Raw genomic sequence first — 72,089 nt, forward strand, 5'->3', positions numbered from 1 at the left:
AATGTTCATCATCTTTGCCTTGGTCTTAAACCTCTGACAAAAATGGTGCACAATTTTCTAGGTCATCCTAAGGTCACTGAATTAAATCATAAGTATTTGAATTTGGACATTTAATTTCTATAAAATATTTTAAATGTCCAAATATTCCTAAACTGAAATGTTCCATGTTGGATATATTCTATACAGTGGGCATGTGAAGTTTAGTGATTTTTGAAAGGGTCTAGGTATTTTTAGAAAAGCCCTAAAGTTACAAAAAAATAGAAAACAGGTAATAAAGGAGAGAGAGAGGAACTTACCTGGCAGCCCAGCCGGCCCAGCTCCCGTTCCGGCCCAGCCCACCAGCGCCCCTTGTCATCTTCCTCCTCTGCCAGGAGGACAAACAGGTGCGTGGCGAGCGCCGACGCTGCCCTGGCCACCTCCTGCTTCCCCGGCCACCTCCTGCTTCCCCGACCCCTCCTAGACGACGCCACGGAGCGCCACGCAGCCCCTGGCTCTCTCTCACTCTCTCCCGGCCCTTTCCCCCTTCTCTGCTCTTTCTCCCTCTCGCGCCCGAACGCCTCCGTCGCCGCCGCACACTGCCACCGCGCTCACCGGTCGTCCCTCGAGCAACCGTCGTGCTCATCGGCTCCGCCTCGTCGTCCGCATCATCCCAGACGAGCCACGCATCCTCAGGCGTCCTGCAACATCGCCGCCATCGTCATCTTCTACCTTCGGCCGCCCAGATCTCCGGCGACCCTGCGCTGCCTCCGATGCTCCCCCGGCCTCGTCTCCGCCTCGAATGGATCCGCTGTGAGCCCCTGCTGCTTCTCCTGTGCTCACCCCCTCCGTTCTCGCCCCCTAGCCCCATCTCCCACCGCGGCCAAGAGCTTCTCGCCGCCGGCCATGGCGTAGCCGTGGCCACAGCCGCGCAAGCTCGCTTCCGAGCACACCACCGTGCTCCACACCTCACCAGGAGCACGTAGCACACACCAACGCCTCCCCTAGTGCCCTGCATCGCCTAACCCGCCGTTGGCCGAACTCCGACCGCCGTTGCGAGCTTGTTTCCGGCGAGCTCGGTCCACCCCGGCTGCTGCCACTAGTCGTGTTGGATGCGCGCGAGTCCCAGCACCACGTAGAGCCCCTCCGCCGCTCTTTTGGCCGCCGGAGGAGGAAACCCGCACCTCTCCGCCGTCTCTGGCCCTGCTGGCGACGAGCCCCGGGTCAACTCCGGCGAGTTTGACCCGGGTTTGACCGTTTGACCGGTGAGGTTTGACCCCTCTCTTTCACTGACATGCGGGCCCCGGTCCCTGTTATTTAGCTAAGTGTTAAAATTAACTTAAGTTAATCCCATAGTCACTGACGTGTGGGTCCAGGGACTAATTAGCCTAGATTAACTTTTAGTTAGTACTAATTAACCCTGTTAGCTGACTGAGACACTGACGTATGGGTCCCACAGGTCAGGTTTGACCTGGCCGACCCAGTTGACCGCTGACGTCACTCTGACGCAGTGCTGACGCATTAATTCAATTACTGGAATTATTCTTATATAGGAAATTCCAGAAAATACCACAAACTTCTAAAATTCATAGTAAATCAACCGTAACTCCAAATGAAACAAATTATATATGAAAAATGATCAAAAAAATCCAATCTATCCATCTGTACCATTTTCATGCATGTTAGAACAACTTATAGTTGCTGTTTAGTACAAATCATATAAATGGCCTTTAAACCTTCACATATGGAGTTTGGATTTGAATTTTGGATTCAAACCAACTTCATTTAACTTGTTGCTCGTTGCATTAGCTCAAACCACAGCATATTGCCATGTTATGATCATGCATCATATTGTGCATTGCATTGATTGTGTTCTTCCTTGTTTGCCGGTATTTGTCCCCTCTCGGTAGACGATGTTCCAACGTTGTGATCGTTGACACTGATGAAGACTCAATGCTATCTTCAGAAGTGCCAGGCAAGCAAAACCCCCTTGTTCATTCCTATAAAATCCCACTCTCTCGCTCCTGCTCTCTTTTACCGCATTAGGACAACCACGATTCATTTGTTACTTGATGCGGTAGCTGAACCCCTTTATCCTCTGCATGACCTGTCATTGCCACAGTAAATAGATGAAACCCACTAGCATGAGTAGGAGTTGTTTGAGCCCTGATGTGCCTACTCATTCATGCTTGTTTGTCATGCCTGCTACTGCTTAGAGTTGAGTCAGGTCTGATTCATCGGGGATGAATCGGAGGTGTGTAAACATGTCCTACTGTGTGTGAGCTAAGTGTGTGAACACAATTTGGTAAAGGTAGCGGTGAGAGGCCATGTAGGAGTACATGGTGGGTTGTCTCATTGCAGCCGTCCTCAGGAACTGAGTTCTGTGTTTATGATCCATGACCAGCTACTACCACGCATTGGAATGCTTAAGTGCCCCTCTCGACTTATTAATCAACTTGATCTCTGTCCAGGAGTTGCAACTAGTTTCTGGTGTTTGTAGGTAGTGTTAGTAGTCTACCAAGTGGCACCCGGTACAGGTGGGCTTGGGACAGACTAGGCACAGTGGCCTGGTGTACCAAGTGGCACCCGGATGGTGGGCTTGGGAACCCTGCACACATCATTTGGGGCCGTGAGTGACACCCCGGCCGGATCTCCTTGCGGATGGAACCCGAATAGGCGATAAACCTGGACGAGAGACTTGTGTGGTTAGTCAGGTCGTGGCCGACACCCTCGCTGGGCTTCCGCTTGAAGGTTGCCGAGTACATGTCGTGTAAACAACGGTAAGTGGTGAGAGCGTGTGTGAAGAAGTACACCCCTGTAGGGTTAATATGATCTATTCGAATAGCCATGTCCGCGGTAAAGGACTTCTGGGTTGCCTATACAGTTCATAGACAAGTGAAAGTGGATACTCTAAAATGCGCAAGATAAGCGTGAGTGCTATGGATGGCATTCTCGTAGGGAGACGGGAGCGGATCCATAGTGGTGTATTGATATGGTGAATATGTGGACTCGTGTGCGCCACCTCAAAAGAGTTACTTGCAGTCGTAGTTTAGGATAGCCACCGAGTCAAAGCTGGCTTGCTGCAGTCAAACACCACCATCCCCTTTGTTGATAATGATGCATATGTAGTTAGTTCTGATGTAAGTCTTGCTGGGTACATTTGTACTCACGTTGCTTAATTTATGTTTTTGCAGAGAGACTTCAGTCTCGCTAGTAGTACCGCGTGGACTTCGACGTTTAGCTTGTTACCTCAGCTACGATCTTGTGCCCTCGGCAGGATCTGATAGACAGTCAGGCTTCTCAGCCTTTTTCATTTGTAGATGTCTGTACTCAGGCATGTTAAGCTTCCGCTTGTGCTTTGACTTGTATGCTCTGAGCGTTGGGTCCTGAGACCCATGTTTGTAATATCTCGCTCCTCGGAGCCTATTGAGTAAATACTTGAGTTGTAGAGTCATGTTGTGATGCCATGTTGTGTTTGCACATATCGAGCATATTGTGTTTATGCTATTGAAATGCTTGGTATGTGTGGGATCTGACTATCTAGTTGTTTATCCTTAGTAGCCTCTCTTACCGGGAAATGTCTCCTTGTGTTTCCACTGAGCCATGGTAGCTTGCTACTGCTCCGAAACACTTAGGCTGGCCGGCATGTGTCCTTCTTCGTTCCTGTGTCTGTCCCCTCAGGGAAATGTCACGCGATGAATTCCGGAGTCCTGTTAGCCCGCTACAGCCCGGTTCACCAGAATCCTGCTAGCCCAGTGCTACAGCCTGGATTCACTCGCTGATGACCGACACGTTCGTTGTTGGGTCATGTATGTCTGTCCCTATAAGTTAGTGCCACTTTGGGTTCACGACTAGCCATGTCAGACCGGGTTCTTTGTCATATGGATGCTAGCGGCACTATCATATACGTGAGCCAAAAGGCGCAAACGGTCCCGGCCAGGTAAGGTGGCACCCGTGGGAATACCGTGCGTGAGGCCGCAAAGTGATATGATGTGTTACATGCTAGATCGGTGTGACTTAGGATCGGGGTCCTGACAGCAAGCTTAGCATCGTGGGATGGCATGATCAGTAGGCTAGGTGTGCGTGGGTGTGATCTCCTTTGTATTCAGCAACTCGTTTGAGCTCTGCATAAATAACAAAAAGACCTGAAAAGCTGCGGTCAGTTAAGAAGCGCAAAAGACTCTATCAGACTCGTTAGTTCTTCTCCTCTTGATCCCATCTTGCTCCCTCCCTCTTTCTCGCTCGGTTGGCCAGATTCTGCAACAACAAGTGGCATCAGAGCCTCGGTGGTGTTCGATCCATCCTGGGCGCCGACGGTGTTTGATCCATCGGAGAGATGGCCGGCAACGACGACGAGAAGGCAAAGAAGAAGCAAGAGGAGGAACAGGCCGCGGCGGAGGCCTCGGCGCTTGGGAAGTCCTGGCCCGTCTCTCCACCGAGGAGGGGTCAGGGGTGCGCGTCGTGGAGCGCATCGTGCACGGCGGCGGCGCGCGCCCCGATGATGCTCACGCGCACCAACTACTCTGATTGGGCCATGACCACTAAGCTTCAGTTGCAGGCCGACGAGCTGTGGCACGTGGTGGAAACAGGCCAAGGGACGGACCGCAATGACCGGCGCACCATGATCGCCCTTCTCAAGGGGGTGCCGCCGGAGCTCATGCGGATCTTGGGCGCCAAGGCCACTGCCAAGGAGGCGTGGGACACCTTGAAGACCATGCGGGCCGGCGTCGAGCGTGTGCGCGAGGCCAAGGCGCAAACTCGCCGCTCGGAGTACGAGGCGCTCCGGTACAAGGATGGCGAGGGGATCGAGTCGTACGTGATGCGGCTCAGGACGATCATCGACGAGCTGTAGGCGCTCAACGATCCCGTGGATGAGCACAAGGCCGTCCTCAAGGTGCTCCGTTCCGTGCCACGCCCATACCGCGAGATGGCCGTGGCGATCGAGTCGCTCATCGACACTAAGCAGCTCTCCCTCGAGGAACTCTACGTCCGGCTCCTTGTCGTCGAGGAGCGAGAGCACGAGGAAACCTCGACACCCGATGCGCAGCTGCTGTACACCATCGACCAGTGGCGGGTGCATGAGAAGCTGCTGGACCAGGGCAGCACGTCCTTAGGCTCTGGTGTGGGGCGCGGGCGCGAAAACGGCAAGCCGAAGAACCTTCAAGGCGGCGGCAGTCGTGGCTAGAGCGCTGGCCGCGGCAGTGGCGGACCGGTGATGCCCAAACGCAAGGGAAATTGTCGCTATTGCAGCATCCCAGGGCACTGGGCGAAGGAGTGTCGCGAGAAGGAGCGCGATCAGCGCGAACAACCCGAGCAGCAGGCGAACGTCGCTCAGGTCGACGTCGAGCAGCCTGGCCTGCTCCTCGCCACCTGCACGACAGGGAGCAGGGCGAGTGTGGCCATCAGCTCAGGTGAACCAGGCACCGCGATCTTCCTCAATGAGGTGCAGGTCGTACCGGTGGCGACGGACGACTACCGCTGGTACCTGGACACCGGCGCCAGCAACCATTTGACTGGGCGCCACGGCATGCTCTCGGAGCTCGACTAGACGGTGCGAGGTACTGTTTGTTTGGGTGATGGTTCGGTCGTGTAGATATGTGGGCACGGCGCTATGCTATTCACCTGCCGCAACGTTGAGCATCATGCACTCGCGGACGTGTACTTCATCCCGCAGCTGCGCATGAGCATCATCAGCCTCGGACAGCTCGACGAGAACGGTTGCAGGACCGTGATCGATGACGGCGAGCTCTGTCTTTATGACAGGAAGAAGCTGTTGCTGGCATGGGTGCGGCGGACGAGCAACCGGCTTTACGCCGTGGCTCTGAACTTGGCCGCTCCCGTGTTCCTCCTCGCCGGAGTCCAGGACGATGCTTGGAGGTGGCACGCCAGATTCGGCCACCTGCACTTCCGCGCGCTGCACGAGCTCGGTGCAAAGAGCATGGTGCGCGGCATGCCAGCGATCGCAAATCTCGACCAGTTCTGCGAGGGCTGCACCATTGGAAAGATGCACCGCACGCCCTTCCCGCGTGCGTCGTCGTACCGCGCGGAGAGCGCGCTCGAGCTCGTGCAAGACGACTTGTGCAGTCCAATTACTCTGACGACGGCCAGCGGTAACAAGTATTTTCTGTTGATAGTTGACGATTTCAGCAGATACATGTGGCTTGAGGTACTGAAGAGCAAGGATGAGGCGTTTCGGTACTTCAAGAAGATCAAGGCACACGCGGAGATGCAAGGCAACGCCAAGCTCCGGGCGTTCCGCACAGACAGAGGTGGCGAGTTCACCTCGAACGAATTCGCCGCCTACTGTGAAGAACTGGGGATCCAGAGGAACACGACCACGTCATACTCTCCTTAGCAAAACGGAGTGGTCGAACCGAGGAACCAGACCGTCGTGGAGATGGCGCGCAACCTCATGAAGGCCATGGGCGTGCGTGCATGTTCTGGGGCGAGGCCGTGCGCATCACCGTCGACATCCTCAATCGGTCGCCGACCAGAAGCCTGCAGGGCATCACGCCATATGAGGCGTGGCGTAAGAAGTAGTCAGCCGTGGACTACTTCCGCACCTTCGACTGCATCACGCATGTCAAGCTCATCGGACCAGGGGTGACCAAGCTGGCGGACAGATCGCGCCCTGGCATCTTCCTGGGGTACAAGCCAGGGACGAAGGGCTATTGAGTGTACGACCCGATCGGCAAGCGTCTGTACATCACATGCGCCGGCGCTGGGACTAGAGCAAAGACGGCAATGACTCGGTGCACGCCTGCGAGTTCACTGTCGTGTACTCTGACACGGGTGCGCCCATAACCACGACCTACACCGTGTCGCCCGAGGTGGTGGGATCACCGCGAGCACCTGCAACGCCAACTGCACCGAGCTCACCGGTCCCACCGCAATCCCTCGGACTCCCGTGTCCGGCGGGTCAGGCGTGGACGCGTCGAGTGCGTCGAGCACACCAGCATCAGCAAGTGCCAGTCCGTCTACGCCAACACCGAAGTTCTACGACCCTGCCGATGGGTGGGTGACTCCGCCCACCGGCGAGTCGTTCAATGCCAAGGGGGTGCCCGTCCACTTCAAGTCGATGGAGTATGTGATCGACCATGCATCGGAGTGCACACTGGAGTATAGTGGGCTCTGTCTCTCTGCTGCAGAGGAGCCTGCGTCCGTCGACGACGCTCTGGAGGAGCCAACGTGGCGAAATGCGATGGAAGCAGAGATGGAGTCTATCCGCGCAAACAACACTTGGGAGCTTGCCACGCTCCCGGCGGGCCACCGTGCGATCGGGCTGAAATGGGTATACAAAGTGAAGCGAGACCCGGCCGGCAACATCCTCAAGCACAAAGCGTGGCTGGTGGCGAAGGGCTATGCACAGAAGCAAGGGGTTGACTTTGATGAGGTCTTCGCGCCTGTTGCCCGGCTGGAGACAGTGTGCGTCCTGCTTGCCATGGCTGTGCATCGGAGCTGGAGCGTGCACCACATGGATGTGCGCTCGGCCTTCCTCAACGGTGAGCTGGAGGAGGAAGTGTATGTGCACCAGTCAGCAGGGTTCATCGACACGACGATGCTCACAAGGTACTCAAGCTAGGGAAAGCGTTGTATGGGCTCCGGCAGGCTCCACGGGCATGGGACGCCAAGTTGGACCTCACGCTGCAGTCACTTGGGTTCGCGAGGTGGCAGCTGGATCATGCTCTGTACAGGCGCGGGACGACTCAGATTTCCTACTAGTGGGGGTGTACGTTGACGACCTAATCATAACAGGCACCACTGCTGACGCTATTGAGAAGTTCAAGACCCAGATGCAAGAACTTTTCCAGATGACAGATCTTGGGTTGCTCAGTTACTATCTTGGCATCAAAGTGAAGCAAGAGCGTGGCATGATCACTGTTTGTCAGTCCGGCTATGCAGCCAAGATCTTGGAAGATGCTGGGATGAGTGACAGCAACCCGAGCTTGACACCCATGGGACATCGCCTGAAGGTTGTCAAGAACACTGTAGAAGTGGTCGATGCAACTAGGTATTGTAGCATCATTGGGAGTCTGAGGTATTTGGTGAATACGCGCCCGGATATTGCATATGCTATAGGTGTGGCCAGCAGGTTCATGGAAGCACCTGGGAAGCAGCACTGGGCGATCATCAGATAGATCTTGAGGTACGTTCGAGGCACACTGAACTATGGGTGCACTTACAAGGCAGGAGAGGGAACTGTTCTGACAGGGTTCAGTGACAGCGACCATGCCGGCGATCTGACAGACAGAAAGAGCACGTCAGGTCTGGTATTATTCATGGGGCCTAGTGTTATCACTTGGTGCTCTCAGAAACAAAAGATCGTGGCTTTGTCCTCCTGTGAAGCTGAGTATATAGCAGCAGCTACGGCAGCAACACAGGCTGTTCGGCTCAGAGGACTGGTTTCAGAAATGCTTGGAACAGAGAAGCAGAAAGTGCAGGTCAAGATTGACAACAAGTCAGCAATCGAACTAAGCAAAAATCCAGTGCACCATGAGAGGAGTAAACACATTGATTTGAGGTATCACTACATCAGAGAGTGTGTTGAAGAAATAAAAGTGGAGGTTGAGCATGTCCGAACTGAAGATCAGTTGGCTGATATACTAACAAAGTCACTCGGGCATGCAAAGTTCACAGAACTCCGGTGCATACATGGGATCATTCAGGTCAAGGGAGAGCAACAGGATTAGGGGGTGATTTAAAGTATAATCCTAGTTGCTAGTTTCAGTTTACTCTAAGTTATCTTAGCAGAATAACTAGCCAGTAGTGTGTACATGTCCATGTCCGGTTCAGTCCTTTTTCTTCAGTTAGTTCAGTTTAGCAGATAGCTGTAGAAACGCCGGCAAGACCGCTTCCATGGGATGGCGTGGAACCTCAGCGGGTTTGACGGCAGCGTAGGGGCTCGCGCAAGCTTAGCATCGTGGGATGGCACGATCAGTAGGCTAGGTGTGCGTGGGTGTGATCTCCTTTGTATTTAGCAACTCGTTTGAGCTCTGCATAAATAACAGAAAGACCTGAAAAGCTGTGGTAAGTTAAGCAGCGCAAAGATTCTGTTAGACTCGTTAGTTCTTCTCCTCTCGATCCCATCTTGCTCCTTCCCTCTCTCTCGCTCGATTGGCTAGATTCTGCAACAACATCTTCATCTCGTCCATCACACAACTTAGTGGTCGACCAGACGAGGGTGCCAAGCATGGCGTCCAAGGGTCTCATTGTGGTTGCTGTCCTGCTTGCTGCGGCTTTCCTCGTGGCCACAGCTGAACAAACTCGTGTGCACTAGTTTTCAACTGATTCGATCACTATGTACTAGTACTACTCCCTCCATCTCAAAATAAATGTCATGAGCTTAGTTCAAATTTGTACCAGAACTAATACAAAGTTGAGACACTTATTTTCGAACGGAGGGAGTACGTGTATACACTAGGGATATTAGTAGTATCGATAATACTAGACCTACGAACGGTATTACGAAGCCTTACGTAACCTTCTAAGAAATAAATCTTCTCCCCCCTGACTTTCAGTTGGGTGGGGCCCTTCATCCCCCCCCCCCCACTTCCAATCCTAAACATCCAGATCAGCACCTACGAAAAAGGGCGATGATAGGCGCCGGTGCGCCGGCCCAAACATTCCGCCGGTCTACTGCTAGCCACCCGATTTAAAAAAGAGAACCGTCAGATCTCAATGTTGTCTTCCTCTCTTCCCCGTCTTCCTTCTCACTCCCGCACGCATAGGAAACAGAGAAAACAACAATGGGTTACGTAAGGAAGAAAGGTTTATCAAAATCTGTCGACCGATGATCTAATTTTGAAGATCTCGACGCGAGGAATCCAACGGTGAAAATGGTTTGAGGTTTATCAAAATCTGTCGACCGATGATCTAATTTTGAAGATCTCGACGCGAGGAATCCAACGGTGAAAATGGTTTGAGGTTTGAACGCACGGTTCAAGAGATAAAACGCTTTAAATAAACGGGTCTACAAAAAAAAGGAAAACATGACAAGTGGTTTAGGGCATGTATAATGGTTGATAAGATAGTCTTGTCTTAAGTCTTACATGTAATTTAGAGAAGACAAAAGAAAATGTCTACAATGGATTATCTCTTAGTATTATTTTCAATAACTAGCTATTTCTAAAAACATGGCGACACATATTGTGATAAGCGATCATTTCTTATCTTCTCTTAAAGAAGAGAAAACAAGCCTTTCTTATGAGTTTTCTCTCCTCCATATCATCATTTATCCAACGTGACATTCCTAAGATAGCTTTATTGTACATGCCCTTATATTAAACGTGTCACTTGTCACGACTTGAAAAGGTGGGAGTGGTCTTTGAAAGAAGTACTCCTCAATTCAGTGGCGGATCCAGGATTTGAAGTTACCCGGGGCGGATTTTTATAGAAAACAAAATTTTGAAGCCACGATGCAATGAAATAAGACAATCAACTAAATTTATCGGCAAAGTAGTATGGATTCAGGCAAGCCGATAATATTTTTTCAAAGTAGTTTCATTCTGAAGGAGAAAAATATATAAGTGGCTGAAAATTCATATAATGTCTGTTTCATCTTCTTAGGTTTGTATAATATCAAGTTTGATAATAGTACTAATTAACTTTCAGTATTAACTTCCAAGAATTAGGCTAACGTAACAAGAAATTAAAGAAATATAGAAGAAGGAGAGCAAAAGATTAGGGGAGCATAAACGAACTTGCTGTTTGTTGTCTCTGTTGGCTGATCGCTTGTAGTTTTAAGCGGACTGGTTGGCGGTGCCGATGTAGCCTCTTGTACGGACGGCAGCTGGATCAGGTGGATCCCTCTCTTTCACCATCGAGCACCATTGGTTGGGAAGGGCCGGGGCAGCACCGTGGCGAGGCAGCGGATCGGCAACGTAGGGCAACGTGTCATGGAGGCGAGGCAGAAATCAAGGGCAGCGTGATCGCCATATATGTGGCTGATTTGGTTCCAATCGACAGAAAATAGATTCAGGCTAAAAGAACTTCACAGAAAAGATTGGGCTCACGTACTCACACATTCAAGTGGGCCTTAGTCATTGGCCCACCACTAGTAGAAAAGAGGGCATTGGTCCAGGCCGGGTCAGCCCATTAGTCCCGGTTCAATCCAGAACCGGGACCAATGGGGGCATTGGACCCGGTTCGTGAGTCCCGGGGGCCGGCCGGGCCACATGGGCCATTGGTCCCGGTTCGTCTGGACCTTTTGGTCCCGGTTGGTGGGATGAACCGGGACCAATGTGCCTTGGTCCTGGCCCACCACCATTGGTCCCGGTTGATGGCCTGAACCGGGACCAAAGGCTTTCCTTTAGTCCCGGTTCAAGCCACGAACCGGGACCAATTAATTGCCTATATATACCCCTCGCCCGCGAGCAGAGCACTCTCACTGCTCTATTTTTCATGGCCGGCTAGGAGAGAGCTTTGTGGTGCTCTAGCTCACCTTCTATGCACACGAGGTGTTCGATGGAATGCCCGAGCCACACTGCTTAAGCTTTCTCCTCTCCAAGCTCGACCTCCAAGCTCCATTTTCCTCAATATTTGTCTAGGTTTAGTGGTCCGTCACGTCCCGTCCCCATCTTCACCGCCGTCGATCGCCCGCGCCGATCTCGTCGCCGGCACCACCGTGGTGAGCCTCTTGTTCTTATCTTCTTTCTGAAAGGAAAAAAAATTCTTACTTGTATGTTTATATAGATACTTGTATAATTTTCTTACTTTTATTATTGCATCTTATATAGTGCGATGGTTTTGGTATCCGTCCCCGTCGTTCCTCGTCCTGTCTATGATTCGGATGTGGTATATATTATCTTTTCATAACTATTGGTTCATCTATTGTTTATGACAATTATGTCGACCAACGTGACATAGATTTTATTTATCTAGGAGGTTGTTGAACCGGAAATTCCAACCGACCCTATTGTCGAGAGGTTAAATTTAGTTGAAGAAGAAAACAATTTCTTGAAGGAAAAAATTAGAAAAATTAAGGAGGAGAAGATGATATTGGAGTTGCATGTTGTGGATGATCACAAGATCAAGATGGATGCAATGCGCTTGAAGATTAGAAAGATTAGAAAATATGCCATTCATACCGAGGCTTGGTATCATTATGCCGTTGGATCAGTTGTTACATTGGTTGCGATTATGATCGCATTTGTTTTCGCATTGAAATGTTTTACATAGTTTCAATGTATGGTTTAATTAATTTAGATGCTCTGCAGAGCTTTATGTTGTTAGATGAGAACTATGTATGTACTTTGGTTTTAATGTGATGATGAACTTCTATTAATTTGGTCACTTAATTATCTATTCATGATGTTCTGTAATGATTTTTGACACACTTAATTATATATAATGCACGCAGATGAACCGGCAATGGATGTACGGTTCAAGACACACCTCCGAGTACATTAAGGGCGTGCATGAATTTCTCGAAGTGGCTGAGGCAAACAAGCAGAATGGTTTTATGTGTTGTCCATGCCCTATATGTGGGAATACGAAGTCTTACTCTGACCGGAAAATCCTTCACACCCACCTGCTTTACAAGGGTTTCATGCCACACTATAATGTTTGGACGAGGCACGGAGAAATAGGGGTTATGATGGAAGACGGCGAAGAAGAAAAGTACGATGACAACTATGTGCCCCCTGAATACGGTGATGCTACTGAAGATCAAGAGGAACCAGACGATGTGCACGATGATGCTGCAACAGGCAAAGCTGCCGAAGATCAAGAGGAACCAGACGATGTGCCCGATGATGATGATCGCCGTCGGGTCATTGTCGATGCAAGGACGCAATGCGAAAGTCAAAAGGAGAAGCTGAAGTTCGATCGCATGTTAGAGGACCACAAAAAAGGGTTGTACCCCAATTGCGAAGATGGCAACACAAAGCTCGGTACCATACTGGAATTGCTGCAGTGGAAGGCAGAGAATGCTGTGCCTGACAAAGGATTTGAGAAGCTACTGAAAATATTGAAGAAGAAGCTTCCAAAGGATAACGAATTGCCCGACAGTACATACGCAGCAAAGAAGGTCGTATGCCCTCTAGGATTGGAGGTGCAGAAGATACATGCATGCCCTAATGACTGCATCCTCTACCGCGGTGCGTACAAGGATCTGAACGCATGCCCGGTATGCGGTGCATTACGGTATAAGATCAGACGAGATGACCCTGGTGATGTTGACGGCGAGCCCCCCAGGAAGAGGGTTCCTGCGAAGGTGATGTGGTATGCTCCTATAATACCACGGTTGAAACGTCTGTTCAGAAACGGAGAGCATGCCAAGTTGATGCGATGGCACAGTGAGGACCGTAAGAAAGACGGGAAGTTGAGAGCACCCGCTGACGGGTCGCAGTGGAGAAAAATCGAGAGAAAGTACTGGGATGAGTTTGCAAGTGACCCAAGGAACGTATGGTTTGCTTTAAGTGCGGATGGCATTAATCCTTTCGGGGAGCAGAGCAGCAATCACAGCACCTGGCCCGTGACTCTATGTATGTATAACCTTCCTCCTTGGATGTGCATGAAGCGGAAGTTCATTATGATGCCAGTTCTCATCCAAGGCCCTAAGCAACCCGGCAACGACATTGATGTGTACCTAAGGCCATTAGTTGAAGAACTTTTACAGCTGTGGAATGGAAACGGTGTACGTACGTGGGATGAGCACAAACAGGAGGAATTTCACCTAAAGGCGTTGCTGTTCGTGACCATCAACGATTGGCCCGCTCTCAGTAACCTTTCAGGACAGACAAACAAGGGATACCACGCATGCACGCACTGTTTACTTGACACCGATAGTATATACCTGGGAAGCTGCAGGAAGAATGTGTACCTGGGCCATCGTCGATTTCTTCCGACCAACCATCAATGTCGAAAGAAAGGCAAGCATTTCAAAGGCGAGGCAGATCACCGGAGGAAGCCCGCCATGCGTACCGGTGATCACGTACTTGCTATGGTCAATGATTTACACGTAATCTTTGGAAAGGGTCCCGGCGGACTAGCTGTTCCGAGTGACGCTGGGGGACACGCACCCATGTGGAAGAAGAAATCTATATTTTGGGACCTACCCTACTGGAAAGACCTAGAGGTCCGCTCTTCGATCGACGTGATGCACGTGACGAAGAACCTTTGCGTGAACCTGCTAGGCTTCTTGGGCGTGTATGGGAAGACAAAAGATACAGCTGAGGCACGGGAGGACCTGCAACGTTTGCACGAAAAAGACGGCATGCCTCCAAAGCAGTATGAAGGTCCTGCCAGCTATGCTCTTACCAAAGAAGAGAAGGAAATCTTCTTTGAATGCCTGCTTAGTATGAAGGTCCCGACTGGCTTCTCGTCGAATATAAAAGGAATAATAAATATGTCAGAGAAAAAGTTTCAGAACCTAAAGTCTCATGACTGCCACGTGATTATGACGCAACTGCTTCCGGTTGCATTGAGGGGGCTTCTACCGGAAAACGTCCGATTAGCCATTGTGAAGCTATGTGCATTCCTCAATGCAATCTCTCAAAAGGTGATCGATCCAGAAATCATACCAAGGCTAAGGAGTGATGTGGTGCAATGTCTTGTCAGTTTCGAGCTGGTGTTCCCACCATCCTTCTTCAATATCATGACGCACGTCCTAGTTCATCTAGTTGACGAGATTGTCATTCTGGGCCCCGTATTTCTACACAATATGTACCCCTTTGAGAGGTTAATGGGAGTCCTAAAGAAATATGTCTGTAACCGCGCTAGGCCAGAAGGAAGCATCTCCATGGGCCATCAAACAGAGGATGTCATCGGGTTTTGTGTTGACTTCATTCCTGGCCTTAAGAAGATAGGTCTCCCTCAATCGCGGTATGAGGGGAGACTGACTGGAAAAGGCACGCTTGGAAGGGACTCAATAATATGCAGGGACGGATATTCTTGGTCTCAAGCACGCTACACAGTTCTACAGAACTCTACCTTGGTGACCCCGTATGTTGATGAACACAAGAACAGTCTGCGCTCCAAACACCCGGAGCAGTGCGACGACTGGATTACATGTGAACACATCAGGACTTTCAGCAGTTGGTTGGAAGCACGTCTCAGAGGTGACAACACTGTTTGTGATGAGTTGTACTTGTTGTCCAGGGGACCATCTTCGACTGTTACGATTTGGAAAGGATACGAGATAAATGGGAATACATTTTACACGATTGACCAAGATCAAAAGAGCACCAACCAAAACAGCGGTGTCCGCTTTGATGCAACAACCGAGAGGGGAAAGGACACATATTATGGTTACATAGTGGACATATGGGAACTTGACTACGGACATGATTTTAAGGTCCCTTTGTTTAAGTGCAAATGGGTCAATCTGTCAGGAGGCGGGGTACAGGTAGACCCACAGTACGGAATGACACAGTGGATCTGAAAAATCTTGGATACACTGACGAACCGTTCGTCCTAGCCAATGATGTGGCACAGGTTATCTATGTGAAGGACATGTCTACCAGACCGGGAAAAAGAAAGATAAGGAAGCGAATACATCATACGATGAGCCAAAGCGCCACATAGTTCTTTCAGGTAAAAGGGACATCGTGGGAGTGGAGGGCAAGAAAGACATGTCTGAAGATTATGAAAAGTTTCATGAAATTCCTCCATTCAAAGTCAAGGCTGACCCCAGCATCCTGATAAGCGATGAAGATTGTCCATGGTTACGGCGCAATAAGCAAATGACACAAGCGAAGAAAAAGTGAAGACTTTCTCCCGCAACTATTATGATGATACCATGCCAACTTTGTAACACACGAGTATGATACCATTGTCCGTTTTGTACATGCACATGCTATGTGGGTGAATTTATGATACCATGCCAACTTTCAACTTTTTCATAGTTCATTTTAAATGCTTTAATGTCTTATGGTTCGGCCCTCGTAATACTTAAAAATAGCAACAATAAGTATTCTATTGTAAGTAGAAACAAAATAAAATAAATAAAGCAAGAAAGAAAACAAAAAAACAAAAAAAGTGTTTTCAAATTTGAAAACTAACGGCACTAACAGAAAGTTTATAATTTTTTTAAAACTAAAAGCAAAAAGATTTAAAAAATAAAGCAAAAAACAAAAGAAAATAAATAATGTAGAAAACAAAACAAAAAAACAATTAAAAATATCAACAATAAGTATTTTGTTGTAAGTACAAACAAAATAAAATAAATAAAGCAAGAAAGAAAACAAAAAAAACAAAACAAGTGTTTTCAAATTTGAAAACTAATGGCACTAACAGAAAGTTTATATTTTTTCTAAAACTAAAAGCAAAAAGAATTAAAAAATAAAGCAAAAAACAAAAGAAAATAAATAATGCAGAAAACAAAACAAAAAAACTGAAAAATAATTCAAAATAGCAACAATAAGTATTTTGTTGTAGTAGAAACAAAATAAAATAAATAAAGCAAGAAAGAAAACAAAAAAATGCCTCCTACTGGGCCCCCACGGTCTGAATACGACTAGAAACCCTACCATGGGCCAGGATTCAGGCCCGCAGTAGGCCTAGAAGGCCCATCAGGCAAAGCAGTAGCAAATAGGCCCGCAAGCCTACGGTGGAGAGGAGCTCGAGAAGGGTGCGGCAGCGGGGCTTATAAACCACTGCGCGCCTCTCTCAACTAGCGAGGTGGGACTAAACTTTGGCCCCGACGCTGGCAGCACAGGGTCCTTTGGTACCGGTTCGTGGCACCAACTGGTACCAATGCCCACCCTTTAGTCCCGGTTGGTGCCACCAACCGGGACCAAAGGTCGCCGCTTCCCGCCCTTTGGGCTACTGAAAAGAGGCCTTTGGTCCCGGTTGGTGGTAGCAACCGGGACTAAAGGTGGCATTAGTCTCGGTTGGACTCACGAACCAGGACCAATGCTCTTCCTATATATACAACACTTAGGAAAATTTGACGAACACATCGCCAGTTGCCCCCTCCCCCCCGCCCGACGATGCCGAGCTCATCTACGCCGCCAGGCTGCCCAGATCGACGCCGTTCGCTGCCCCAACGCCGCCCGCCGCCCAGACGCCTTCCGCGTGCCCCCGTCGTCGCCCCTGCCCCGTCGCCGCCAGGCGCTGCCCCGACGCCGCCCGCCGGCCGCCCCCGCCGACGCCGTCGTCGTCGCCCGCGCCCGTCATCGCCGTCACCGTCGCCGTCATCGCCGGCCACGCCCCTGCCCCGGCCCGCCGTGGTCGTCGCCGACGCCCTCGCCGCCGCCGCCCTCGCCCTCGCCGGCTGCCCCTGTTGTGAGCCGCCGCCGTCGAGGCTCTGTGTTTAGTGCTTTTTTTTCATACATACATGTGTATTTTTTTGTTCATTGCATTTTTTTCATATATATAATTAACGTATATATGTATGTGATAGCTATATGATGAATGGATGTAGCTATGTATGTATCAATATAATGTTCATAGCATTTTTTTGTTTATATATGTTTTTTCATATATGTATTAATTTTTTATTTAGGTTGTTAGTAGATATCGATTTTAGGTTAGTGTAGAGGAAAAAGTAAAATAAGGAAAAGGAAGAAAATAGGAAGAAGGAAGAAGGAAGAAGAAGAAGAAAAAGAATGAGAGGAAAAAGGAAAATAAGAATAGGAAGAAAGGAGAAGAAGAGGAGAGGAAAAGAAGAGGAGAAATAATAAGAAGAAGAAAAAAGAAGAAAAAGAAGAGGAGAAGAAGCAAGGAATAGAGGAGAAGAAGAAAAAATAGAAAAAAAATTCTATTTTTTCTTCTTGTCCTCTATTCCTTTCTTCTTCTTCTTCCTTCTTCCTTTCTTCCTCTTTTCTTCCTTTTCCTTAATTATTTTCCTTTCTCGAGGGAGAAGAAGAAAAAGAAGTGGAGAAGAAGAAAGAAAGGTGTAGAGGATAAATAAATAAGAAGGTCAAAAAAGAAGAAAAGGAAGAGGAGAAGAAGAAAAAAAATAGAAAATTCTATTTTTTTTCTTCTTCTCCTCTATTCCTTTCTTCTTCTCCTCTTTTTTTTCTTATTTTTTTTTCTTCGATCTTCTCCTCTATTCCTTTCTTCTTCTCCTATTTTTATTTCTTCTTCGTTTTCTTATGTTTTATCGGGTCTGTCGCTGTCAGGCTGCTCGCCTTCGCCCTCGACCCTCTCGACATGAGGGACGGTCGATATATATACCCCCTCTCGACCGTGATAACCTATACAACGGTAGCACCCCCCTCGGCCCTCTCGCTCGACCAAAACTCTCGAGGCCACCCAAATTTACCAAGTTAAAAGAGCATTGTCGTCGAGGCCACCCTAAACCCTTGAAGCGTTGTGTCGAGAAGATCCCAAACCCTAGAGAAGCAGCGTCGAGGCCACTTACATGATTCCTTATTGTGATTAGCTAGCTAGTTCTATGTTTGCCACTAATATATATCCATCTGTACCATGTCTGAATAATAATTGACATGTTGTAAATATTTGCAGAAACTATGGAGCACTACCAAGACGAAGCAACAGAAGCGATGTTGGGGGAGATAATCGCAGAAGGAACTGATGTCATTGCGTCATTTTTCACCGACGTCGTTGGTCAGGAAGGACTGGGTGAAGAAGAGGGTTATGTTCATGATGGTTCTGGCCCATTAATGCCGGTACAAGAAGAGGGCTATGTTCATGATGGCTCCGGTGATGACCCAATGAAGGTACAAGAAGGAGACCGTGCTGACTGCTCCGGTGACCGAACCGAGTCCGGCCAGGTATATATATATTAGTTAAGCCCGTGCTCACTAGTTAATTGATGCATTCATTGTTTTGATATATGTACATGTTGGGGAACGTAGTAATTTCAAAACAATTCCTACGTACACACAAGATCATGGTGATGACATAGCAACGAGAGGGGAGAGTGTTGTCCATGTACCCTCGTAGACCGTAAGAGGAAGCGTTATGACAACGCGGTTGATGTAGTCGTACGTCTTCACGATCCGACCGATCCAAGTACCGAACGTACGGCACCTCCGAGTTCAGCACACGTTCAGCTCGATGACGATCCCCGGGCTACGATCCACCAAAGCTTCGGGGATGAGTTTCGTCAGCACGACGGCGTGGTGATGATGATGATGTTCTACCGGCGCAGGGCTTCGCCTAAACTCCGCGATGATATGATCGAGGTGGAATATGGTGGAGGGGGGCACCGCACACGGCTAAGGAACGATCTGTAGATCAACTTGTATGTTCTGGGGTGCCCCCTGCCCCCGTATATAAAGGAGCAAGGGGGGAGGCCGGCCGGCCCTTGTGGGCGCGCCAAGGAGGAGGAGTCCTCCTCCTAGTAGGAGTAGGACTCCCCCTTTCCTACTCCTACTAGGAGGGGAAAGGAAGGGGGAGAGGGGGAAGGAAAGAGGAGGGGCGCCCCCCCCCCTCCTAGTCCAATTTGGACCAGAGGGAGAGGGGGCGTGCGGCCCACCCTGGCCGCCCCTCTCTCTTTCCACCAAGGCTCATGTGGCCCATTATCTCTTCCCGGGGGGGGGGGGGGTCGGTAACCCTCCGGCACTCCAGTTTTCTCCGAAAATGTCCGGAACACTTCCGGTGTCCGAATATAGTCATCCAATATATCAATCATTATGTGTCGACCATTTCGAGACTCCTCGTCATGTCCGTGATCACATCCAGGACTCGGAACAAACTTCGGTACATCAAAACTTATAAACTCATAATAAAACTGTGATCGTAACATTAAGCGTGCGGACCCTACGGGTTCGAGAACTATGTAGACATGACCTAGAACTATTCTCGGTCAATAACCAATAGCGGAACCTGGATGCCCATATTGGTTCCTACATATTCTACGAAGATCTTTATTGGTCAAACCGCATAATAACATACATTGTTCCCTTTGTCATTGGTATGTTACTTGCCCGAGATTCGATCGTCGGTATCTAATACCTAGTTCAATCTCGTTACCGGCAAGTCTCTTTACTCATTACGTAATGCATCATTCCATAACTAACTCATTAGCTACATTGCTTGCAAGGCTTATAGTGATGTGCATTACCGAGAGGGCCCAGAGATACCTCTCTGACAATCGGAGTGACAAAACCTAATCTCGAAATACGCCAACCCAACATGTACCTTCGGAGACACCTGTAGTACTCCTTTATAATCACCCAGTTACGTTGTGACGATTTGTAGTACCCAAAGTGTTCCTTCGGTAAACGGGAGTTGCATAATCTCATAGTTACAGGAACATGTATAAGTCATGAAGAAAACAATATCAACATACTAAACGATCAAGTGCTAAGCTAACGGAATGGGTTAAGTCAATCACATCATTCTTCTAATGATGTGACCCCGTTAATCAAATGACAACTCATTTGTCCATGGCTAGGAAACATAACCATCTTTAATAAACGAGCTAGTCAAGTAGAGGCATACTAGTGACACTATGTTTGTCTATGTATTCACACATGTATTATGTTTCCGGTTAATACAATTCTAGCATGAATAATAAACATTTATCATGATATAAGGAAATAAATAATAACTTTATTATTCCCTCTAGGGCATATTTCCTTCAGTCTCCCACTTGCACTAGAGTCAATAATCTAGTTCACATCATCATGTGATTTAACACCAATATTCACATCTGTATGTGATTAATACCCATAGTTCACATCGTCATGTGATCAACGCCCAAAGAGTTTACTAGAGTCAATAATCTAGTTCACATTGCTATGTGATTAACACCCAAAGAGTACTAAGGTATGATCATGTTTTGCTCATGAGAGAAGTTTAGTAAACGGGTCTGTCACATTCAGAGCCGTATGTATTTTGCAAATATTCTATGTCCACAATGCTATGCACGGAGCTATTCTAGCTAATTGCTCCCACTTTCAATATGTATCCAGATTGAGACTTAGAGTCATCTGGATTGGTGTAAAAGCTTGCATCGTTGTAACTTTTTACTACTGGATCTTTTATCACCTCCATAATCGAGAAACATCTCCTTAGTCCTCACTAAGGATATTCTTGACCGCTGTTCTAGTGATCTACTTTTAGATCAAAATTGTATTCCTTTGCCAAACTCAGAGCAAGGTATACAATAGGTCTAGTACACAACATAGTATACTTTATAGAACCTATGACTGAGGCATAGGGAATGACTGTTCTGTTGGGGAACGTTGCAGAAAATTAAAAATTTTCCTACGGTTTCACCAAGATCCATCTATGAGTTCATCAAAGCAACAAGTCATGGGAGAGAGATTGCATCTACATACCACTTGTAGATCGCGTGCGGAAGCGTTCAAGGGAACGGTGATGATGGAGTCGTACTCGCCGTGATTCAAATCACCGATGACCAAGTGCTGAACGGACAGCACCTCCGCGTTCAACACACGTACGGTACGGACGACGTCTCCTCCTTCTTGATCCAGCACGGGGGAAGGAGAGGTTGAGGAAGAAGGCTCCAGCAGCAGCATGGCAGCGTGATGATGGTGGAGAGGCAGTACTCCGACAGGGCTTCGCCAAGCGCACAACGGACGACGAGAGGTGTTGGGGAGGGGAGGGGCTGCGCCTTGGATCAGGTGTTCAGCCCTCCCCTCACCCCTCTATTTATAGGGGAAGGGGAAGGGGGCCGGCCCCCTCTAGATGAGATCTAGAGGGGGGGGGGGGCGGCGGCCAGGGAGGGGGCTTGCCCCCCAAGCAATGGGGGGCGCCCCCTTTAGGGTTCCCCCCCAACCCTAGGCGCATGGGCCCAAGGGGGGGCGCGTCCAGCCCTCCAGGGGCTGGTTCCCTGCCCCACGCGGCCCATGTGGCCAACCAAGTGGGGTGGCCCCTCCCGGTGGACCCCCGGAACCCCTCCGGTGGCCCCGGTACAATACCGATATGCCCCCGAAACTTTCCGGTGTCCGCATGACAACTTCCCATATATAAATCTTTACCTCCGGACCATTCCGTAACTCCTCGTGACGTCCGGGATCTCATCCGGGACTCCGAACAACATTCGGTAATCACATACAAGTCTTCCTAATAACCCTAGCGTCATCGAACCTTAAGTGTGTAGACCCTACGGGTTCGGGAGACATGCAGACATGACCGAGACGGCTCTCCGGTCAATAACCAACAACGGGATCTGGATACCCATGTTGGGTCCCACATGCTCCTCGATGATATCATCGAATGAACCACGATGTCGAGGATTCAATCAACCCCGTATGCAATTCCCTTTGTCAATCGGTACGTTACATGCCCGAGACTCGATCTTTGGTATCCCAATACCTCGTTCAGTCTCGTTACCGGCAAGTCACTTTACTCGTACCGTAATGCATGATCCCGTGACAAAACACTTGGTCACTTTGAGCTCATTATGATGATGCATTACCGAGTGGGCCCAGAGATACCTCTCCGTCATACGGAGTGACAAATCCCAGTCTCGATCCGTGTCAACCCAACAGACACTTTCGGAGATACCTTTAGTGCACCTTTATAGTCACCCAGTTACGTTGTGACGTTTGGTACACCCAAAGCACTCTTACGGTATCCGGGAGTTACACGATCTCATGGTCTAAGGAAGAGATACTTGACATTGGAAAAGCTCTAGCAAAACGAACTACACGATCTTGTGCTATGCTTAGGATTGGGTCTTGTCCATCACATCATTCTCCTAATGACGTGATCCCGTTGTCAATGACATCTAATGTCCATAGTCAGGAAACCATGACTATCTGTTGACCAACAAGCTAGTCAACTAGAGGCTTACTAGGGACGTATCGTGGTCTATGTATTCACACGTGTATTACGATTTCCGGATAATACAATTATAGCATGAATAAAAGACAATTATCATGAACAAGGAAATATAATAATAATACTTTTATTATTGCCTCTAGGGCATATTTCCAACAGTCTCCCACTTGCACTAGAGTCAATAATCTAGTTACATTGTGATGAATCGAACACCCATAGAGTTCTGGTGTTGATCATGTTTTGCTCGCGAGAGAGGTTTAGTCAACGGATCTGCGACATTCAGATCCGTATGCACTTTGCAAATATCTATGTCTCCATCTTGAACATTTTCACGGATGGAGTTGAAGCGACGCTTGATGTGCCTGGTCTTCTTGTGAAACCTGGGCTCCTTGGCAAGGGCAATAGCTCCAGTGTTGTCACAGAAGAGTTTGATCGGCCCCGACGCATTGGGTATGACTCCTAGGTCGGTGATGAACTACTTCACCCAGATTGCTTCATGCGCTGCCTCCGAGGCTGCCATGTACTCCGCTTCACATGTAGATCCCGCCACGACGCTCTGCTTGCAGCTGCACCAGCTTACTGCTCCACCATTCAACATATACATGTATCTGGTTTGTGACTTAGAGTCATCCAGATCTGTGTCGAAGCTAGCGTCGACGTAACCCTTTACGACGAGCTCTTCATCACCTCCATAAACGAGAAACATGTCCTTTGTCCTTTTCAGGTACTTCAGGATATTCTTGACCGCTGTCCAGTGTTCCTTGCCAGGATTACTTTGGTACCTTCCTACCAAACTTACGACAAGGTTTACATCAGGTCTGGTACACAGCATGGCATACATAATAGATCCTATGGCTGAGGCATAGGGGATGACACTCATCTCTTCTTTATCTTTTGCCGTGGTCGGGCATTGAGCCGAGCTCAATCTCACACCTTGCAGTACAGGCAAGAACCCTTTCTTGGACTGATCCATTTTGAACTTCTTCAAAATCTTATCAAGGTATGTGCTTTGTGAAAGACCTATGAGGCGTCTCGATCTATCCCTATAGATCTTGATGCCTAATATATAAGCAGCTTCTCCAAGGTCCTTCATTGAAAAACACTTATTCAAGTAGGCCTTAATGCTGTCCAAGAATTCTATATCATTTCCCATCAAAAGTATGTCATCTACATATAATATGAGAAATGCTACAGAGCTCCCACTCACTTTCTTGTAAACGCAGGCTTCTCCATAAGTCTGCATAAACCCAAACGCTTTGATCATCTCATCAAAGCGAATGTTCCAACTCCGAGATGCTTGCACCAGCCCATAAATGGATCGCTGGAGCTTGCATACTTTGTTAGCATTCTTAGGATCGACAAAACCCTCCGGCTACATCATATACAGTTCTTCCTTAAGATGCTCGTTAAGGAATGCCGTTTTGACGTCCATCTGCCATATCTCATAATCATAGTATGCGGCAATTGCTAACATGATTCAGACGGACTTAAGCTTCGCTACGGGAGAGAAAGTCTCATCGTAGTCAATCCCTTGAACTTGCCGATAACCTTTAGCGACAAGTCGAGCTTTATAGATGGTGACATTACCATCCGCGTCCGTCTTCTTCTTAAAGATCCATTTGTTTTCTATCGCTCACCAATCATCGGGCAAGTCAGTCAAAGTCCATACTTTGTTTTCATACATGGATTCTATCTCGGATTTCATGGCTTCTAGCCATTTGTTGGAATCTGGGCCCGCCATCGCTTCTTCATAGTTCGAAGGTTCACCATTGTCTAACAACATGATTTCCAGGACAGGGTTGTCATACCACTCTGGTGTGGAACGTGTCCTTGTGGACCTACGAAGTTCAGTAGCAACTTGATCAGAAGTACCTTGATCATCATCATTAATTTCCTCTCCATTCGGTGTAGGCACCACAGGAATGTTTTCCTGAGCTGTACTACTTTCCGGTTCAAGAGGTAGTACTTCATCGAGTTCTACTTTCCTCCCACTTACTCCTTTTGAGAGAAACTCTTTTTCCAGAAAGGATCCGTTCTTGGCAACAAAGATCTTGCCTTCGAATCTTAAGTAGAAGGTATACCCAATGGTTTCCTTAGGGTATCCTATGAAGACGCATTTTTCCGATTTGGGTTCGAGCTTTTCAGGTTGAAGTTTCTTGACATAAGCATCGCATCCCCAAACTTTTAGAAATGACAACTTAGGTTTCTTCCCAAACTATAATTCATACGGTGTCGTCTCAATGGATTTAGACGGTGCCCTATTTAAAGTGAATGTAGCTGTCTCTAGAGCGTATCCCCAAAATGATAGCGGTAAATCTGTAAGAGACATCATATATCGCACCGTATCCAATAGAGTGCGATTACGATGTTCGGACACACCATTACACTGAGGTGTTCCAGGCGGCGTGAGTTGTGAAACGATTCCACATTTTCTTAAGTGTGTACCAAATTCGTGACTTAAATATTCTCCTCCACGATACGATCGTAAGAACTTTATCTTTCGGTCACGTTGATTCTCTACTTCATTCTGAAATTCCTTGAACTTTTCAAAGGTCTCAGACTTGTGTTTCATCAAGTAGACATACCCATATCTACTCAAGTCATCAGTGAGAGTGAGAACATAACTATATCCTCCGCGAGCCTCAACGCTCATTGGACCGCACACATCCGTATGTATGATTTCCAATAAGTTGGTTGCTTGCCCCACTGTTCCGGAGAACGGAGTCTTGGTCATTTTACCCATGAGGCATGGTTCGCACGTGTCAAATGATTCATAATCGAGAGACTCTAAAAGTCCATCAGCATGGAGCTTCTTCATGTGCTTGACACCTATGTGACCAAGGCGGCAGTGCCACAAGTATGTGGGACTATCGTTGTCAACTTTACATCTTTTGGTATTCACACTATGAATATGTGTAACATTACGCTCGAGATTCATTAAGAATAAACCATTGACCATCGGGGCATGACCATAAAACATATCTCTCATATAAATAGAACAACCATTATTCTCGGATTTAAATGAGTAGCCATCTCGTATGAAACGAGATCCAGATACAATGTTCATGCTCAAACTTGGTACTAAATAACAATTATTGAGGTTTAAAACTAATCCCGTAGGTAAATGTAGAGGTAGCGTGCCAACGGCGATCACATCGACCTTGGAACCATTCCCGACGCGCATCGTCACCTCGTCCTTCGCTAGTCTCCGCTTATTCTGCAGCTCCTGCTGTGAGTTACAAATGTGAGCAATGGCACCGGTATCGAATACCCAGGAGTTACTACGAGTACTGGTAAGGTACACATCAATTACATGTATATCAAATATACCTTTAGTGTTGCCGGCCTTCTTGTTCGCTAAGTATTTGGGGCAGTTCCGCTTCCAGTGACCCTTCCCCTTGCAATAAAAGCACTCAGTCTCAGGCTTGGGTCCATTCTTTGACTTCTTCCCGGTAACTGGCTTCCCGGGCGCGGCAACATCTTTGCCGTCCTTCTTGAAGTTCTTCTTGCCCTTGCCCTTCTTGAACTTAGTGGTCTTATTGACCATCAACACTTGATGTTCTTTCTTGATTTCAACCTTTGCTGACTTCAGCATTGAGAATACTTCAGGAATGGTCTTTACCATCCCCTGCATATTGTAGTTCAACACATAGCTCTTGTAGCTCGGTGGAAGCGACTGAAGGATTCTGTCGATGACCGCCTCTTCCAGGAGATTGATCTCCAACTGGGATAGGCGGTTGTGCAACCCAGACATTTTGAGTATGTGCTCACTGACAGAACTGTTTTCCTCCATCTTACAACTATAGAACTTGTCGGAGACTTCATATCTCTCGACCCGGGCATGATCTTGGAAAACCATTTTCAGCTCCTCGAACATCTCATATGCTCCGTGCTTCTCAAAACGCTTTTGGAGCCCCGGTTCTAAGCTGTAAAGCATGCCGCACTGAACGAGGGAGTAATCATCAGCACGTGATTGCCAAGTGTTCATAACATCTTGGTTCTCTCGGATGGGTGCTTCACCTAGCGGTGCATCTAGGACATAATCTTTCTTGGCTGCTATGAGGATGATCCTCAGGTTCCGGACCCAGTCCGAATAGTTGCTGCCGTCATCTTTCAGCTTGGTTTTCTCTAGGAACGCGTTGAAGTTCATGTTGACATGAGCGTTGGCCATTTGATCTACAAGACATATTTTGCAAAAGTTTTAGACTAAGTTCATGATAATTAAGTTCATCTAATCAAATTATTTAATGAACTCCCACTCAGATTAGACATCTCTCTAGTCATCTAAGTGTTACACGATCCGAGTCGACTAGGCCGTGTCCGATCATCACGTGAGACGGACTAGTCATCATCGGTGAACATCTCCTTGTTGATCGTATCTTCCATACGACTCATGTTCGACCTTTCGGTCTCTGTGTTCCGAGGTCATGTCTGTACATGCTAGGCTCGTCAAGTTAACCCTAAGTGTTCTGCATGTGTAAATCTGTCTTACACCCGTTGTATGTGAACGTAAGGATCTATCACACCCGATCATCACGTGGTGCTTCGAAACGACGAACTTTAGCAACGGTGCACAGTTAGGGGGAACACTTTCTTGAAATTATTATAAGGGATCATCTTACTTACTACCGCCGTTCTAAGTAAACAAGATGCATAAAAACATAATAAACATCACATGCAATTATATAGTAGTGACATGATATGGCCAATATCATATAGCTCCTTCGATCTCCATCTTCGGGGCTCCATGATCATCTTCGTCACCGGTATGACACCATGATCTCCATCATCACGATCTCCATCATTGTGTCTTCATGAAGTTGTCACGCCAACGACTACTTCTACTTCTATGGCTAACGCGTTTAGCAATAAAGTAAAGTAATTTACACGGCGTTCTTCAATGACACGCAGGTCATACAAAAATAAAGACAACTCCCATGGCTCCTGCCGGTTGTCATACTCATCAACATGCAAGTCGTGATTCCTATTACAAGAACATGATCTCATACATCACAATATATCATTCATCATTCATCACAACTTCTGGCCATATCACATCACATGACAATTGCTGCAAAAACAAGTTAGACGTCCTCAAACTGTTGTTGCATCTTTTACATGGCTGCAATTGGGTTCTAGCAAGAACGTTTTCTTACCTACGAATAACCACAACGTGATTTTGTCAACTTCTATTTACCCTTCATAAGGACCCTCTTCATCTAATCCGCTCCAACTAAAGTAGGAGAGACAGACACTCGCTAGCCACCTTATGCAACTAGTGCATGTCAGTCGGTGGAACCTGTCTCACGTAAGCGTACGTGTAAGGTCGGTCCGGTCCGCTTCATCCCACAATACCGCTGAAGCAAGAAAAGACTAGTAACGGCAAGCAAGTTGACAAGATCTACGCCCACAATAAAATTGTGTTCTACTCGTGCAATAGAGAACTACGCATAGACCTAGCCCATGATGCCACTGTTGGGGAATGTTGCAGAAAATTAAAAATTTTCCTACGGTTTCACCAAGATCCAAATATGAGTTCATCAAAGCAACAAATCATGGGAGAGAGATTGCATCTACATACCACTTGTAGATCGCGTGCGGAAGCGTTCAAGGGAACGGTGATGATGGAGTCATACTCGCTGTGATTCAAATCACCGATGACCAAGTGCTGAACGGATAGCACCTCTGCGTTCAACACACGTACGGTATGGACGACGTATCCTCCTTCTTGATCCAGCAAGGGGGAAGGAGAGGTTGAGGAAGAAGGCTCCAGTAGCAGCACGACGGCGTGATGATGGTGGAGAGGCAGTACTCCGACAGGGCTTCGCCAAGCACATAATGGAGGAGGAGAGGTGTTGGGGAGGGGAGGGGCTGCGCCTTGGATCAGGTGTTCAGCCCTCCCCTCACCCCTCTATTTATAGGGGAAGGGGGAAGGGGGCCGGCCCCCTCTAGATGAGATCTAGAGGGGGGGGGGCGGCCAGGGAGGGGGCTTGCCCCCCAAGCAATGGGGGGCGCCCCCTTTAGGGTTCCCCCCCAACCCTAGGCGCATGGGCCCAAGGGGGGGGGCGCGCCCAGCCCTCCAGGGGCTGGTTCCCTGCCCCACGCGGCCCATGTGGCCCACCAAGTGGGGTGGCCCCTCCTAGTGGACCCCCGGAACCCCTCCGATGGCCCCGGTACAATACCGATATGCCCCCGAAGCTTTTCGGTGTCCGCATGACAACTTCCCATATATAAATCTTTACCTCCGGACCATTCCGGAACTCCTCGTGACGTCCGGGATCTCATCCGGGACTCCGAACAACATTCGGTAATCACATACAGGTCTTCCTAATAACCCTAGCGTCACTGAACCTTAAGTGTGTAGACCCTACGGGTTCGGGAGACATGCAGACATGACCGAGACGGCTCTCCGGTCAATAACCAACAGCGGGATCTGGATACCCATGTTGGCTCCCACATGCTCCTCGATGATATCATCGGATGAACCACGATGTCGAGGATTCAATCAACCCCGTATGAAATTCCCTTTGTCAATCGGTACGTTACATGCCCGAGACTCGATCGTCAGTATCCCAATACCTCGTTCAGTCTCGTTACCGGCAAGTCACTTTACTTGTACCGTAATGCATGATCCCGTGACCAAACACTTGGTCACTTTGAGCTCATTATGATGATGCATTACCGAGTGGGCCCAGAGATACCTCTCCGTCATACCGAGTGACAAATCCCAGTCTCGATCCGTGTCAACCCAACAGACACTTTCGGAGATACCTGTAGTGCACCTTTATAGTCACCCAGTTACGTTGTGACGTTTGGTACACCCAAAGCACTCTTACGGTATCCGGGAGTTACACGATCTCATGGTCTAAGGAAGAGATACTTGACATTGGAAAAGCTCTAGCAAAACGAACTACACGATCTTGTGCTATGCTTAGGATTGGGTCTTGTCCATCACGTCATTCTCCTAATGACGTGATCCCGTTGTCAATGAAATCTAATGTCCATAGTCAGGAAACCATGACTATCTGTTGACCAACGAGCTAGTCAACTAGAGGCTTACTAGGGACGTATTGTGGTCTATGTATTCACACGTGTATTATGATTTCCGTATAATACAATTATAGCATGAATAAAAGACAATTATCATGAACAAGGAAATATAATAATAATACTTTTATTATTGCCTCTAGGGCATATTTCCAACATGTTCATTCTTTTCTATTTTCTGCCATGGTCGGGTTTTGAGTCTTACTCAACTTCACACCTTGCAACACAGGCAAGAACTCTTTCTTTGACTGTTCCATTTTGAACTACTTCAAAATCTTGTCAAGGTATGTACTCATTGAAAAATCTTATCAAGCGTCTTGATCTATCTCTATAGATCTTGATGCTCAATGTGTAAGCAGCTTCACCAAGGTCTTTCTTTGAAAAACTCCTTTCAAACACTCCTTTATGCTTTCCAGAAAAATTCTACATTATTTCCGATCAACAATATGTCATTCACATATACTTATCAGAAATGCTGTAGTGCTCCCACTCACTTTCTTGTAAATACAGGCTTCACCGCAAGTCTGTATTAAAACTATATGCTTTGATCAACTTATCAAAGCGTATATTCCAACTCCGAGATGCTTGCACCAGTCCATTGATGGATCGCTGGAGCTTGCACATTTTGTTAGTACCTTTCGGATCGACAAAACCTTCTGGTTGCATCATATACAACTCTTCTTTAAAAAATCCATTAAGGAATGCAGTTCTGACATCCATTTGCCAGATTTCATAAAATGTGGCAATTGCTAACATGATTCAGACAGACTTAAGCATAGATACGAGTGAAAAACTCTCATCGTAGTCAACACCTTGAACTTGTCGAAAACCTTTTGCGACAATTCTAGCTTTGTAGATAGTAACACTATCAGCGCCCGTCTTCCTCTTGAAGATCCATTTAATCTCAATGTCTCGCCGATCATTGGGCAAGTCAATCAAAGTCCATACTTTGTTTTCATACATGGATCTTATCTCAGATCTCATGGCCTCAAGCCATTTTGCGGAATCTGGGCTCACCATCGCTTCTTCATAGTTCGTAGGTTCATCGTGGTCTAGTAACATAACTTGCAGAACAGGATTACCGTACCACTCCGGTGCGGATCTTACTCTGGAAGACCTACGAGATTCTGTAGTAACTTAATCTAAAGTTTCATGATCATCATCATTAACTTCCTCACTAATTGGTGTAGTAGTCACAGGAACAGATTTCTGTGATGAACTACTTTCAAATAAGGGAGCAGGTACAATTACCTCATCAAGTTCTACTTTCCTCCCACTCACTTCTTTCGAGAGAAACTCCTTCTCTAGAAAGGATCCATTCTTAGCAACGAATGTTTTGCCTTTGGATTTGTGATAGAAGGAGTACCCAACAGTTTCCTTTGGGTATTCTATGAAGACGCATTTCTCCGATTTGGGTTCGAGCTTATCAGGTTGAAACTTTTTCATATAAGCATCGCAACTCCAAACTTTAAGAAACGACAGCTTAGGTTTACTGCTAAACCATAGTTCATACGGTGTCGTCTCAACGGATTTAGATGGTGCCCTTTTAAACGTGAATGCAGCTGTCTCTAATGCACAACCCCAAAACGATAGTGGTAAAACCGATAAGAGACATCATAGATCGCACCATATCCAATAAAGTGCAGTTACGACGTTCGGACACACCATAACGTTGTGGTGTTCCAGGTGGCGTGAGCTGTGAAAGTATTCCACATTGTTTTGATTGAAGACCAAACTCGTAACTCAAATATTCGTCTCCACGATCAGATCATAGAAACTTTAGTTTCTTGTTACGATGATTTTTCCACTTCACTCTGAAATTCTTTGAACCTTTCAATTATTTCAGACTTATGTTTCATCAAGTAGATATACTCATATCTGCTCAATTCATCTTGTGAAGGTCAGAAAATAACGATACCCGCCACGAGCATCAACACTCATTGGACCGCATACATTGGTATGTATTGTTTCCAATAAGTCAGTAGCTCGTTCCATTGTTCCAGAGAATGGAGTTTCAGTCATCTTGCCCAAAAGGCATGGTTCGCAAGCATCAAATGATTCATAACCAAGTGATTCCGAAAATCCATCTTTATGGAGTTTCTTCATGCGCTTTTCACCGATATGACCCAAACGGCAGTGCCACAAATAAGTTGCACTATCATTATCAACTTTGCATCTTTTGGCATCAATATTATGAATATGTGTATCACTATGATCGAGATCCAACAAACTATTTTCATTGGGTGTATGACAATCAAAGGTTTTATTCATTTAAACAGAACAACAATTATTCTCTGATTTTAAATGAATAACCGTATTGCAATAAACATGATCAAATCATATTCATGCTCAACGCAAATGCCAAATAACATTTATTTAGGTTCAACACTAATCCCGAAAGTATAGGGAGTGTGCGATGATGATCATATCAATCTTGGAACCACTTCCAACACTCATCATCACTTCCCCTTCAACCAGTCTCTGTTTATATAACTCCTGTTTCGAGTTACTAATCTTAGCAACTGAACAAGTATCAAATACTCAGGGGCTACTATAAACACTAGTAAGGCACACATCAATAACCTGTATATCAAATACACCCTTGTTCACTTCGCCATCCTTCTTATCCACCAAATATTCAGGGCATTTCCGCTTCCAGTGACCATTTCCTTTGCAGTGTAAGCACACAGTTTCAGGCTTTGGTCCAGCTGTGAGCTTCTTCGCGGGAGTGACAACTTGCTTGTCATTCTACTTGAAGTTCCCTTTCTATCCCTTTGCCCTTTTCTTGAAACTAGTGGTCTTGTCAATCATCAACACTTGGCGCTCTTTCTTGATTTATACCTTCGTCGATTTCAACATCACCAAGAGCTCGGGAATCGTTTTCGTCATCCCTTGCATACTATAGTTCATCACAAAGTTCTACTAACTTAGTGATGGTGACTAGAGAACTCTGTCAATCACTATCTTATCTGGAAGATTAACTCCCACTTGATTCAAGCGATTGTAGTACCCAGACAATCTGAGCACATGCTCACTAGTTGAGAGATTCTCCTCCATCTTTTAGCAATAGAACTTGTTAGAGACTTCATATCTCTCAACTCGGGTATTTGCTTGAAATATTAACTTCAGTTCCTGGAACATCTCATATGGTCCATGACATTCAAAACATCTTTGAAGTTCCGATTCTAAGCCGTTAAGCATGGTGCACTAAACTATCAAGTAGTCATCATATTGAGCTAGCCAAACGTTCATAACGTCTGCATCTGCTCCTGCAATAGGTTTGTCACCTAGCGGTGCATCAAGGACATAATTCTTCTTCGCAGCAATGAGGATAAACCTCAGATCACGGATCCAATCCGCATCATTGCTACTAACATTTTTCAACACAATTTTCTCTAGGAACATATCAAAATAAACATATGAAAGCAACAACGCAAGCTATTGATCTACAACATAATTTGCAAAATACTACCAGGACTAAGTTCATGATAAATTAAAGTTCAATTAATCATATTACTTAAGAACTCCCACTTAGAAAGACATCCCTCTAATCCTCTAAGTGATCACGTGATCCAAATCAACTAAACCATAACCGATCATCACGTGAAATGGAGTAGCTTTCAATGGTGAACATCATTATGTTGATCATATCTACTATATGATTCACGCTCGACCTTTCGGTCTCCGTGTTCCGAGGCCATATCTGCATATGCTAGGCTCGTCAAGTTTAACCTGAGTATTCCGCGCGTGCAAAACTGGCTTGCACCCGTTGTAGATGGACGTAGAGCTTATCACACCCGATCATCACGTGGTGTCTGGGCACGACGAACTTTGGCAACAGTGCATACTCAGGGAGAACACTTCTTGATAATTTTAGTGAGAGATCATCTTAAAATGCTACCGTCAATCAAAGCAAGATAAGATGCATAAAGGATTAACATCACATGCAATCAATATAAGTGATATGATATGGCCATCATCATCCTGTGCTTGTGATCTCCATCTCCGAAGCATCGTCGTGATCACCATCGTCACCGGGGCGACACCTTGATCTTCATCGTAGCATCGTTGTCGTTTATGCCATCTATTGCTTCTACGACTATCGCTACCGCTTAGTGATAAAGTAAAGCAATTACAGGGCGTTTGCATTTCATACAATAAAGCGACAACCATATGGCTCCTGCCAGTTGCCGATAACTTCGGTTACAAAACATGATCATCTCATACTATAAAATATAGCATCACGTCTTGACCATATCACATCACAACATGCCCTGCAAAAACAAGTTAGACGTCCTCTACTTTGTTGTTGCAAGTTTTACGTGGCTGCTACGGGCTTAGCAAGAACCGTTCTTACCTACGCATCAAAACCACAACGATAGTTCGTCCAGTTAGTGATGTTTTAACCTTCGCAAGGACCGGGCGTAGCCACACTCGATTCAGCTAAAGTGAGAGAGACAGACACCTGCCAGCCACCTTTAAGCACGAGTGCTCGTAACGGTGAAACCAGTCTCACGTAAGCGTACGCGTAATGTCGGTCCGGGCCGCTTTATCTCACAATACAGCCGAACCAAAATATGACATGCTGGTAAGCAGTATGATTTGTATCGCCTACAACTCCCTTGTGTTCTACTCGTGCATATGACATCTACGCATAAAACCTGGCTCGGATGCCACTGTTGGGGAACGTAGTAATTTCAAAAAAATTCCTACGTACACACAAGATCATGGTGATGACATAGCAACGAGAGGGGAGAGTGTTGTCCACGTACCCTCGTAGACCGTAAGCGGAAGCGTTATGACAACGTGGTTGATGTAGTCGTACGTCTTCACGATCCGACCGATCCAAGCACCGAACGTACGGCACCTCCGAGTTCAGCACACGTTCAGCTCGATGACGATCCCCGGGCTCCGATCCAGCAAAGCTTCGGGGATGAGTTCCGTCAGCACGACGGCGTGGTGACGATGATGATGTTCTACCGGTGCAGGGCTTCGCCTAAACTCCGCGATGATATGACCGAGGTGGAATATGGTGGAGGGGGGCACCGCACACGGCTAAGGAACGATCCGTAGATCAACTTGTGTGTTCTAGGGTGCCCCCTGCCCCCGTATATAAAGGAGCAAGGGGGGAGGCCGGCCGGCCCTTGTGGGCGCGCCAAGGAGGAGGAGTCCTCCTCCTAGTAGGAGTAGGACTCCCCCTTTCCTACTCCTACTAGGAGGGGAAAGGAAGGGGGAGAGGGGGAAGGAAAGAGGGGGGGGGGGCGCCGCCCCCCCCCCTCCTAGTCCAATTCGGACCAGAGGGAGAGGAGGCACGCAGCCCACCCTGGCCGCCCCTCTCTCTTTCCACCAAGGCACATGTGGCCCATTATCTCTTCCCGGGGGGGTTCCGGTAACCCTCCGGCACTCCGGTTTTCTTCGAAAACGTCCGGAACACTTTCGGTGTCCGAATATAGTCGTCCAATATATCAATCTTTATGTCTCGACCATTTCGACACTCCTCGTCATGTCCGTGGTCACATCCGGGACTCCGAACAAACTTCGGTACATCAAAACTTATAAACTCATAATAAAACTGTCATCGTAACGTTAAGCGTGCGGACCCTACGGGTTCGAGAACTATGTAGACATGACCTAGAACTATTCTCGGTCAATAACCAATAGCGGAACCTAGAAGCCCATATTGGTTCCTACATATTCTTCGAAGATATTTATCGGTGAAACTGCATAACAACATACGTTGTTCCCTTTGTCATCGGTATGTTACTTGCCCGAGATTTGATCGTCGGTATCTAATACCTAGTTCAATCTCGTTACCGGCAAGTCTCTTTACTCGTTACGTAATGCATCATTCCGTAACTAACTCATTAGCTACATTGCTTGCAAGGCTTATAGTGATGTGCATTACCGAGAGGGCCCAGAGATACCTCTCCGACAATCGGAGTGACAAAACCTAATCTCAAAATACGCCAACCCAACATGTACCTTCGGAGACACCTGTAGTACTCCTTTATAATCACCCAGTTACGTTGTGACGTTTGGTAGTACCCAAAGTGTTCCTCCGGTAAACAGGAGTTGCATAATCTCATAGTTACAGGAACATGTATAAGTCATGAAGAAAACAATAGCAACATACTAAACGATCAAGTGCTAAGCTAACGGAATGGGTCAAGTCAATCACATCATTCTTCTAATGATGTGATCCCGTTAATCAAATGACAACTCATTTGTCCATGGCTAGGAAACATAACCATCTTTAATAAACGATCTAGTCAAGTAGAGGCATACTAGTGACACTATGTTTGTCTATGTATTCACACATGTATTATGTTTCCGGTTAATACAATTCTAGCATGAATAATAAACATTTATCATGATATAAGGAAATAAATAATAACTTTATTATTGCCTCTAGGGCATATTTCCTTCAGTACACATATTAACTACTCTTGTCTTTCTTCTTTTTAATTTCTAGCCCTCCGGATCGAGCACAACTTTGGTAAGGAGACGAGGCCCAAAGAAAAAGTTGAGCTCGGATGAAAAGTTTGAGATCATAGAAATCGCGCCCGACGGCGAACCGATTGAACCCATCTAGACAAAGAACGCATTTTCTGCTCAGTGCGGGGTTCTTGTTACGCACAAGATCCCGATCAGCATCTAGCAATGGTATAAGCCTAAGGATGACCCTGAGGTGTCTTATGTCAATGATATGCAGAAAGAAGATCTTTGGACTTAGCTGAAGGCAAATTTCACCCTACCGCCAGAGGAGGATCCGGAGAAGCCAGTTAAAGAGCAATTAATCAAGTCTTGTGCTCTTAAGAAGATGGCAACCCTATTCAGGAGGTGGAGGAAAGAGTTGAACCATTTTGTCGAAAAAAAGACACCAGAATTCATCGGCAAATATGAGAAGATCAAAGATCACTGTCCCGCATTTGTGGCCCACAAGACATCGGAAAAGAGTAAGAAGATGTCGGCGACGAACAAGCAAAATGCTGCGAAGAAGAAGCTTCACCATCGCACGGGGTCAGGTGGCTACCTCAAAGCCCGGCCTAAGTGGTTCAAGGAGGAGAATGATCTGCTTGAAAAAGGGATCGAACCAGAGACAATGAGATGGCCAGACCGTTGCCGGACTTGGTTCTTCGGGGCTAGCGGAACCTTGGACCCTGTATCAGGGATATGCCGTTGGACGGACGAGCAACTGGAAATACCACTCAAGAACCTTTGACACTATATCAATGCAGCGCAGAAAGGGACGTTCGTACCAGACAGGGAGAAGGACGAGCTCACAATGGCCCTCGGGAAACCTGAGCACCCTGGACGGACACGAGGCACGCCAGGCTCCATTCTGTGGAAGGTTGGTTTTCCGGACGCAGGCGGTTACAAAACCCACGAGAGGAGGAAGAAACTAGAGCAGGGCCAACTGCAGGCGCTGCACGAAAGGGTAATGGGGCTAGAGGAACGAGAAGCAGCAGATCGCAGGAAACGACCTGCCGAAGCTTCCCCCGAAGCTACCCTGCTATCTCAGCGGAGAAGCAGCGTGGCTTCCACCGAGCTGCTTCAGCCGGAGCATGTCTTGACGGCTCCTGCCAGCTATCCCGTGGATGCTATCATGGAGTCTCAACATTGCCACATTATGGCGCGATGGATGAATTTGAAGGTCAAGGCGGCTGTTGGCTCTGTTTATCCTACTGGATCCGGAGCAACTTATCACTACCGGCCGATTCCATAAGGATATGCTAAGGTGATGGTGGATGAAATAACGGAGGGATTTGAGGACCTCCTGCTTGACCACCCTACCGGTGAAGGGGAGACTAGGCTGGGTTCTGCTCTAAAGACTCCATGCCTATGGCGGAAGGAGCTCATCAACCTTCCGAACTGGACGCCTCCGCCTCCTCCTCCTCCTCCGGCGAGTCAGGGCACTCCGCCTCCTCCTCCGGCGAGTGACGATCAGGGCACGCGTGGGGCGGCACTCCGCCTCCTTCTCCGGCGCGTGGCAGCACTCCGCCTCCTTCTTCGCCTGCGCCGGCGCTCCCGAGCAGCCAGCAGCCTCCTCCTTCTCTGCCTCGCCAGCAAGGGCGGAAGAGACCCGCCGCCGTCCCGGCTGCTCCGGCGCGTCGTACTCCTTCTCCTCCGCCTCGTAAGCAAGCACGAAACAAGACAGACGCCGCAGCCGCTCCGTCTGCTCCGGCGTCTAGCAGCACAACCAGAGGCAGGAGGCAATACAGATACGGTCCACCTCTCAAGCCTCTAGAGAAGTTACCGTACGAGAGGACCGAGAAGGAAAACGCTACGATTGCGCAGTCCCACGTGAAGGAGTTCTTTGAAGGGGTGAAAGCAAAGAGACATCCACCTCCGGAGGAGAAGGTAGATCCGGTGAAAGCAAAACGCACTATCGATGCCCTGAGGAAACCACCAAAGTCTCCGCCGAGAACCAACTATCAGCGCATTACTGAATAGACATATCTCCAAGCCCAGCGGTCGGGAACTACTATCAGTGATAAAAGGTTAAAAGAACGAGCAAAGGGGGAAAAATTGCCCAGCTCGGCGAACAAGCACAGCAATCGTGCCCCCCGCTCAATGTGTCTAATGCTCCGGGGATGGTGGCCGGTTATGGCAATCTTGTAGATTACCTGCCTGACGATCAACTTCCTGATTTCTTGGGGGTGGATGAACACAGATACGAGTACGGGAAGCCTCTCGTCAAAGATGAAAAATCTCTGACAACAATGATGCGAAGATTCCATAATTGGTACATGGAAACCTGCAGAGAGTCTGGGGGTACGAATGCTTTGTATCTGAATATTAAAGAGGAGCACGACCTCGTTGCAACTGATCTGTTGACTGTTCCATTTGATGAGTTCTTCGCGTTCTGCAATCAAAAGGCCCTTGATAAACTAATGGTCTTTTGCTACTGTTTGTAAGTACTATTTCTGTCATTAAGTCTCTATATATAGCTCGGCTCTTTCATTGCATGTATTTATAATTAATTATCCTCAATATATTATGCAGATTGAAGATCGTCGAGTGCAAAAAACAAGAAATTTATGATATTGGGTTCATTAACACAAATGTCATAGATGAATTTCTGGTTAAAAAGGACATCAAAGAGGCCGAGGACAACTTGCTACGATCGTTGATAAAAAATCAAAATAAAGATACCATACTTTTTCCTTACAACCACAAGTGAGTGTTACTGTCGTGTGCATATTCGGTTTCCCTTATTACTCGAGCGAGGTTATAGTAATGTAATTGATGAGTTATGCATGCGTGCGCAAGTACCACTATGTTCTTCTGGAGATTAAGCTTGAGCAGGGACTAGCAACTGTCTTAGACTCGAGACGGAAAGAACCCGAAACCTACGCGGACATGACTGAATTGCTCAACAAGTAAGTTCAATCGATCATTATCGCACCATATCGGCAACTTTTTGTTCATTTCCTGATATCTCAAGTAATAATAATTTTTTTCTTTGCCTTGCAGGGTTTGGAAACAGTTCACCGCAGAAGCTCCGGGACTGCCGAAGGAGCTGCGATATACATACCCGAAAGTAAGTACTACTAACTAGCTAGTTGCACGCATCTCCCGTTGATTCTATAGCTATACTTTCATCAATGCCATTTATAATGCTTCATTATCAGTTTGATTGACCTCTATTTCTCGTAAAGTGCTTGTGGCAGGAACAAGGGAATGATTTCTGTGGATACTACGTGTGCGAGTTCATCCACAACACGACTTTGAAAAACAAGCGGGGCTACTCTAAAAGACAATATAAAGTGCATAAGCAATAATATTCACAATTTCATTTTATTACACCATCATTTCTGTTGAGTTTCATTCATATATATGTATTAATTAACCCCCTTCTTCAAATTAGACGTGGCAGATGCAGAATGAACTCCTAAAACCATATCGCATGAAAGCAATTCAAGAGGAATTGGCGGGATTCTTTCTTAACCACGTCATCAATAAAGCCGGAGAATACCATGTGGAAGTTGATTTCAAATGCTAGGGGATTGTAATTAAGAGATCTTATACATATTGTACATGTATGTAGCCAGTAGCGTCGGATACATGATACGAAAACTTGTTATTCGGCCAATCTCTCGGAGAAGGAGAGGTCGGTCGATCACTTCTCTCGGTATGCATGACGAACCTCTGTACTCAATGGTTCTCTCGATCACTTATGTATATATAGTATGTAGCGTCGACCAAGCACAGACATAAGAGAGGACACTTCTCTCTATTAATTAGCTAGCTAACACAATATATGAAACACCTAAATTAACCCCCCAAAACCCCCAACCCCCTCATTTAAAAAAAAACAAAAACCCCAGCCACTGGAATACTGATGCGTGGATGGCTTTTGGTCCCGGTTGGTGCCACCAACCGGGACCAAAGGCCCCCTAACTGGGCTCGGCGCACAGGGCCACGCGGAGGCACATTGGTCCCGGTTCATGTTTGAACCGGGACTAATGGGTGGAGGTATTAGTAACGACCCATTAGTCCCGGTTCAAGAACCGGGACTAAATGCCCTTACGAACCGGGACTATTAAGTGTTTTTCTACTAGTGCACCTTACAACTTACTAAGCGAATCGTTATCTTCTCTTCTTCCTGCTCCTGCTCGTAACTTCCACCGACTGAACCTCACAAGAGCTGCTCTCACCTCTCATGAAAACCATTGGAAAGAGCAGTAGGGGTATCCTAGGTTTAGAAAATTTACCCGGGGTGGCCGCCCCTACACAACCCCACACTGGATCCGCCCCTGCCTCAATTAGTGGTTTCGTGGAACCAACCGCGCACTACAAACCCATCCCGAGAACACGTCTTTGACTTCGACACGTGCCTCTTACACGAGGTTTACACAAGCATACCTGTTCCTTTGGCCCACGACATCCTTCACGTCTCGAGCCGTGGCTTAGAGCCTCGTCCTAACGGAACACCCCCCCCCCCCCACGTCCTACGAAACTATCCCACGCGCACGCTCATATGGCGGCTGTATGAAGCTTTAACGCGGGTCATGGTCTGACGCGGCAGAGCGATTTTTTGACATGTCGAGACATGCAGGAGCGGCGCAGATATCGGGCTCATCTAAGCGCGAGCACCGAAACGCTGCTTCAGCCTATACACTCTTTTATAAGCCTTACCGAGCGTGAGATCTCTGACCACCACCAAATCAAGCATCCGTAACATCTGAAAGTCTAACTATAGGCTAATACCGTACAGGATTGAATGCGCATTTTTCCAAAAAAGTCTGTACTCTGAAAAAGAATCCATGATCCATGGCCATTAATGAACAGATCGAGCTGCTGTCGAGGTTGAACCACTGCCACATGGTGCTGCTGCTGGGGTACTGCTCGAAGCTGGAGCGGCTGCTGGTGTTCGTGTGCATGACCAACGGCAACGTGCAGGAGTGCCTGGACGACCTCAACAAGAAACCCCATGGACAGGGCGACGCGCGTCGGCGTGGCGCTGGGCGCGGCGAGGGGCCTCGAGTACCTCCACGAGGCCGCGGCGCCGCGCATTCTCCACCGGGACATCAAGTCCACCAACATCCTGCTCGACGACAGGTTCAGGGCCAGGATCACGGACCTGGGCATGACCAGTTGCCTGATGAACGACGGCGTGACCAGCTGCTCCAGCTCGCCTGCGCGCATGCTGGGCACCTTCGGGTACTTCGCCCCCGAGTACGCCATCGTCGGCAAGGCGTCGCTCAAGTCCCTCGTGTTCAGCTTTGACGTGGTGGTGCTGGAGCTCATCACCGGCCGGCAGCCGGCGCACAAGAGGAGCAGCGACGGCGGCGCGGACGAGAGCCTCGTGATGTGGGCGATGTCGCGGCTGCGGGACAGCAGGCTGGTGGTGGCGGAGCTGCCGGACCCGGCGCTCAAGGGCGCGTTCCAGCCGTAGGAGATGCAGATCGTGGCGCACCAGGCTACAACGATGGACCACGACCTCAACTATACAAGGAAACTAGGAGTTGGGCCAATACACAATATGCACAACACATATATTCAGCAATTAACATGGCTACAAAATATTGTCATTAAATTAGCAACTTAGCGTAGTATTCTAGTAGTACTGGACAATTACTTATATATAGGGTCAAGCTGAGTACTTGTGTGGTAGTAGAAGTCGGGCCTCAGTTGATTCATTCTACTCATTGTCTGATTGTGTGTTGTTTGGTGGCTGGGTTACAAAGCAACCATGGGTCTATAGTCAAAATGGAAATTTTATATTCATGGAAAAGAAAAGTTCTGTTTCCACACCGGTAAAACATCATTCCATTTTTGTTACTGTTTCCACTTCCATTCTGCAAATTTTCATTTTCGTTTTCATATTTCCGCATAGTTTCCATTTTCCCTCCAAAAAGCAAAAAGTTTCCGCTCCATTTCCATCCCTACCTTCAACTGATTTTTGGCTGTGAACTCTCGGAGAGATCATGGCGGTGCATTAGGTTCAGCATGCTCCATAGCTCTATTTAGCATTAAGATAGATATTTGTAACATGTAAGTTTCTAAAAAAAGTATGATTTTTGACTGACTCATTCTCCTTATTGCCGGTGCACAAGAGTGGCGGCGCCGGTGCACAAGAGTGGCGGCGCCGGCGCCGGTGGCGCGGATGAGAGCCTGGTGATGTGGGCGACGTCGCAATTGCGGGACAGCAGGCTGGTGGTGGCGGAGCTGTCGGACCCGCCGTTGAAGGGTGCATTCCCTCCCGAGGAGATGCAGATCATGGCACACTTGGCAAGGGAGTGCCTGCAGTGGGACCCCGAGGCCAAGCCCACCATGACCGAGGTCTTCCAGATCCTCTCCACCATCGCGCCCCTTGCGGACAAGTGCCATCGCCATCACCTGCCCGCAGCCGCCGCCACCTTCGTCCTCGGCTTCCGTGCTGAGAGGCCTCAAGAATGCTCAGTGTGGCAGGACGACTAAGATGACCGTCGCAGCGATCACCTACACTTAGCGAACGGCAACAATGTCAAGGGCGCTGTCGTGTCAGGAGAGGTCGCGGTCAACATCGGCACGCCCGTGAAAATGATGACGATGATAGGCCGGAGCTAGCGGTCGGCAAAGCAGGAGGAGGTAGTCGCGGCTGGAGACGTTCATGCAACCGATGACGGCGATGAGCCTCTACAGGTGAACGGTGGTAGAAGAGGTAGATAGCCATAGTAAATTAGGGCATCTCCAACGGCAACCCCCAAATTTTCTCTCGCACCCGTTGGTGGACAGGAGGTGCCAGTCCGCAGAAACGGATGCAGAAGAACACCAGTCGACCATAGCCGCATACATTTCAAACCGCATTTTAACTAACCGGATGAAATTCATGCAAAACGGCTGGTATTCATCAAAGTTTGGATAGAAAATAGCACAAACATGCATAGATAGCATGCAAATTAAGTCTAACATAACAATGTCTCTAATTCGACAAGATCCAAGTTTTTTATGAACGGATCATGTCGTCTCACACATAGTCCTCCTTCAGTTTCATTCAACGGTGTGTGCATGTAAATGGTCGTCTCTCTGTCCTGTGGTACACTACAGTTGCATGTGCGGGCTACATATAATGTGTAGACCAACACTAAGCGAATGAATTAATCAACAAGTTGATCAAGAGGAAGTAAAACATACGATATCATCATCTGCCACGTGCAATGGTCACCTTGCTTCGAGCTGACGAACCACTTAGCAAAACTTGATGACACTGACCTGGATAGCGTGCCAGAGACATGACAATGATCTTACGTTTCGATGATGTACATGTCATAGGGCGGAATGTGCTTTCGTTCGTAAAACTTTTTATGCACTTGCTCCCAAAAGGGGCCCCCTCTGCTCCTGCCTATGAAATCTGTGGATACGGCCAGGCACGCATCGCACAGGAACTCATCCTCCATGGTCAAGTAGCTGGCCATCCTTCGCACTCTAAAAAAGATATAGCGTTCGAAAATAAGCTCAATGGCATTTGACTGAACACCAATCGGGCGTGGTGTCTGCCATGGAGGTCATCGACAGGGGCAGAGTGTATCTGGGTACAAATGGCTCCATGGTGGGCAGCTCCGTCGTAGGCGCGTCGTTGCTGGTTGCAGACGTCCGACAATGGCTCTTCTAGCCGCTGCATATGCCTGTCGCTCTGCCTGTCGTAGGCATACAGTAGGTGACAGGGCGACGAATGGCTACAACAATGGTTGCAGACGTCCGACAATGGCCCTTTCGACAATGGCGCATATCAGACTTATTCCTCCACCGTTTCCAACCCCTTCGCCGGTCCCGACATCAACCTTGTCCGCGATCTCAACATCCGCGAGTGCGTTCCGATGAAGCTTGATCAATCCACTGCGTCCTACTCCACTTGGAAGCGGTACTTCTCCTTGGTGTTTCACCACGTCGACGGGACCGTGAACTCGAGCCTCATGATTCACGACGAGGAGTGGATGATCCTCGACGCCACCATCATCCGCTGGTTCTACCTCACCATCTCTTCCACACGGTGGTGGATGATGAGGACAAGGCCTACGCCATCTGGACCAAGCTCAACGGCCTCTTCACCGATAACAAACTGCAGTGCAAGGTCCTTCTTCATGGCGAGTTTTACGGGTGCCAGCAGCTTGACTCGTCCATCGACGATTTTTGCATGCGCCTCAAAAATCTTGCCGACGAGCTCCGCGATCTCGGCGAGACGATCGGCGACGAGCTCCTCATCAGCACCCTCACCGTCGTCCTCAATGAGGACTTTGGGAACGCCGCCTCCAACCTCACCCTCATCCAGGATCCTACCTTCACTAAGGTGGTGGCGTACCTCAAGCTGGAGTAACGACGGATCACTACAAAAATATGTCAACTTGTGACCTTTTGCCAGTGACCCTGGGAAAATTGGTCATAAATCTACGACCATTTGAGACCAATTGGTCAAAAGCTAGTTGGGGGGGCTCCAAACCCTAAACTATAACGACCATTTTGGTCAGAAATGTCGTAATTTCCTTACATGAAATGGTCATAAAGCAGACAACACTGGTCTGCTGCCTTATTTCTAGCCGATCACGACCAATATAGATGGTCATAATCTTATAAATTGTGGTGGATTACTATGACTAGGCGCCACCTCATCAATTTTGTCTATGTGTCATGTCCATGTGTCAATTTTTGCCCTAGGTTGTGAAGCAACACTACTACAGGATGCTACTAACGCGACACTACGATCAGAGACCCTTCAAGAAACTGTGTGCGATGCAATAATCGCAAACGGTGGTGTCAGAGAACCGTAAAAAAGGTCCAAAACATTTGCGATGACGGATGCATCAAACACGGTTCAGATTTTAGTTGCGTGTGCGATGCACGACATACAGTTCAGTTCAATGAACTATTTGCGATGAGGAGGAACAAAAAAAACGGGCAGCCAGATGAAGGCGTGTGCGATACGCAGCATACAGTTCACTCGAATTAACTGTTTGTGATGTGGCGGAATAACAGAAACTGACAGCTAGATAAAGTTGTGTCTGATTGAGGGCATAGGCTACGAATTCTGAAGTGGAGAGTGCCATGAATCACATGCGTCCACATGCCGTACTCCGCGACCCTAATTTCTCCGAAGAGGCGTTCAATGCCTTCAACTCAGGAGACGCGTACATCTGAGCTGCCCAAGATGGCCTTGCCAGAGCCACGGACCAGTATGTAAAGGATATACGGGTAAGAAAATCTGATAATTATGTATATCAGTAGCCCCTGAGACTTGAAACAGTTGGCACAACTGATTTAAGGATCATTGTATGCATAGGTTCTGATGGAGAAGAATACCCAGTTGTCTCAAGAGCTGGAGGAGTGCAAAGCCCAGCTACGGGCCGCAGTTGCCGAAATGGAGGAGTCCAAGAAGGCCTCATCTGGTAATACCTGTCTTGGTCGAAAAGAATGTAATGACATGTACCAGTTAGTATTCGGCATGCATGCAAATCTAACAATAGATTCTGCAGACAATCCCGGTGGTAATCTGGAGATTGTACCGAGGGATGAGCAACATGCCCAACGATAGCTAGAGGCTGCCGAGCACGTGCTTACACGGGTTATTCGAGAGAAAAATTATCTCCAGGATGCCCATACCCGGCTGGGCGTTGAACTGGGAGATGTTCGGGCCCAGCTTGCAGACTCCGTGAAGGAGAACAAGAGGCTTCGACGCAGCATTTTTAGTATGTGCTCAATTGAATCTTTATTCAGTTCGGTGAAGAAATGGGCTAACAGAGTTATGTCTGTAGGTATGCTGACAGGTCGCCCCGAAGAGGAGATGCCCGGATCCGCAGGCGATCTTCTCCAAGAGCTCTCACAACTGCACGGACAAGATCGGCAGGTGATGCAGGGTATTGCCCAGGCCTTGTGGCCATCCGCCTCCCCGCCAGGAGGCATGGGGGAGCTTGTAGAGATGCTCAAGGGAGCGGCGGCGCTTCCAATTATGGAAGATATCTGTCTGCCGACAAGGTGCGAGGGAAGCCTGGGCCATGGTGAAAACGCGGTACACCAAGGTTGACCCGAATCACATGGCCGAGGTCGGACATGTAGGGTCAGATGGGAAAGAGATCCCAGTTAGTCTGGTGTATGACCAGGTAGGTTTAGCCGCAAAGTATTCCCAACAGGATTGTAGGCTAGACAACCTGTTGGATGGTATAGAAGAAGAATTTAGTCAGTCTAAGTGACTGTGTACTTCAAATGACATATTTTGTCCCTAGCCAGATTGTAATCATTTGTCATGGCGGACCTTTTCGCTTCAACCTCCAGACCCGACAGTCCGGAGTGTATCTGAATACCCGCTCAGTTATGTAAAAACTGGGGTACGCGTGGAAACCAGTCGTAGGGGTCATAAGTGCTTGAACAGACGAGTACCCAACTAGCTATGTTATATTACATGGATAGTAAGAAACATCTTCCAGGGAGAATAGTTCCGTTAAGGGTTCCTTTCCCTGGGCATGCATGCATTAATGTGCATGTCCGAACTGCGAAAAGAGACGCAGAATATAAACATCTGGGGGCATATATTGTAATGGGTAAGAAACATCTTTTGTTCACCGACTGAATATTCCCTTAAGAATGCTAGCTTTTGACTTCACCCAGTCTGAGGTTCACATCCGGCTGACCCGGCAGTAACAATCGTAGAGGTGCTCCCCTTATGCCCTAGCCGAACTAACGAGAACATAGGGCATAAACACAAGAGTTAGGCAACCCAGCTTGGCCAAAACTTAAGTCATATCGATGCATATAATGGCGAAAAAAGATACATATGGAAAAATGACACATATGTGGTGGGCATAAAGCCCGAAAGATAATTATATTAAGCTTCTGTATAAGAAGCCCCTAGCTATAATGAGCACGCATAGCGCGTCAAGATTGTGTAGTCAAGACATACTTTAAGCTTTTAAGGCCATAAAGAAAAAGGAAGGAAGAAAGAAAGAAAGCGGATATAACTTAAAAAAAAGGCGGAGGTAAGGAGACGAATACAGAGTCCGGCACTAGGCATAGAATCTTCGGAGTCTGACCGCGTTCCATGGGTTTGGCTCGAGTCGATTATCAGATGCATCACGCAGACGATACGCTCCTCCGGTGAGATCTTTATCAATGATGGAGGGACCCTCCCACTTGGGCTTGAGCTTGTCCTTTTTCTTCTCCGGTAGGCGTAGAACGAGTTCGCCAACGTTATAAGTTTTGGCCTGTACTTCTCTGCTTTGATACCTACGAGCATGTTGCAGATAGAATGCGGAACGGGCTTTTGCAACGTCACGCTCCTCCTCCAGGGCATCTAAACTGTCCTGCCGATCAAGCTCGGCTTCTCTATCTTCGTACGTGCATACTCGAGGTGAGTCATGAATGATGTCGCAGGGCAATACCGCCTCCGCGCCGTACACCATAAAAAATGGTGTGTATCCGGTAGTGCGATTCGGCGTGGTCCGCAGCCCCATAGTACGGAGTCGAGCTCCTCAACCCAGTGCGTATCTGATTCCTTCAAGGATCGCACTAGTCTAGGTTTGATGCCTCTCATAATAAGACCATTTGCTCATTCGACTTGACCGTTTGTTTGGGGATGATAGACGGAGGCATAATCGAGCTTAATGCCCATGTTGCCGCACCAAGTTTTCACCTCGTCGGCTGTGAAGTTGGAGCCATTATCGGTGATGATGTTGTGGGGGACACCGTAATGGTGTACGACCCCAGATATGAAGTCTATCACTGGTCCAGATTCGACCGTTTTAACTGGTTTGGCTTCTATCCATTTGGTGAATTTATCCACCATGACCAACAAGTATATTTTCTTATGGCTTCCTCCTTTAAGGGGTCCAACCATATCGAGCCCCCAGACCGCAAAGGGCCAAGTTATGGGGATTGCTTGGAGAGCGATAGGTGGTATATGGCTTTGATTTGCAAAAAGATGGCAACCGACGCAATGTTGGACGAGGTCCTGTGCGTCTGCTTGTGCTGTCGGCCAGTAGAAACATGTACGAAAGGCCTTGCTTACAAGGGCCCGAGCTGCGGCGTGGTGGCCGCCGAGTCCAACATGAATTTCAGCCAAAAGCTGTCGTCCTTCCTCTTCTGAGATGCACCTTTGGAGTACTCCGATAGCGCTTTTCTTATAAAGCTCTCCCTTGTGAACCTTGTAGGCTTTAGAGCGCCGCACAATGCAACGTGCCTCATTTTGGTCCTCAGGGAGTTCTTGCCTATTTAGGTAGGCTAAGAAGGGTTCTGTCCATGGGGCGATGACAGCCATGATCACGTGGGCTGATGGTGTTATTTCGGCGGCAAAGCCTCTGATTGTGTCAGTGTGTTCTGGATCTGGGGTTGTGGTCGGATCCGGACTGGTATTGCCGGTCTCCCCTTCCCACACCATGGATGGCTTGAACAGCCTTTCCAAGAAGATATTAGGTGGGACGGGGTCGCGCTTAGTGCCGATGCGGGCGAGGATATCTGCCGCTTGATTGTTTTCTCGGACCACATGGTGGAATTCAAGCCCCTCAAACCGAGCTGACATTTTGAGGACGGCATTGCGGTAAGCCGCCATTTTTGGGTCCTTGGCGTCAAAGTCTCCATTTATTTGAGATATTGCAAGGTTCGAATCCCCACGCACTTCTCCGGTGGGGGATGTCAGGACAACGTCTGCTCCCAGACCAGCCAGCATCTTAGAGCCGTCAAAGTGCATGATCCAATTGGAGTACGCGTCGTACTCTTCAGGTGGTTCGGCTTCTGTCCATTTGGCGATGAAGTCAGCCAGTACTTGCGACTTAATGGCTCGCCATGGTTTATATATGATGTCGAACGGGAGGAGCTCGATAGCCCACTTAGCAATCCGGCCCGTGGCATCGCGGTTATTTATTATATCGTTGAGTGGTACTTCAGAGGCCACCGTGGTTGAACACTCTTGAAAGTAGTGTCGTAGTTTCCGGGATGCCATGAAGACCACGTATGCTATCTTTTGATAATGTGGGTATCGTGACTTGCATGGAGTGAGGACAGTGGATACGTAGTATACCAGCTTTTGAAGCGGGAACTTATGTCCGTCCGTCTCTCGTTCGACGATGAGCACTGCGCTTACAACCTGGTGTGTTGCAGCTATATATAACAGCATGGGTTCGCTGATATTTGGCACGGCCAGGATTGGATTGCTGGCCAAGAGGGCTTTTATTTCTTCCAGTCCGGCCGTAGCCGCATCCGTCCACTCGAAGTGCTCGGTGTGTCGAAGAAGGCGATAAAGAGGTGGTGCCTTTTCTCCCAATCGGGAGATAAAGCGGCTTAGGGCAGCCACGCATCCAGTTAATTTCTAGATTTGCTTGAGGTTTGTTGGGGTAGCCAACTGTGACAGAGGTCGGATTTTAGCCGGATTTGCTTCAATTCCTCTATTGGAAACGATGAAGCCCAGGAGTTTTCCAGCGGGGACGCCGAAAACACATATTTCCGGATTGAGCTTGATGTCATATGTTCAGAGATTGTCGAACATAAGCCTCAAGTCGTCTATTAAAGTTTCGACTTTCCTGGTTTTGATGACCACGTCGTCTACGTATGCCTCGACTGTTTTGCCGATTTGTTTTTCCAGGTATGTCTGAATCATGCGTTGATAGGTTGCACTGGCATTTTTGAGCCTGAAAGGCATGTTGTTAAAACAGAAGGGGCCGTATGGAGTGATGAATGTCGTTGCGGCTTGATCAGACTCCGCCATCTTGATTTGATGGTATCCAGAGTATGCATCGAGGAAGCACAATGAGTCGTGCCCTGCGGTAGCGTCGATGATTTGATCGATGCGGGGGAGGGGGAAGGGATCCTTGGGGCAAGCCTTATTGAGGTCCTTGAAATCGACACATAGGCGCCAAGATTTGTCCTTCTTTGGTACCATCACCAGGTTTGCTAGCCAGTCCGAATGTTTTATTTCTCTGATGAATCCGGACTCGAGTAACTTGGCTAGCTCCTCTCCTATGGCTTGTCGCCTAGGTTCTAAAAAACGCTGAAGAGTCTGCTTGACCGGCTTGTATCCCTTCAGTATGTTTAGGCCATGCTCGGCCAGCCTGCGTGGGATACCTGACATGTCTGAAGGATGCCAGGCGAAGATGTCCCAATTCTCGCACAAGAACTACCGCAGTGCGGCGTCTATTGTGGGGTTCAGCTATGCCCCGATGGATGCTATTTTTGTAGGGTCCATTGGGTGGACCTGGAATTTGACTATCTCATCCGCTGATTTGAAAGAGGTGGGCTTGGGTCGTCTGTCGAGTATCACATTGTCCCTGTCCACTGTGGAGCGCAGCGCAGTTAGTTCTTCTGCCGCGAGGGCTTCGGATAATGCCTCGAGGGCCAGTGCGGCGGTTTTATTTTCGGCGCAGAGTGCTACATCAGGATCACTAGCTAGAGTGATGATTCCATTGGGCGCGGGCATCTTGAGCTTCATGTACCCATAATGGGGTATATCTTGGAAGCTCGTGAATGCATCCTGCCCTAAGAGGGCGTGGTATCCGCTATTGAACGGGGCCACTTAGAATGTGAATTCTTCGGACCTATAATTCTCCAGCGTGCCAAATACCACATCTAGTGTGATCTTTCCCGCACATTGTGCCTCCTGACTAGGGATGATTCCTCTGAAGGTCGTGCTGCTTTGCTCAATGCGGCTCTTGTCTATTTCAATTTTGTTAAGAGTTTCCTCGTAGATGAGGTTTAATCCGCTGCCACCGTCCATGAGCACTTTCATAAGCTGGAAGCCGTCCACAATTGGACTAAGGACCAAAGCGGCTGGTGCCCGAACTGTTCGGAATTGAGGTTCGTCACTGGCATTTAAGGTTATGGCCGTGTCGTTCCATGGATTTATTGCTGCAACGTGGGAGACTTCGGCGAGGCTGCGGAGTGCTCGCTTGCGCCTATTATTTGAGGCAAAAGTCTCGAAGACTGTCAATACTGTATTGTTATTTTTCGCGGGATGATGCTCTGCGGTTTCATTGATGAGGAGATCTTCACCGCTCTTGGCCACGTGCTGGAGTATCCAACATGCTCTAAGGCTGTGTGTTGGTATGGTATCCGGTGTGCTGTGAATTTTACATGGCCTATTGAGCCATCCCTTCAATACGGTTCCACGCCCTGTAGTGGGCTTTGGTTTCTTTGTGATTGGATAGGTTGACTCGCGAGAGTGCACCCTTTTAGTTCGGACGAGGGGTTTAGTGAGAGCCGGAGGATCCCAGAATTTTGTTTGCATTTTACAGGCACTTTTCGTCGCAAAGTACTTTTGTACTATGACTGCCAAGTCAGCGAAGTGCCCTATGTCACGGCGACTTGTGGCATTTAGGATTCCCTTGTCCGTGCAATTTTTGCAAAAGAGTGAGATTGCGTCTTCCTTGCGACAGTCCTTGACCTTGCTCATTACGAGGAGGAATCTGGCCCAGAAGTGATGTACTGTCTCTTGGGGCTCTTGTCTAATGTGGGAAATATTGCTTGCATCTGGGTGGGTGGGTAGATTTAAGTCCAAACCTTGACCCGATCTGAGACCCAGGGGCAGAGGAGCTTCCGATCTTGGCAGTTCGGGCTCCGGGATGTTGCCTAATTTTTCTGGCCCGCTGTTCGATTCTAGGTTCGGAGCTTGGGCCATGTCCTCGCGTGGGCGGGTATCTGGCTCGGAGAGCTCGGGAATCCGAACATAGTTCGTCCTCAAAATAGAGGAAGAATCGCTGCATTGCTCCTCCACCACCGCTATCTGGTGGGTGAGCGGCGGAGAGTTAATCTCCCTTTGATCGGGTTTAAGCCCAATCCGATCATAGTCCGTAGCGATTCCCAAGGCGGCGATGTGATCTAAGAGCCCGTTCAAGGATGAGAGATCCATTGGATCCTTCTTCTCGGTGTATTCCGAGATGACGTGGAGGTTGTTTTTGATGACCCGAGAAGTCATTGTCGGCGCGGTGGCCGAACGGGCGGTCATAACGAAGCTGCCTAATCGGAGAGTTTGGCCTAGAGCCAAGGCTCCCCCGGAAGTGATGTTGTCCTTGACAACAAGGCGAGCCATCAAGCCTTACCATGACGGCACAGTGGAACTCTCAATGAAAGCACCAATGTCGGTGTCAAAACTGGCGGATCTCGGGTAGGGGTTCCCGAACTGTGCGTCTAAGGCTAATGGCAACAGGAGGCGGGGGACACAATGTTTACCCAGGTTCGGGCCCTCTCGATGGAGGTAATACCCTACTTCCTGCTTGATTGATCTTGATGATATGAGTATTACAAGAGTTGATCTACCATGAGATCGTAGAGGCTAAACCCTAGAAGCTAGCCTATGGTTATGATTGTTGTTGTCCTACGGACTAAACCCTCCGGTTTATATAGACACCAGAGGGGGCTAGGGTTACACAGAGTCGGTTACAGAGAAGGAAATCTACATATCCGAATCGCCAAGCTTGCCTTCCACGCAAAGGAGAGTCCCACCCAGACACGGGACGAAGTCTTTAATCTTGTATCCTCATAGTCCAACAGTCCGGACAAACTATATAGTCCGGCTGTCCGAGGACCCCCTAATCCAGGACTCCCTCACCCGGCAAGATCCTTGCCGTGGCGGCTTGCAAAGCCCCGACAAGGGTTCTTGCCGGGACGGCTTGCGCAGCACTGACAAGACCACCACCCTTGAGGTTGAGAGCTCTGACACCATCGACAACGTCAAGACTAAGACCCAGGGGCATATGCGTGGTAGCATGCAGATCTTTGTGAAGACTGGTGGCATGCAAATCTTCGTGAAGACCAGAAGACGAAGTCCCCAGAAAGCTCTTGCTGGGGACGACCGCAAGGCCCCGGCAGGACTCTTGCCATGGACGACTGCGAAGCCACAGCGAGGCTCGTGCGCGACACGGTTCCGCCGCCCTGCGACCGTTCTAGCATAGCGACCAGCCTGCCAACTAGGCAAGCACCTGCGTGGTGGGAAGCAGATCTTCGTGAAGATCCTGCCACCGCTCGAGTGCATCGGCTAGCCAGTCAGCTTGGTGATGTATGCCTCGTCATCCTGGATGCATGTTAAGACGGGGTGAGGCGGCGACGGATGGGACGGGCTCTATTTCCGTCCCCGATAAAGTTAGAGGGCACGTAAGCAGCGCATTTAATGCGTTTGTCCTACAACGTCAGTGATAAGCATATGTACTGTAGCTACTTTACACCTCCTGTGTGCCACTATGGCGACCCCTTAGAAGTATAAAAGGAGGCCCAAGGCGTACTGGGGAAGGATTCGAACTTTTTGGACTGGGCATGCATAGCAACTAGTCGAAGTCCAAGAACACTGAGATATGCACTCAAAGCAGGACTAGGGTTTTACGCTTCTTAGCGGCCCGAACCTGGGTAAAAATCCATCATGTTGATCGCTGGACCTGCTCTTTGCGCACCCCTCTCTCCTGCCAACCGTAGAAGGGATTCACGTGATCCCATAGGTGTCGTTGCCCCGACATGGAGGGAACAGCATCAATGCCAAGGGCGCCGTCGTGTCTGGAGAGGTCGCGGTTAACGTTGGCACGCCGTCGACGATGATGACAACGATGGGCCGGAGCTGGCGGTCGGCGGAGCAGGAGGAGGTGGACCTCACGGAGCCATGGCTGGAGACGTTCACGCAGCCCGCGACGGCGACAAGCCTCTACAGGTGAATGGTGGTAGAAGAGGTAGATAGGGATAGTCAATTAGCATTGGATCAAACTCTGCCGCCATCCCCCGGCCGCGTGCAGTGCATGGCGCCATGGCGGGATCGATCTCATCTTGTACAGACCAAAAGTAATCAATCAATTTGAGAAGAAACGTTACTAAGATCAGCTGATGGCACTCAATCCATCGCAAGGGTCGAACGACGTGCCGGTAGCTCCAATTGGAGTTGGGCAATCAAGCCAGATGACGCCTCCTGGTGTTCCCACTCTAATATCCAAAACCATGTGAACTCCCGGATGCGGATTTTGAGCACCTGCGTCGGGCCCGCGTTATCCCAGCGGTAGATTCTGTGCACTGTTCCTCGAGATGGCCGGCAAGTAAACAGGTTTTTTTTGTTGGCACTATTACCGTGGCAGCCGGCTATTATTGTCGATGTGGTCACATGGGTACTGCCCCAACTTTGGCCCAGCGTAGCTTTGTCTTCCACCATACCCCCTGCAAGCCCGTGAACACATCTGACGCTCTCTCTCCTCTTTCTTTGACTTATAGCTCGATGATGCCCCGCACGGCGGCGACTCGATGGCGCCGGCGCTCGGCTGGGAAATCAATCCGGCAGCCGCCGATAGGTCACACTGATTCATCTGGTTGCATCACTCTTCGCGTTGCTCGTCTGGGGTGGGATATAATCAAACTATATTTCCTGTATGAGATTCTGAATCCCCTCTTTTTGTGGGTTATGTGCCGGATCACAGATCGAACATCTCCGCCGGCTATCCAATCACATCCGTCGGGCAGATGGTCGGAGGGGTGCCCGGTGCGGGATAGCGCCGGCGGCGATTCTGGTGCCGCCCGCCCGGACCTGCGGCTGAATCCCCGGCTCCTCTCCTTCCAGCAGCGGGCCTCCACTCATATCTGTGATCTCTCCATCTCCATCTCAAATGTATCAGTCTCCCCCGCCGCCTAGCATTCTCCTGTGTACAGCTACAGCCAGCAACTCCAATGTCGGACCAAGGTGGAACAGAGTCAGGGGGTCGGCAGGAATCTGTTCAGGGGGTCGGCAGGAATTTGTCCTTATCTGTGTGCATGTGACCCGGCTGAAACAGTGCCCTCCGGTAACAGTCGCGTCCCACTCGTAACAACTGCACGCGAATCGTGCCGTGAGTCAATTACGGGAACAGCTAGCCCCAATCCCTAGGTATATGGGCGCCCAGGATAAACGGGCCGGGGCGCAGGCGCTCTGAATTTTATTTTCGGTGAACTCCCAGTTATGCTTATGAAATTGTTGCTTGTTGACTTTCTTTGCTTGTACTCTTCCTTGTGTGTGCTTGAGAACTTGTGCTTGTGCGCTTGCGCTTGAGAACATATATTCCTCTGTGTTGTGGAACGGTGATTTGGCTATGATGTGGGACCTTTTGTGATATGTGGGATGTGATATAATTGCTATATATGTGAAATACTATTGCTATATATGGTTTGCTGCAGGCATACATGAAACCAAATTTATAAAAATGTTGAAAACTGAATGTGATGTTCGATTTTTTTGCTTTCAAGAGTACCTTACATTTCTCTGTTGGTGTAACAAAGCAGACAATACGCCGAAACTACTATTTTGAGCTCGAGCTCAGTTGCCCTCGTTATCTATGTCGTTCACTCGCCTCGAGATGCCCAGTCCAGCATGTGTATGCTTGGGCCCATCAACTAACTCGGGGTCCACAGACCCACATGTGTCCAACGGTCAACCCAACGCCGTCAGGCGCTGGCTGGCTGGCTCAGATGTACGATCACGGTATGGGCTGTCCGAGACATCTTGTACTGACGGCACAGGTGACCAGCCTGTTTAATTGTCTCCAGCTGCGTTGGAGCTACCAATCTTCGGATCAAGATTACATCCTCCTTCCAACTGCGTTTGACCTCCTAAGATTATGGATGGCCTCCAACTGTATTGGCACTCTCATTAATATCAATGATCCATTTCAGACCGTCTCCTTGAATGGAATATATTGCTGATTAACCATCTGTCTTCTATGTCTGAATCATACAATTTTCTTACTGTATCGCGTGAACTACTGAATTCAAGGCAGTAGATTCAAGATTATGTTACAACAGAATCTAACATAAGTAAACAAAACTGCAGCACCTCATGATCAACTCACAAGTTTTCCACTCACGATCAAACAACCAGGATGGAAGCTAACATGTCACACCTGGCTCAAAATAGTGATCCTAATTTAATTAACACTAGCATGACCGCCCCATTAGACAGCGCGGGACTACAAGCGCCCCTACGACGATCCCTTACTTGATAACTCAAGTCATCCGCTGCATCACAACCTGCAGGCACCACATGTCAGAGCTATCCACGTTGTTTCTGGTCTGCTAACGATTTTCTATGAACTCTGACCGTCTTCCCTTGTATCTTGATCCAGCCTCGATTTAGGCTTTTGGTCCATCACCGGTTGAATGTGTTTCTATTCCTGCATGGTCCCAAGTTGTTAATACTGTTTTTCTTATGTACCAAATAAGATTTGGGTACTAGGATTGAACTGCTAACTGAAATTACCTCTCCGTGCAAGTTCATTATCAAGGACTGCTCTGGAGGAACTCTCCCCTGCTTCCCTTACTATTTTCCATTACAATGAAATGTTAATTATTGTTCTTTAGATAATCACAGCAAATTGTCAATTTTGAGATTGATGTGAATTTACTTTTAATGCCTGGAAAGACATATCCGTTGCAGCTTAGTTCCCTCACCATCCTGCCGGATGCATTGAGCGCGGACGGGATGGTGCGCCTCCCGACTTGCAGCACAGTTGAAAGAACATGCGGTGCCCCCATGTTTGGTTTGGTAATTGATGACAATCTCTATGGACTAATGGTTGTCTTGAGTTATATTTGAAGGATCTGTCCATAGGCTTTTCTTGAATTCCATGTGTTGGTTTCAAGGAGTTTATGAGTTGACCAAGGTGCTATTAAGGAATTATCCAAAGATTGGTCATGTGAGTGTTGAGCTTATTGCAAGCATGTCTTGAATAAGAAGATTGTGTAATCATTCATGTTTACCTTCAAGACATCATCCAAATGAAGAGAGTTGGAAAGATTCAAGGTTGATCAAGACTAAGTCAAAGAATGAATCAAGTTGATCAACACACAAAGCATAGAAGATGTACTGAGAGGGATCAAGCGATCCCATGATATGGTAAACATGGTCAATCACGCTTTGTGTACTAACCCATGGTCTTCGTGAGAGTTCTTTGTGGGGTTAGGTTGCGGTGTGCAAGTTCAAGTAGGATCATCACGAAGAGATCATATGCTTGAAGCTTGCCGTCCATTATGGCGACAATGGACTTGTGAAGATGTGCAGAAGAGTGGCTCACCCATAGTGGAGTATGGGGGAGCAATCTCTAGTCTTCATCAAGCCAAAGCAATCAAGAAAGGTGGTCCATCTTGAGGAGGAGAAGATCGTCATCATCTAGCTCAAGTGGATCATGTGCAAGGCAAAGGTTTGCCCTTGATAGGTTTTCTATTTTACCGGTCTCACGGTAGTTGTGGGAGACCGGGTTATAGGATTGCTTGCCGTACTATCAAGGGGGGCTCTCGATGAGTTGCTTGATCGTATCGTTCGTAGAGAGCTCAAACCATTGCATCCTTGCATCATCTTTTTGGTTCTTGTTTGGTTCTTCTCCTTGTGAGATTTGGAGCTTATGGTATTTTTTATGACAAGCTCGAGTTCATCGAAAACGGAGTTCCCATGCATCTTCTATGATGTTTTCGATGTTGGAGGGTATGCCGGTTCTTCTAGGTTGGAGGTTTCACTCCTTTGTTTGCTAAGCATACCTCCCCTGCCTCTTCTTACTATAACCAGAACAACAATTATTCTCTGATTTTAAATGAATAACCGTATTGCAATAAACATGATCAAATCATATTCATGCTCAACGCAAATGCCAAATAACATTTATTTAGGTTCAACACTAATCCCGAAAGTATAGGGAGTGTGCGATGATGATCATATCAATCTTGGAACCACTTCCAACACTCATCATCACTTCCCCTTCAACCAGTCTCTGTTTATATAACTCCTGTTTCGAGTTACTAATCTTAGCAACTGAACAAGTATCAAATACTCAGGGGCTACTATAAACACTAGTAAGGCACACATCAATAACCTGTATATCAAATATACCCTTGTTCACTTCGCCATCCTTCTTATCCACCAAATATTAAGGGATTTCCGCTTCCAGTGACCATTTCCTTTGCAGTGTAAGCACACAGTTTCAGGCTTTGGTCCAGCTGTGAGCTTCTTCGCGGGAGTGACAACTTGCTTGTCATTCTACTTGAAGTTCCCTTTCTATCCCTTTGCCCTTTTCTTGAAACTAGTGGTCTTGTCAATCATCAACACTTGATGCTCTTTCTTGATTTCTATCTTCGTTGATTTCAACATCACGAAGAGCTCGGGAATCGTTTTCGTCATCCCTTGCATACTATAGTTCATCACAAAGTTCTACTAACTTAATGATGGTGACTAGAGAACTCTGTCAATCACTATCTTATCTGGAAGATTAACTCCCACTTGATTCAAGCGATTGTAGTACCCAGACAATCTGAGCACATGCTCACTAGTTGAGCGATTCTCCTCCATCTTTTAGCAATAGAACTTGTTAGAGACTTCATATCTCTCAACTCGGATATTTGCTTGGAATATTAACTTCAATTCCTGGAACATCTCATATGGTCCATGACCGGATACGATGCAACCGAAGAGGAAGTGCTAAAGGGAAGCCGAGTATGTTTGCCTAGAAGACACGCATGACAAGTGTGACCGTCGGTCTTATTACAAGTGAAAGAAAAACTCCAAAGAATATGTCGAAGGGTGGTGTCGTTCGGATGTCCCAAGCGAGCGTGCCAAAGGTCCACACCGACGGAAAGGGCGACCGGAGAGGTGTTGGTGGAGGCGGGCGGGTGGACCGGATAAAGCTCGTCGGGGCTATCACATCGGTGGAGCACCATCCGGGTACGGGCATCCTTGACAGAAAAACAACACATGTCAAATTCAACGGTGACAGGATTATCACGAGTAAGAGAACGAACGGAAACAAGATTGGTAATAAGGTCAGGAGACACAAGTATGTTATATAATGATATCGGTGTGGATGTAGACCAAAAGTAAGCATGGCCTATGTGTGTAATGGGAACTCATGATCCACCACCGACGGTAATGCGATTGGAAGTATGGACGGGATAAGAGGAACAGAGAGTACCAGGGTTGGCAGCCATATGAGAGGTGGCGCCACTGTCCATGTACCAATCGCCGCCACCCGTGTAGTTAGCCGGTGAGGGGGCGAACTGAAGCGCCGCGAGAAGGGCCGGGTCCCATGGAGCCGGTGGGAGTGGCGGCGCCGATGGTGGCAGCGCGGCGTATGGCGCCGCGGCATAAGGCATCGACGGCGGCGTGGTGTACGGCGCGGTGGCGTAGGCTCCTGGAGAGGGCGCGTCGTACGACGCTGGTGGAAGCGCGGCGTACGGCGCCTGGGGCGCGGCGATCAGCGCTTGGTGCGCCATGGGGCATGGACCCAGGAGGCCAGGAGCGGGCTGGCGAGGCACTGATATGCTGTACGCATGAACCAGGCCCATCCATGGGTTTTGGGCCGTGGCCCAAGGTGCGGTGGCCTACTGCTGACGAGGCTGGCCACCCTGGCTGTTGCCCTTGCGACCGCGACGCCCACCACGGCGACAATCAGAGGAGGCAGGCGGGGGTGGCGGCCCCTGGAAGAGGCCCGCGGGCGGCGGCGGGTACTGCCCATAGGAGGCCGCCGGAGGAGGGAACCGCTGCGGCGCGGGCGCTTGCGGGGTCGGCGGGGGCGGGCGGCCGCGGGAGGTCCCGGCAGCGAGGGCGACGTGGGTAGCCCTGGTTTTCGCCATCTTCATGCGACGTTCCTCTAGAGGTAAGTAAGCCACGACCTTGGGAAAGGTTGGCTCCGGGATCAACGTGAGGTTCGAGGCAGCGTTGCCGAACTCCTCATTGAGCCCGGCGGTGAGGGTGCTGAGGAGGAGATCGTCGGAGATGGTTTCGCCAAGATCACAGAGCTCATCTGCAAGTTTCTTGAGACGCATGCAATAATCATCGACAGATGAATCAAGTTGATGAGACCCAAAAAATTCTTGCTGGAGAAAAACCCGATGTTGGAGTTGGTTCTCGGTGAAGAGCCCGTTGAGTTTGGTCCAAACGGCGAGGGTGTCGCCCCCGTCGGTGACCACCGTGTGGAAGAGATCTTTGGAGATGGTGAGGTAGAACCAACGAATGAGGGTAGCATCGATGGTCGTCCACTCTGCATCACCAAGCATGAGGCTGGAATCCACGGAACCGTCGACGTGATCATGGAGATGATACTCGCGAAACACTAGAGAGAAGTATGTTTCCAGGCGTAGTAGGTGGAGGTGGAGTAATCAAGACACACGGGGACACGACAGTGGATGTCAAGGTCGCGGATGAGCACGGGATCGGGTCCGGCGAACGGGTTGGGGATGGTGGAACCGGAGGCGGATGAACCGGGTGAGGCCATGGCGATTGCGGGAGGTGGCTAGGTGTGTGGGAGAAGGAAGAGGGTGCAGCGGCTATAGGATGGCAGCGGCGGCAGGGAGAGGGTGCGGCGGCGGCGGTGAAGCAGCGGCGGCGGCCTAGGGCGCGGCGGCGGCAGGAGGGGAAGCGTTAGGAAGAGGATCGTGTGAGGGAAACTGATACCATATTGTTTGGCAATGCAACTCTCAATTGATTTGGGTGCATACATGCACGCATATATTTACAATGAGTAGCCCACAGCCTCAACTATACATGGTAACTAGGAGGCGGGGCTCTCGATGAGTTGCTTGATCGTATCGTTCGTAGAGAGCTCAAACCATTGCATCCTTGCATCATCTTTTTGGTTCTTGTTTGGTTCTTCTCCTTGTGAGATTTGGAGCTTATGGTCTTTTTTATGACAAGCTCGAGTTCATCGAAAACGGAGTTCTCATGCATCTTCTATGATGTTTTCGATGTTGGAGGGTATGCCAGTTCTTCTCGGTTGGAGGTTTCACTCCTTTGTTTGCTAAGCATACCTCCCCTGCCTCTTCTTACTATAACCAGAACAACAATTATTCTCTAATTTTAAATGAATAACCGTAGTGCAATAAACATGATCAAATCATATTCATGCTCAACGCAAATGCCAAATAACATTTATTTAGGTTCAACACTAATCCCGAAAGTATAGGGAGTGTGCGATGATGATCATATCAATCTTGGAACCACTTCCAACACTCATCATCACTTCCCCTTCAACCAGTCTCTGTTTATATAACTCCTGTTTTGAGTTACTAATCTTAGCAACTGAACAAGTATCAAATACTCAGGGGCTACTATAAACACTAGTAAGGCACACATCAATAACCTGTATATCAAATATACCCTTGTTCACTTCGCCATCCTTCTTATCCACCAAATATTCAGGGCATTTCCGCTTCCAGTGACCATTTCCTTTGCAGTGTAAGCACACAGTTTCAGGCTTTGGTCCAGCTGTGAGCTTCTTCGCGGGAGTGACAACTTGCTTGTCATTCTACTTGAAGTTCCCTTTCTATCCCTTTGCCCTTTTCTTGAAACTAGTGGTCTTGTCAATCATCAACACTTGATGCTCTTTCTTGATTTCTATCTTCGTTGATTTCAACATCACGAAGAGCTCGGGAATCGTTTTCGTCATCCCTTGCATACTATAGTTCATCACAAAGTTCTACTAACTTAGTGATGGTGACTAGAGAACTCTGTCAATCACTATCTTATCTGGAAGATTAACTCCCACTTGATTCAAGCGATTGTAGTACCCAGAAAATCTGAGCACATGCTCACTAGTTGAGTGATTCTCCTCCATCTTTTAGCAATAGAACTTGTTAGAGACTTCATATCTCTCAACTCGGGTATTTGCTTGAAATATTAACTTCAATTCCTGGAACATCTCATATGGTCCATGACCGGATACGATGCAACCGAAGAGGAAGTGCTAAAGGGAAGCCGAGTATGTTTGCCTAGACGACATGCATGATAAGTGTGACCATCGGTCTTATTACAAGTGAAAGAAAAACTCCAAAGAATATGACGAAGGATGGTGTCGTTCGGATGTCCCAAGCGAGCGTGCCAAAGGTCCACACCGACAGAGAGGGCGACCGGAGAGGTGTTGGTGGAGGCGGGTGGGTGGACCGGATAAAGCTCGTCGGGGCTATCACATCGGTGGAGCACCATCCGGGTACGGGCATCCTTGACAGAAAAACAACACATGTCAAATTCAACGGTGACAGGATTATCACGAGTAAGAGAACGAATGGAAACAAGATTGGTAATAAGGTCAGGAGACACAAGTATGTTATATAATGATATCGGTGTGGATGTAGACCAAAAGTAAGCATGGCCTATGTGTGAAATGGGAACTCATGATCCACCACCGACGGTAATGCGATTGGAAGTATGGACGGGATAAGAGGAACAGAGAGTACCAGGGTTGGTAGCCATATGAGAGGTGGCGCCACTGTCCATGTACCAATCGCCGCCACCCGTGTAGTTGGCCGGTGAGGGGGCGAACTGAAGCGCCGCGAGAAGGGCCGGGTCCCATGGAGCCGGCGGGAGTGGCGGCGCCGATGGTGGCAGCGCGGCGTATGGCGCCGCGGCATAAGGCATCGACGGCGGCGCGGTGTACGGCGCGGTGGCGTAGGCTCCTGGAGAGGGCGCGTCGTACGACGCTGGTGGAAGTGCGGCGTACGGCGCCTGGGGCGCGGCGATCAGCGCTTGGTGCACCGTGGGGCATGGACCCAGGAGGCCAGGAGCGGGCTGGCGAGGCACCGGTATGCTGTACGCATGAACCAGGCCCATCCATGGGTTTTGGGCCGTGGCCCAAGGCGCGGTGGCCTGCTGCTGACGAGGCTGGCCACCCTGGCTGTTGCCCTTGCGACCGCGACGCCCACCACGGCGGCAATCAGAGGAGGCAGGCGGGGGTGGCGGCCCCTGGAAGAGGCCCGCGGGCGGCGGCGGGTACTGCCCATAGGAGGTCGCCGGAGGAGGGAACCGTTGCGCGGCGGGCGCCTACGGGGTCGGCGGGGGCGGGCGGCCGCGGGAGGTCCCGGCAGCGAGGGCGACGTGGGTAGCCCTGGTTTTTGCCATCTTCATGCGACGTTCCTCTAGACGTAAGTAAGCCACGACCTTGGGAAAGGTTGGCTCCGGGATCAACGTGAGGTTCGAGGCAGCATTGCCGAACTCCTCATTGAGCCCGGCGGTGAGGGTGCTGAGGAGGAGATCGTCGGAGATGGTTTCGCCAGGATCACAGAGCTCATCTGCAAGTTTCTTGAGACGCATGCAATAATCATCGACAGATGAATCAAGTTGATGAGACCCAAAAAATTCTTGCTGGAGAAAAACCCGGCGTTGGAGTTGGTTGTCGGTGAAGAGCCCGTTGAGTTTGGTCCAAACGGCGAGGGCGTCGTCCCCGTCGGTGACCACCGTGTGGAAGAGATCTTTGGAGATGGTGAGGTAGAACCAACGAGTGAGGGTAGCATCGATGGTCGTCCACTCTGCATCACCAGGCATGAGGCTGGAATCCACGGAACCGTCGACGTGATCATGGAGATGATACTCGCGGAACACTAGAGAGAAGTATGTTTTCCAGGCGTAGTAGGTGGAGGTGGAGTAATCAAGACACACGGGGACACGATAGTGGATGTCAAGGTGGCGGATGAGCACGGGATCGGGTCCGGCGAACGGGTTGGGGATGGTGGAACCGGAGGCGGATGAACCGGGTGAGGCCATGGCGATTGCGGGAGGTGGCTAGGTGTGTGGGAGAAGGAAGAGGGTGCGGCGGCTATAGGGAGGCAGCGGCGGCAGGGAGAGGGTGCGGCGGCGACGCAGGTAAGGTGCGGCGGCGGCGTGAAGCAGCGGCGGCGGCCTAGGGCGCGGCGGCGGCAGGAGGGGAAGCGTTAGGAAGAGGATCGTGTGAGGGAAACTGATACCATATTGTTTGGCAATGCAACTCTCAATTGATTTGGGTGCATACATGCACGTGTATATTTACAATGAGTAGCCCACAGCCTCAACTATACATGGTAACTAGGAGGCGGGGCTCTCGATGAGTTGCTTGATCGTATCGTTCGTAGAGAGCTCAAACCATTGCATCCTTGCATCATCTTTTTGGTTCTTGTTTGGTTCTTCTCCTTGTGAGATTTGGAGCTTATGGTCTTTTTTATGACAAGCTCGAGTTCATCGAAAACGGAGTTCTCATGCATCTTCTATGATGTTTTCGATGTTGGAGGGTATGCCGGTTCTTCTCGGTTGGAGGTTTCACTCCTTTTTTTGCTAAGCATACCTCCCCTACCTCTTCTTACTATAACCAGAACAACAATTATTCTCTGATTTTAAATGAATAACCGTATTGCAATAAACATGATCAAATCATATTCATGCTCAAGCAAATGCCAAATGACATTTATTTAGGTTCAACACTAATCCCGAAAGTATAGGGAGTGTGCGATGATGATCATATCAATCTTGGAACCACTTCCAACACTCATCATCACTTCCCCTTCAACCAGTCTCTGTTTATATAACTCATGTTTCGAGTTACTAATCTTAGCAACTGAACAAGTATCAAATACTCAGGGGCTACTATAAACACTAATAAGGCACACATCAATAACCTGTATATCAAATATACCCTTGTTCACGTCGCCATCCTTCTTATCCACCAAATATTCAGGGCATTTCCGCTTCCAGTGACCATTTCCTTTGCAGTGTAAGCACACAATTTCAGGCTTTGGTCCAGCTGTGAGCTTCTTCGCGGGAGTGACAACTTGCTTGTCATTCTACTTGAAGTTCCCTTTCTATCCCTTTGCCCTTTTCTTGAAACTAGTGGTCTTGTCAATCATCAACACTTGATGCTCTTTCTTGATTTCTACCTTCGTCGATTTCAACATCACGAAAAGCTCGAGAATCGTTCGTTCCAGCCCAGCTCACCCGCCCGCGTTCCAGCCCAGCTCACCCGCAACACTCGCCTCGTGTACACGCAGTGGCGGAGCTTCATGGGGGCCAACAGGGGCCATGGCCCCCCCAGCTCACAAGAAACCATGCATATATTTATTTGTATTAGGCCTATTTTCCACCAAAAATAAGCTGCAAATAGTTATGTTTGCCCCCCCTTCAGCCCATGCCCCCCCATGATCTAGTGAAAGTTGGGGTTGTAACCAGCGCGCGGAGGAGCTGCAACCAGCATAGAAAAATGCTAGGACCGGCAGCTGAGAAAGCTACTATCGGTGTCGCTTTTTGCTGCAACCAAAGAAAGCATAGACTGCGATCGAAGCGCGGACTAGCTGCATCCAGCACAGAAAAATGCTACGACCAGCGGCCGAGAAAGCTACTATCCGTGTCACTTTTTGCTGCAACCAAAGAAAGCATAGACTGCGACCGGAGCGCAGAGGAGCTGCAACCAGCGTAGAAAAATGCTACGACCGGCGACGGAGAAAACTACTACCGGTGTCGCTTTTTGCTGCAACCAGAGAAAGCATAGACTGCAACCAGAGCGCGGACTAGCTGCAACCAGCACAGAAAATGCCACCGGCGGCCGAGAAAGCTTCTTCTGCTGCAACCAGAGAAAGCATAGACTGCGACCAGAACGCGGACCAGCTGCAACCAGCAATGAAAAATGCTATGACCGTCGGCTGAGAAAGCTACAACTGTTTCTGAAAAAGCTTCAAGCGAAGACGTGGAAGCTGGGAGGCGACCATGAATGCCACACCCACTGTCGCAGCTCATTGCCACCGCTCTGCATCACCATCGTAACTCGTCGCCGTTGCCTCACGCAAAAAGCTTGTTGTTGCATGGCATGTACTGGTCCCAACAAACCATCTTGCCGGTTGCAGCTTTCCGTCTCGCCAGTCCTAGCAAATAATCTCCATCAAAAGAACTCCATAAATACTCAGCAACAAAAATCTAGCCGGTCACAACAAAATTTCTCACTGATCCCAACAAATAATCTGGTCATATTACAGCAAAAAAGCTCCATAAATACTCAGCACAAAAAATCTTGCCGATCGCAACAAAAATTCTCACCGGTCCCAGCAAAATGACCGACGATTCCAACAAAAGAAAGGCTTGCCATCGCTGGGTCGTAGCAAAATTCTCGTCTGTCGCAAAAAAAATTCTTACCGGTCCGAGCACAAATGATCGCTAGCAAAACAAAAAATTACTCACAATCGTCGGGTCATAGCAAAAAATCTCGTCGGTTGCCGATCACAAAAAAAATTCTAGCCGCTCCCAGCAAAATTGATCGCCGGTTCCAGCAAAAAAGTAACTTGCCATTGGTCGGCCGCAGCACAAAATTCTCGCCAGTCTCAACAAAAAGCCTCGCCAGTCCCAACAAAAATGATAGCCGGTTACGGGAAAAAAAAGGATTTGCCATCACTAGGATGCAACAAAAATTCTGGCCAGTCCAAGCAAAACAACTCATCGTTTGTAGCAAAAAAAGAAAAAGTTTGCCGCCGCTGGTCACCGCAAGAAAACAGACTATCCCAGCAAAACAACTCGTCGTTTGTAGTAAAAAAAACTGCCGTCGCTGGTCATCGCAAAAGATCACACCGGTACCATCAGAACTACTCGTCGGTTGTAGCAAAAAATGCCTCATCGGTCCCGGTCACGACAAAAAATCACGCCGGTCCATCAAAACGGCTCGCCGGTTGTAGCTCCATATCAAGTTATCAACCGGTTGGAGCTCCTCCGGGTTGTCCTTGGCAATTACAACGAAAAAAAAAGAAAAACAAACGAGTGGACACGGCTGGGAATAGAGATAAGCGTGGGAAGAAAAGTGGTCGGGCAGCTCAATATAAAAAAGCGGACAAGGCCCACCAGCATGTGGGTCGTTGGTGCAACAGGAGCCAGTCAATCAATGCGGATCGTACGCTGCGCACTCTGACCGGCGCACGGTTAGGCCGGTCAGCCGGTGTGCAACGTTTCCCATTGATAAAAGCATATTGCGTTACGAGCTAGGAGGTACCCCCTCGGAAAACAAGGCTACTCGTCTTGCTCTATCCAACAAGCTTGAGTTTGCTCAATTCGAAGCTCATATGAAGAAGTTATGGCAGTTCTGATTTTTCTTGGAGTATTCTTCGTTTTCGTAGTTGAGGCATAAGGTTGGCCCCAGCGGTAGTACCGCGACCACAGCGGTAGTACCGCCGAAGCTCCCCAGCGGTAGTACCGCTCTCAGAGCGGTAGTACCGCTCTCTGAACGGTAGTACCGCTTGGGATTTTTGGCCGTAGTACCGCTGTGTGTCTGGGCTACTTCCGCCTCGATTCTCGAACGAAGTTTTTCGTGTCGGGTTTTGCGGCACTAAGGGAGGTATTAGGAGCGGTAGTACCGTCCTAAGCGGTAGTACCGCTCTTCCCTAGCGGTAGTACCGCCCTGGGGTTAGGGCCCTGGCAGCGTGGCAGTACCGCTGGGTTGAGCGGTAGTACCGCCCGGAGCGGTAGTACCGCCTGGAGCGGTAGTACCGCCCTTCCCTAGCGGTAGTACCGCTCTGTGCGGGGATGTTCAGTGGGGTAACGGTTGGATTTTCCCCCTCCTATAAAAGGGGGTCTTCTTCCCCATTGAACCTTATCTTTTGAGCTCGTGTTCTTCCCCCATTGTTGACCTTCTCCGAGCTTGCTATCTTTCAATCCCTCCATGGATTCTTGCTAGTTTTTGGGGGAAAAGAGAGAGGAGATCTAGATCCACATTTCCACCAATCACTTTCTCCTCTATGTGAGGGGAGCCCCTTGGATCTAGTTCTTGGAGTTCTTGGTGTTCTCCTTCTTGTTCTTCCTATCATTTTCCTCCCTACACTACTAGAAAAAGGGCTATAGATGGAAATGACACTAATGGCGCACCAGTCATGTGGTACGTCATTAGTATATACTAATGACGCACCACCTTCTGATGCGCCATTAGTGTTGAAACTACTAATGGCGCACCCTGCCCACGGTGCGCCATTAGTACCAATTTTTTTTGAACTAGTGCGCCTGTCCAAACATACTAATGGCGCACCGTGGGTGTGGTGCGCCATTACTAGTTAAACTAGTAATGGCGCACCATGCCACGGTGCGCCATTAGTAACCTTGGCCACCACTTCCACCGAATGCACACCCCCCCTGGATCGCCTTTTCAGTTAAAATAAAATAAAAGAAAATGATAAAAATGTCAAAAAGATAAAAGAAAATAAGTTTCCCATGTGAAATGTGGCCTAGTTGTTGGGAAAATTTGCAAATATGAATTTTGACTTCATTTGCAAAATCTTGCGAGAATTTGTAAAAATGGGCATAACTTTTGCATACTAACTCGGATGAAAAAGTTTTTTATATGAAAAATCATCTACTCGAAAAGTTACATCCAAACTTAACATGGAGATCCCCGTTAAACATTTTCAAAATCCTCAAAAACCTAACAGAAAAAAAGATACGGGGCTTTTAAGATCTAGAGAGGCAAAAAAATCAAAAAAATTCAAACTTACTAATGGCGCACCTACCCATGGTGCGCCATTACTATCTTCCCGCCTTCAAAATTCAAAATAAGTCAAAAAAATTAAAAAAAAGTTACTAATGGCGCCCCTGACCATGGTGCGCCATTAGTATCTTCCCTCCTTCAAAATTCAAAATAAGTCAAAAAAATAAAAAAACAATTACTAATGGCGCACCTGCCCGTGGTGCGCCATTAGTATCTTCCCGCCTTCAAAATTCAAAAAAAAATAAAAAAAATAAAAAAATTACTAATGGCATACCTGCCCGCGGTGCGCCATTAGTATGCCGTATATATGGCTGGTCCTCTCCTCCTCTCTTCATTTCATCTTCCCTTCTCTCCTCCACCATACTTCTCCTCTCCGGTGACCTCCTCCTCCTCTCCGGCGACCTCCTCCTCCCTACTCCCTCCTCCCTCCTCCCCTCCCCTCCCCTCCCCTCCCCTCATGGTTTCTTCTCCCTCCTCTCCGGCGACCTCCTCCTCCCTCCTCCCTCCTCCCCTCCCCTCCCCTTCCCTCCCCTCATGGTTTCTTCTCCCTCCTCTCCGGTGAGCTCCTCCTCCCTCCTCTCCCTCCTCCCTCCTCTCCGGTGAGGCAAAAAATCCCCTCCTCTCCGGTGAGCTCCTCCTCCCTCCTCTCCGGTGAGCTCCTCCTCCCTCCTCTCCGGTGAGCTCCTCCCATCCCCTCATGGTTTCTCCTTCCTCCTCTCCAGCGACCTCCTCCTCCTCCTCTCCGGCGAACTCCTCTCCGGCAAAAGACCATGGCAACAAGATCCAAAAACAGGAACAAAATTTGAGAATATTGTCGTGCCAAAAAACAAGCAAAAAAACGAGCAAAAAATGGGCAAAAAATCACGATCCAGATCTAGATTCAAAATGGCGCATCACTAATGGCGCATCACAGGACAGTGCGCCATTAGTATGCCGCGGTTACTAATGGCGCATCCAGTTGTGGTGCGCCATTAGTATCCAAAGCACCTGGGTATACATGGCCCCTGGGAGGCATACTAATGGCGCACCGTGGCCTATAGTAATGGCGCCATTAGTATACCAGATACTAATGGCGCACCACTGGTGCGCCATTAGTAAAAATTACTAATGGCGTGCTAGTAATGGCGCACCGGTGATGCGCCATTAATGGCCAAATTAGGTGCGCCATTAGTAGCGGTTTTTCTAGTAGTGCTAGCATTAGTTGCTTTGGTGGGATTTGAGAGAGAAGGACTTGGGCACTCTGTGTGCCCTTGCCATTGCATTTGTGCATCGATTTGAGTTCTCCACGGTGATACGTGAAAGTTACAAGTTGAGAAGCTTATTACTCTTTGGTGCTTGGTGCCCTTGAGCTTGTTCCTCTTGGGTGCTTGGGCGCCCTAGTCGGTTGGTGGTGTTCGGAGCTCAATCATTGTGGTGTAAAGCTCCGGGCAAGCGTCGGGGTCTCCAATTAGGTTGTGGAGATCGCCCCGAGCAATTTGACGGGTTCGGTGACCGCCCCGAAGGGTTGCCATTTGTACGGGTTCGGTGACCGCCCTCAAGGGTCCCTTAGTGGAATCACGGCATCTTGCATTGTGCGAGGGCGTGAGGAGATTACGGTGGCCCTAGTGGCTTCTTGGGGAGCATTGTGCCTCCACACCGCTCTAAACGGAGATTAGCATCCGCAAGGGTGTAAACTTCGGGATACATCGTCATCTCCGCGTGCCTCGATTATCTCTTTCCGAGCCCTTTACTTATGCACTTTACTTTGTGATAGCCATATTGTTATTTGTCATATATCTTGCTATCACATAGTTGCTTATCTTGCTAAGCATAAGTTGCTGGTGCACATAGGTGAGCCTAATTGTTGTAGGTTTTGTGCTTGACAAATTAACTGCTAGGTTTATTCCGCATTTGTTCAAGCCTCTACCGTAATTATTTTAAAACGCCTATTCACCCCCCCCCCCTCTTGGCGACATCCACGATCTTTCAACAGTTCTTTCTTCCAGGAGAACTCTGAGGCACTCCACTAGCATGTATCGTACATGTCAATCAGTTGCAGTTCCTACTAGTTGCTGCTGGAGGTTAGTGCATCTGATTGAACGGGGCAGAGATGGTTCATCAGGGTTAGAAACAGTTCTAGTCCAGAAGGATGATTCGCACAATCAGTTGCGCTATGAGATTCGTTCTGCAAATGTTCCATCGGCCGACATCCTAGCTGTATCCTGTTTCTTCTTTTCACATCCAAACGCTACTAAGGAGCAGGTGCATCTGGTGCACCAGTTCTCCTGTTTTAAAGAATACGCTCTCTGTCTGTAGTAAACAGTACACTGGGTTTTGTATGCACCTGAATAAGTTCCCAGTGGCTCTGTGTACGTGATAGGCACGGATGTCGTCAAATTGATGAAAGGCACATCCATGTCCGGAATATACATGTTATGTTATTTATCCATAAGGGCGACATTCTGGTCATCGTATATGCATATAACTGTAACTGCATACTGTTAGCGTCATACAACTAGTTAACCAATTTTTGCAATGCTCTGGCTGCTGAATTAACAATTTTTACTGGATACCAAAAGATTCTACAGAACATGTGTGCGGCCCTGCCGGTTTAGATGAAGCAATCTTCCAAATAAATTCCACACAAGTAACCTAACAGTTTTACAACGACCTCGCTGATGTAATCATTATGTCTATTGGACAGAAAAAAATTCTAGATCCCATGGCTTCAGCTCTACCGGATGCCATGAAGCAAACTTTCAAATGAATCCACCAGCCTGGAACTTTCAGCCAGCCTGTTTTTTTAGAATGCTCTGGCTGATGGAATAATTGTTTTCTAGACAATGTCATCGTGATTGATTACCTTTTAGTCCAGCCTGGAACTTGCGGGTTCATCTTCCCGGTGGAGAACTCTGAGGCATGGGGTGAACCTTCTCGTTCCACCGTCGCCACAGCTTCTCGAGCACAGATCTGTCCGCCTGCGGAACACTTATCCACCTGCATCCCACCGCGCCCCCCTTCTTGACCTGCCACTGGATGGTGCAGCGGTTGCATAGGGATTTCACTGTCAATCTGGCCACGCAAAACAATGGAGGTTTCGGGGTTCTCAGAACCAAAAGTATTTAACAAAATCAACGTCAGAGATGAAAATTTGGGTCCTCACCTTCTTGTTGGCTGCATCAAGAGCTATATCTCCGACGATTCAGATGGTCCTTCCAAAGGCGGCGGAGAATCCAGGCAGCGGCCACTAGTAGAAAAACACCTAATAGTCCCGGTTTGTGAGGGCTTTTAGTCCCGGTTCATGAACTGGGCTAATGGGTCGTTACTAATACCTCCACCCATTAGTCTCGGTTCAAACAAGAACTGGGACTAATGTGTCTCCACGTGGCTCTGTGCGCCCAGCCCAGTCAGGGGGCCTTTGGTCCTGGTTGGTGGCACCAACCGGGACCAAAAGTCCATGTTTTTTTGGAAAGTGGCTTCTTTAGGGGTTTTGAGGGTTATTTTTAGGTTGTTATATTAGCTAGCTAATAGAGAGAAGTGTCCTCTCTTATATCTTCGTCCTTGGTTTACCAACACTGCTGCTATATATGTTAATTTTACCCGTTGATATAATAACTCATGCATGTTCACATACATCAGCATATATAATAACAAGTACTCATCCTACTAATCATGCATCATCATACAACTTCTACTCATTAATAATAAGTCATACGATCATCATCCTCATAGTCATCGAACCCAACCCTACATAATTGTTCTTAACACATGATCATCAGTATCAAGTAGGACCTA

At 48.4% G+C, this 72,089-nt stretch overlaps 1 pseudogene; it reads left to right on the forward strand.

The window, feature by feature from the left end:
- Positions 1–9,166: 9,166 nt before the first annotated feature.
- LOC123138676 (uncharacterized) lies at positions 9,167–44,491 on the forward strand (annotated as a pseudogene).
- The last annotated feature ends 27,598 nt before the right edge of the window (positions 44,492–72,089 follow it).

The sequence above is a fragment of the Triticum aestivum genome, chromosome 6B (assembly GCF_018294505.1).
Source record: "Triticum aestivum cultivar Chinese Spring chromosome 6B, IWGSC CS RefSeq v2.1, whole genome shotgun sequence".
Taxonomy (NCBI): domain Eukaryota; kingdom Viridiplantae; phylum Streptophyta; class Magnoliopsida; order Poales; family Poaceae; genus Triticum; species Triticum aestivum.